Consider the following 66,575-nt stretch of genomic DNA (forward strand, 5'->3'; position numbering starts at 1 on the left):
CATACGCACCGCATGGCCAGCCATGGCATGCTACGCCATAGCATCATCATCAAGACCTTTAAAGGATCTCATAGTCGTATTCTTTATGTCTTTAGTTTAGTTTGGTTGGATAAGAGATAAGAAGATGAAAAAAGTACAGTACATTAGGATGAATTCACTAAATTAGGTAGCGGGTTACTAGGGTAGGGATCACGGGAATAAAAGCTAAAAATTGCCAAATTAGGCACCATTGGACGTTTTATTCTTATTTCAGCTTGCGGGGTGGGATTGCTTAAAACAGCGTATTTAGCCCAACTTGTTGCCGCCTCATATACACTAATGTATTGAACTATTGTACCTAAGGTAGGTAGTTACTTGGACAATGTACATAGTATATTATTGTTTATAAAACCGTGCGATAATGTTCTAGGTAAACCATGCGACGGATATATAACACTTACACAGCATAAACGACAGTCTTGGCCGGACGTAGGGCTTCTCGCTTGGTTTAAGTCCGCATTCCATAGTGTACGGATTCATATGCTACAAAAAATGCGATCCTGCCTATCAACGTCGTCCTAGCTTGCCGGGAATCAGGGTTCTGTCCGTATTTCTGATTAACATTGCCGTATAATTGCGGCCCACTAACGAGATACATAACTGCAATGGTCCTAGGACTTAGGTGTTTTGGAATCCAGCCCATAGACCATCTAATTTGTAAATTCTTCTATGATGGTAAGGTAGGCAGATGGAAAACACAGGGGTTTATGCATATGTGAGCCTTTTAATTCTCTCACTATGATACTTGAATTTCATGCCACGCGACGGGACATGGATTGTATGTGTGCTGCCTGCTTTAGGATTTGCCCTCTAAGCCACTAACGTGCGTGCATCAGCACATCTACTACGTATGTACCTTGGGGGGAATAAACATGGGGGCCGTTTTGTTGAGATCCTATCAACTCTCGAGCCATGGGATCATCTCAAACGGGACTTTGTCCATAATCTGCGAACTACCTCTAACGTATGTCGCCTCGGAAGAATTCGACATAGCGTAGACTAGAGTCTCGACCGCGTCGACCGTCTTAACGAGAGCTCCAATGAGGTTGTTCGCGCCATGTAACTATCAAAGATAGGAATCAAAGATAATGAAGCTTGACCACGCCCTTCGTGCTAATATATTGCTAATATATCATACGTGCCGGACTTATTATCCACTTACTAGCTTCAATTGGCCTTTCCCAATAATCAACGTGGGCCACCCCTATCGCGCTATATAGGTGCTCATTTCGCATTCCGCCACCCTACTGATGAACAGCTCCTTAGCTCTGGGGGAGACGCGTGGTGTCGATCCTGAGATGTGGGTTCAAAAGCGGGGGAATAGACTTATTCCCGGAGATTTCGGGCGCTTGGATGGTCTAATCGCGCGAGTTGGCGGTATCGATCCCTTAGGACTTTACATGTGAAGCACGAAGTTACATATGTAGTATGTAGGCACATAGGGCTGTCTAACATATTTCCTTATTCGGTTAAGCCGCCTGTCCTACGATAGCCGGTGACCATACGTACTAAAACTGCCAGCCAGTCGCATAAAACACTCCTCTATCTGTAACTACGATCCCGAATATTAAAGGGGGTGTTTTTGTTCGGCCATTGAGATAAGGAGTTCAGCTACATTAGTAGGATCGCCGTCTAGATGACAATTATCTCTCACGGCCGAGATCTAGAACTCCAGTAGCCTAACTGCTATTTCTTGACGACAGCGATGCGGAAATAACCTTTGGTTAGGTAGCCATGTCCACTTAAGATAATATGCAACCCCTGAATTAGGGAGAATTCAACTGGTCCCAAAACGGGTGGAAATAGTCTAGATTGGATCTCACATGGCGTTGTTCGTTGAGATCCTTGGTAACGGCTGTGACCTGACGCCGGCTCCTGATTTGTCCTACTGTGAACGTTGCTATTAGATGTATGCGGGACGCACATTGTACATGTACGTGTCGCCGCTGTAAAGAACCCTCCGCAGAGGAAAGAGTTCTTGGCAAGTGAGAACCTTAAAACACCTTAGCACGTTGACGAGCCCGAGATAGTGGGTGGCTTATGTTGTGCCGCTGCCCATGGGAAGGGTACCTACCTAGGGTAAGCAATACCCACGCCAATTTGCCGGCTCCATGGAACTCCAAGCTTCTCGCGTCAGCACCCAACATGATTAGGGGGAGAAATAGCAAGCGAGAAACTCCCGGAGGGTACAAGTCATACACCCCCCTGCTATTGCGAATTCGACGCCGTTGGTGGTACAATTCGAATTGTAATCTTTATAGAAGACCTAACGCTGAGTCAATATCATCCAATATTGTAATATATGTAGGTACAAGAACTAGAAGGAAAAAAATAAAATCACAAAATTTCCGGGACAGAGAAGAGTAGGTGAGTAATAACCGATCACGCGTATATCTAGTTCTATCGACGAGTATGGCTCGAATAAAACGTACGTTTATATTTTTAGATGCATGGAAAAACCAGTAGCCCTCGTGGTGATATGATAGCGGAATAAAATGTCTACTATTCACGAGTAAAGGCTGAGCATTGGCTGGCGCCAGCGTTGTGGCTGGCTACAGAAATACATCGGGCCTATTTGATCTTCGCCGAATTCTATGCTAAATGATTCCAAAGGGCGCGTGGGATGAGTTTAAGGGGCACAATAGAAGCTGAAAAGGAAAAGACGTTAGCTGTTGGGATCGGTATGTATAATGTAGTCTTGCGTATGTGTGTTCGAAGATTGGCGACGCTTTTAAAAATCGGTAGGAAAAAAAAGGCGTCTAAGCCATGTGGCACATGCATGCATCGTCTATGGGTCAATGGGTGGACGAGGCTGAGAAAGCAACAGGAATAAGATATTTTCATTGGTGGACTTATTCCCATACCTGCCGCAGAGAAAAAAATCGAATATGTGCTAAAGATATGTAACTACTGAAGTATTGGATCAAACCTCTTAAGACTCCTTCGCCATTGCGTCTGTGGCATTTTTGCTCACCACCCTTTCGGGTCGCCCGGTCTCTCCGGTTGCTATGTACCTAAAGTACATATAGAGAGCACCGTGCGTGGCAGAGCAGAAACAACTCTCAAACAATACACACCGATGGCATTAATTTTGAGTCACGAATAGATAGCTCCTTATTTTAACCTCTTTACCTGGTCTGCCTAGGTCATGGATTATAAATGATTTGCCAACATGAGGTTTGTGGGGCACGCGATCGACCTACCGAAAAATCCTACAGGAGAAAACGATATAAGCTTTTTTAATGATTAAATAGTTCTCAAATAAAAGGTCCTAGTTATATGCATTCTTAAGGGGGGCGAATTGACTGCTGAATCAAGGCCGAACAAAGTCTTTTCTCCCACGAAGTTACGGTATATCGGCCTTACCTTTTTATCAGCTTGCTTCTAGATAATGACTGGACGCACGCGAAATTATTTTAAACAGTCCTGGTAACGTAGAACATTTCGAGAAGGTTGACCAGCAGCCCTAAGAGGCGGCAATTGGTAACCAATAAAAAGTCGAGAAAAGGCTTTGTAATGGGTCGGGGGCTAAAAATAGAAGCTTTATAAAGCGCATGCGAATCAGATGGCGATCTTTTTTTTTTCCCTTGTCCACCTTTTTTTTTATGTTGACAAGTCGGACAGCAAGGGGAGGCCAAGACAGAAGACTAAAATCCAACCCCTTTACCGCATATTACTTTACCGCTTTACGTAAAGATGTCTTACGCATGTTTCTTCTGGCATTCACAGATCTAATCGCTTGGCGTCTGAAGAGGCGAGAGACTTGCCGAGGAGGCTTCCGTGCTGTCTAAGCCCCCTTTCCATGCATCCTTCTCGAAGGACTCGAAGGGCTGGGCATTGCATGTACGTGTCATTGGTACTTTGAAATCACTAGCCACTGTATTGGATTGCATATCCTTGGTGCGTTCCCTTGGTTGGAGAATTTTACGGATGCTTCGTATCCTTATCTAGGACTTCTCTTACCTATTCCCGCGTGCACGATTTGATAACTACGGGGTTTAGCCCATCCTTTCTGCCGACTTCCTGACGCTCAGCTTTTAAACTAAAGTACCCAGCCTTACAGGTTCCTTGTAGTTTGTTCCCTAGTAAAAACGGCGGTAGTGGTGGTGTCAGAGTCTCTATGCATGGATTCTAAGTCATGTGTTCTGGCAATGCCTTCGCTTATCGTTTCTGTGACCGGAAATTCTACGCACCATATATCTATCGAAGATGTCGGGTAATTTTTCGAATTTGTGTTGTTGCCCAGTGCCGTCGCCTTGCGTGCGGCTATTAGATGACACATATTCCGATACCATACCGAAGCAGCAAGGGCGAGTGTTGAGCGATAGCCACGGGTTTAGGACTTATTTCATGTAAATCTCCCCTATGAGTGGTCAAGGTACGCAATAGGGTTAGACCCCATAGCCTTGTAAGTAACGCAACGAAACTCCAAAAACGTGCTGGGTTGGTACATGATCCAGAAAAAAGGACCCTGCCTTGCCCTGCCCTGTTGAGCCCCGTCTTGCCCTGCTCACTTCCCCAAAAGCTAGCTTCCCGTTTCCCTTTAGTTAAAAGGTGATAAGAAAATAACCTTGCGAGTAACCTTTCATTCCGCTCTCCGGATCGGGATTTATAATCCATTGAATTCAATCTATAGAAGTGACCATATCCGCCGTATTACTTCGGAGCTCAAACTGAGAAGTTTAAGGGTTTAAGAAGTGTCTTTCTCCACAACAGCTAGTTTTACTCGTAAGATCCATAGTTGAGTGCTGAATATAGCCTAATAGCGCCGATATCTTAAGGAGCCAGCCCTACGAGTCGTCGGGTTACGGTGGGTGTGGAGAATTAAAAGCCATCGCTGCTTTTACTCAAGCGCGCGGAACGAGAGATACATAGTACTTGTGTTGAAATTCGGGCAAATTTAGGGAACTCCGCCATGCTTTTACTTGCATGGAAATACTGTATATATGCATATCGTAAAGCCCAGGAGCGTTGCGAAAAAACCCCCCTGCGACCATGCAGGTAGGGTTACTGCCAACTACTAAGTATATACAGTCACTACTTCCATTTTATATATATAATCATAGAGGTACCAAAGTATTTATCTATGTATTTTTTTATATTCAAACCCCTCCAAACCCCTCCCCTGACCTGACCTGACCTGAACCCTTGTTCACTCGTGCGAGCAGGTACGTATTGTCTTTACCGTATTGTACTCCAGCCCGTGGATCGCCCGCTACTTCTTCCTTCAGATTGAGGCGCTGCTCTGCCCTTCTCGCACTGGCCCCAGATGCAAACTACAACACCCCCCCAACTTCTAGTCAAGGTTGTATTGAAAGGGCGGACGCACAATCAGGTGCATTCGCAATCAGATGCCTGTCTAAGCTGGGACCCATGTTTATGGGAAATACGTACATGCTACGTATATACAAATATACGTATCTACGTACCCAGACGCATGTAACTGTATCTGGGCTCTCAGGTAACTCAGGTACTCAGGTACTCAGGTTGCTGAGGCCTTGTCATAGAAGAAGCATGGGGGGCTGCAATCCTCCATCTCGAAGGCGGTTTCCATGGACCATGGCTGAAAGGGCTACTTCTATATATTTGATTCCTTCCTCCCGCTTCAGAAAGTTCATATGTCCCACCATCTCGGTTCGACAGCAACTTAGTTCTGAAGTAATCACAACGAACTACCGTCGACGTCTAACCGTCTTATCTCACTATATATCTATCACTTGCTCGATATCATCATACCAATATCAGGTCGACTACGGATAGATAGACTCTCCAGCAATGTCTATGTACGCTATGTCGCAACATCAATATTCATACCCGCCCGCGCCGGCGCCGAGACAGTACTCGGCACACGGGACCAGCAGTGCTTTCTCCAGTTCGGCCAACCCTGATGAGGATTGGACCAAGATATCGGACCTTGCCGAACGCAGGAGGATACAGAACCGAATTGCCCAGCGCAACTACCGTAGGTTGCGACCAGTTTTACTCTTCTTACCAGTGACCGAGTAACCTAACAGTTTCTCTAGGCAAGAAGCTTAAGAGGCGTCTGGAAGACCTCGAGAGGCGCGCCGGTACCTCGGACGATGCTTCTTCTCCCACGGGAAGTGACAAGCAGTCGCAGTCCGGCAGCACGCGGAATACCAAGAAGACGAATTCCTCTAAGGCGCAGAAGCCCACTGGAGCTCCGCATAAGACCGTACAGCCTCAATTCACACCTCCGATGAACCACGACGACGAAATAATATTCAGCCAATCGTATGACGACCGAGAACGGTCTCACACGCCACCGTTTATGCCCTACTCAGCATATCCTCCTCCTGACGAGATGGTTCTACCCCCGTACAACTCGGCTCAACCTTACCATCACCCGATTACAACCGGCGAAGGCTATCCCAGCTACATAGCTTCGAATGTCCCCTGCACGCTTCCTCCCATGACCCACTTCAACGATGCTATCAAGAGGGAGGCGACGTATCCAGAAGAAACTATGTCCCCGTACATGAACTACGGCTTCGTACCAGGAATGGATGTCCACGGCCAAAATTCGTACGACCACTCCAACCCTCATGTGAGTCATGTGCGCGCTTACTCCCGCCGAGAACCTCGTAGCTGATCGGTGTTGCTAGACTCCACCGCTTTCACACTCGTACGAACACTCGGCGAACTGTTCAGAGTCCGGTTATGACTACCCGACAACACCTCTTTCAATGCCTGGGTCTCCCGGCCTCGGGCAACACCGCTCATAGCTAGCTAGTGTGTTGAGGTACGATGGGACACGAATGCACGGCTGAGGATAGGGGCTTTGGACGGACGGATTATGTTTTATCTCGGACATGGCGGGGCGAGATATCTTACATGGAAGACGAAGGGCTCGTCGCCGTGGTGCATATTATTGTTTTAGGGATATCCAGGTGCAGCGTGGTGTTATTTGACGGGATTTTGACATGAGCTTAGATGATACATACAAAGGGCTCTCCCGAGCTTAAGCGAGGATATTGGCGAATGGAACAAGGATTGGCACGAATGTGTCCAGTTTACTGTGTAGGGAATGCAAATATTTCATCCTCCTTATGGCATTTCAATGCCTCCATTACTTAGCAAATGGAACTTCTAGCTTCGCGCTCAGAATACTAGCAAACATGGAAGTTAATTTTACCTCTCAATTCTACTTGCGACAGACTGTAAACAAGAAGCCTCGTGAGACGACCAAATGGATGAGACTAACAATGGTATGGTATGGGAGAGTGGTACCGAGTTATCGAATAGACGCGGCGAATCTGGCCGATCCTTTTTCTCACGTCGCATCCGCCCAGATAAATGCGCGGCACAATTACCACTTGGCTACCACCATCCTTCATTCCCCCATCCCCCCCATCGGTCGTGCGACGTAATCGTACAGCTCTGAGCCGAGCAAGGAGTTAGCTCCGAGAGCTTTACGCGAGTTTCGAGTTCTCGCGTATTGCTACGTCCGTGTTTTTGTTCGGGCCCGAATTCCATCACGTGTTGATTCCTTTGTTGTCTACTCGTTGAAAAGCTTGATATTGATAGAAGTTGAAAAACATTAGCATATTGACCTAACATGGTTATGTAATCTTACGCCATTAACTAACTCTATAAGGTGGGTATTCGCAAACATTATATTAAGTACCGGTTATTACTTGAGTATGTATATAGAGTTTGCGTTATAGTATTTTCATTCACATCCGCACTCATTCCAGCATTGACATGCAAACACACCGCAAACGGCTTCTCCACCACCGAAGAAAATCAAGGAAAAAAAAAGGAAAGGATTGCTACATACGCTATATACGCTACGTGAAGTGCTAACCTTGCCGCATTGGTATAACCACTACCCAGATCCAGATTAGGTTACGAGACAAGTTCCCCTAAGCTCAAGGCTACCTGTGTGCACTGACCTCGTTCTTGAGCCTCAATACAATGACATATCTTCTTTTGACTTCACGTCTCCATTCCAAGATTGCTGCCGTTGCGACTTGACCGTTGAAAGCTCTGGGTTCGGTCTAACAACGTTGAAAGCAAACTAAGTCTTGACTGCTGGGCTAAGTAAGGGAGTATCGCTCGGGACTTAGATATATACTTAATCTGATATATATACCTGAGGTATAATATATAGACGCTAAGAAAAGGGAGGAAGAAGGAAAAATCTGATAGCTATGGGCGAGCCTAAATTTTACCTCTTTGGCGGGTATAAGTAAGTTACGGCCCTTTGAAGCCATAAATACCATATATCCTTTACCCCTTCTTATATCGTACTGACACTCATCAAAGGCTATGGAACGAGCACGCCTGGTGCCCATCCGACGACCGGGCCCGCGGCGGCAAGAGCCATAGCCTCTTCGTATGCTCTGCTGATTCGACCGTGGCCACCTTCAGCGGAGAATTGGATATCACCGCCCTCGGAGGCGCCGGGTTTGCCTCGCAGCGGACTGTCGACCCCCAGTCTTGGGACCTGCTCGACTACCAGGGGCTGAGCGTTGGTGTAGCCAAGAGCGACGGGAGGAGGTACACGCTTGTTCTTAAGGACGATGTCCCGACTCATCGCGAGGATGGCAGGGAGAAGAGCACTGTCAGCTGGGAATACGACTTCGTGCCTGGTGACGAGTCGGAAGTGATGGCCTCCTGGGACGACTTCAAGCCCACGTATCGAGGGCAGCCGAAACCGGATGCTGCCCCTTTGCGCTTGGATCATATCAAACGGATAAGCATCATGATGCGAAGGTTTGTGCCATGTCCATACACCCTTTTTTTTTCTCCTTATCTCGCATCGCTAAATTTTCCAACGGCAGTTTCTTTGGCGAACAGGAGGGTCCCTTCAGGCTTGATCTCAACTATATCGCAGCTATTAGAGCCGAGGCAAGCCCGGAGTAGAATTAAAGCATTATCCTTTATTTTGGAATTTGAATTACTGTGAGAGCGAAGAGCGAAGCCTGCCAGTCGAAAGGTTGATTTAGTGTACTGCTCACCTCAAGGGGTCTAGATAGATCTCGAGATAAAATAGCGATGCGTGCTGATTGACCTAAGGAATATCATGAGTCGGTCTTTGTTGACGTGGAACTGTTCCTTGAGCATTACTAATATGAAACATATATCCCAATAGTTAGGTACATCTCTAGGACCCCAGTGAGCATCATTTTTCGAGTCCTTCACGATGGTTAAGGCGCTGGTCTAGGCTAGATCCAGGCGCACAATAAGCCCGATCATTGTTCGCCTTCGTCTTGGAATGATTTTCCAGTCTAGAAGATCCATTCCTCAGACCATACTTAGTCATAAACGACCAGTCGAAAACGAAATCCCGCCAATCCAAACCACGAGCGAGTGTGGCCCACTGACATTTTTTGCTATCCTTGGAAGAACGGTGTCGAGTCCCCGTCCCGTGGATACGGATATTAACGGCATATACTTGGAACAGCTATAGCTGTGAAATTCCCTACCTTTTCGGCAGTCAGGATAGTGTGGGGTTTATTGCCTTACGGATATATTCAGCATACTTGGTCAGCGGTCTTGCGGACCTTTTCGATCCCGCTGATTCGTCGAGTGTCTGACGTGCTCCCCTGGTACGCTAGCTACTGCTACATAATTGATAAAAGGACGCCTTCGATTTTATATGACCCCAAATAGTCCGCGGATCTTAGGAGAAAGTCGGGATATCCTGAGCCCTACGCTTGAACTCCATCATTTTCGGTAGGGAAAGCTCTTCTCAGTCTAGATCCTGCAGGTGTCCGCATGAAGATAATGTGCGCGCCCGGCGGCAGGGTCCGCTGGGAGTGGCGACGACCGTATAAACTCGACGCCCAGGCCGTTGGTATATAATTCTTTAGCACTGCTGCTGTGACACGACATATTAGAACCGGCGACTTGGGGAACAGTTGAAATGCATGTCTTGCGTCTGGAGAATCGTCATATGACCGTCAGTAGGGTTGATATTCCCTTGTCGACCTCCCAATTTCTGTTGATGGTGTCTCTGGTAGCTGTTCCGTTGAGCTTATCCCTATTCCCGGCGTCTCTATTCTATCCACCTTATTATCACGCCGCAACTAGGCGCCTACTAACATCTAGTATAGTCTACGGGTCCAGGTGGTAATGCTATGCCAAAATAGCTGGGGCGGCGCCGTCTCCGGCAGATACCCAACGTTAGGTGCAGACTGTTGGGCTGACCAGGAACGGAAGCTTGCTCAAAGTGAGCAAAGCCTGGTCCACACGGGTTGCCACACACGCACATCTACATGCATACCTACCTGCACCAAGGGTACACAGCTAAGGTTCTTACCGTGCCAAATCCACATGGAAAGTGACAACTGAGCTGTGGGCTGTTCTGCTGGGGTCAGGAGGTTCGTCTACAAGCCAAGTATCAATACCGAGTGCACTATTCGAGGCATATCCCCCTAACCTCCAAGTCGTTTTCCACCGCCGTTGGAGAATGTGTACGTATATTCCCGTAAGTGGCTGGCGAATGCGAGGTCTCGAACCTTCGGCATGCTCCTTCCGGTCATGCATGCTACGAGCGGAGAGAGTGGACGTAGAATATACGTACGGTACATACCGCCTACTCACTTATAACAGTATTTCGTCGATACTCATAGAGTCGGGGCCGAGGCCGCGTCTATCTAACCAACATTGACGTGGTCAAGCAGGTGAAGAAAAAGGGGGTGATAAGGGAAAAGGGAAAAGAGAAGAGGCTATCACTAAGGGGGTTAGGAGTAAAAGGTACCCAACCCTTGCAACACTCTCACCTGGAACTGGCTCTGTCAGCTTTGGAATTGGGCGGGCCAGCTCCCTGGGTCCGGCTTACGCGTGAAGTACAGTATTAGATAAGATAGATCTGCTTTTTCCTCAAACCTATCTCGTCCATGGTTCAACCCCCCAATCCATGTTCCAAGTCGATACAGAAGGTGCTGAGTAAGACCACGAGAAACCTCGTGTCCCCCACGCATATGTATTTGTATACATTAGCATGTACATACCAGGTATGTATGCAACCCCCTTCGCCTCGTCAGGTGAGTGTATTCGTGGGTTTCGCGAGAGGGGGGTTTACGCCGAAAGAGCATAAAAACATATGAACTATCCCAGGCCATAGGTAGGCAGGTCGAGGCGATCTATATACCTGGGTATTTATTATGCCATTTCTCATACATACCTAAGGCATCCAGACGGTTACGAGGCGCGCAGGTATCACTCGAATATCGGAAAGGGGTTCCGAGTAGCCTTTTCACGGTTGTCCGCAGCAGCGCACGGGGCTCGAATACAGCTGATTCCACGTTCCGGATCACCGGGATGTCAGCAATACCTACATACATAAATTAAGAATGTTTCCCGGACAGTTCTGGCCGCAGACCCCGGCCTCTGCATATGGATAGCTACTTAGGGCGACATAGTCTTGGCCCTGTACAAACCTATCTAGGTATGTACCGCGGTCCGGGTATGAAAAGGGATGAGTAGGACGCTAACGTACCTTGGTAGTAGTGAAGCGGATATATGCCTGCCCGTCTGGCCCCCGAGGCTATGAGAGGGGTTTCCTTCGTGGCCGCCGATCAAACAAGGAGCGGCTCGTATACCCGGAGCGATTATTATAATCACATGCCGAAGTAAATGGTAAAATATACCAGAAAACACCAATTTATCTCCAAAGTCGATGGGTCGCCTCTATATACATGAGGCATATTACTACATAGGAGGTAGCTAGTTACCTACGTAACCTCCTCTGTCACTAACGACTCAACAGGCAGAGATCAGCCTTTTCCCCCAACAGGATATGCATAGCACAAGTATATTATGTCATGAAGTTTTTGCTCTTATGATGGACTATCTGCCTTAACATATGCTAAGTGAGGATCTAAAGTGTCTAGCTTAGGCTATAGACGAAGCCTGAGAATACTGGATTCGCTAGGAATAGAGATATACACATATAATACAGTTAACAGCTCTCACATGAATTATATACTATTTTGGTATTTGTTGTGCTTTCAAAAGGCGTCTTAGACGCATAAGTAAAAGCTGTTAAGCCTTTTCTGTCCTTCCTCAACCATCTTCAAAGAGCGCCGGTATTCGTCCCTAGTCTGTCCATTCTACCATTAAAGACCGTAAGCATATTTCCGCTTTTCCCAGAACGCCCCTAAACTTTTGAGGCCAAACCATGTCCCTCATGAATTGCACCGATCCCACATGTGACGACAAAATAACCCAATTATATATATAATGAAGTAGTGATGTTAGTATAGTATATAAGTGACAATGGCCACTTCTGGTCAATAATCATTAACATCATAAATGCATAACTTCGGCTGCTCGAACTAAGATAGACTTTCCTATGGATAAGCTTTCTTGAGACCATCGCTAGAATATAAATATGGAATGGGTTGGCGCAAGACTCTACGCAAAATCCAAGTCGATAGCGGGGGGCTTTTGCTTGGCTACAACATCCGTGACGGTTGATAAGTCGGCTAATACGTCATGGTCGTCCTCGCTTTCGCTCACTGCAACCCGAGTTAGTCGTTGTTTTAGATCGAGGTAAACGTATAAGTTGGATTGCCGCTTAGCATCCAGTTGATTGGGCTTAGATCGGAGACGTTTTGCATAGTCCAAACCATGACTGACTGAATAGCGACCAAGGGGGGACAAAATACTCACTGCTGCCATAGCCGGTATCTGTGTCGATGCCCATTCCAACAACACCACGGGTTACGGTTAAACATCGTTCAATCATCTGGTGCCGAACTTCTGGCTCAAGTCCGCAGTCTTTCCCAGTCCATATCCGCAGTGTGCCCGAGAGACGCTCTAGCGTATCAGCGCAAGCTTCTGCAGCGAATTCATGACTGGCAAGCCGGTCCATTAATTTAAAAGTAGCGGTGTAACCGAGCAATCCCATTTCGCTGATGGGGTGAATTTGATCGATTACACCATAGATATCCACAGGCTCTTCAGGGGGAGAGAATTTTTGAAGATGGGCAATGGCCATGGCACATAGGAGAGCAGTGCGCATCTCGGTGGTCATGACTAGCGAAGGCGGGAGCACCTTGATAGGAGCGGGAGATGATGGCGCAGTACGGGTAGGGCTGCCCGAGGGACTATTCGATGAGAGAACCGGGGTTACGGGCCCAATAGCTTGCAATGCAGCCATGATATTGATGTTTCGTTTCTCCTCAAAGAGTAGCGCACGTGCAACTAAAGCACGATTTTGGGCGATGGACCCAATCGGGGCGGTTCTAATGGCTAGCGACACATCATCCTCGACTTGTTGGACTGTGTCCGCATCATCCTCTTGCGCTAGAAGACTATTCGTAAGTGCACCTTGTAGCGTCATGTTTGACCACCAGGCTGCAACAGCGTCCATTGGCGAGCGGACTGCTAAATCATCTACTACAGTATCCATACCATCAACGATTCCAATGGCGTCGTAGTCGGTTGGGCGGTTCCAGGCGAGATTATGTGCCCTTTGAACGATATTTGGATTTAGGACCATATCACAATCTTGCTCAAGCAAGGCAGCTAGGTGATCAGGTAGCTCGTCATCAGATTGTTCCTGGCCGCCACGGCGAAGCTGCGTGAGGAGTCTGTGTAGTTGCTTTGCCTCATTCCATTTTGTTCGAGCCAATTTAGACGCAAATGTGTTGAATATGCCAAGCTGGATACCAGAGAGGCCAACCTCCCACAATAGAACTCGAATATGGAGCGCCTTAAGCATCAATCGAAGTGGTGTAGTGGGCAGAGTTCCCGAAGCGAGCAAGGTTAGAGTCAGTCGGCTCTTGCTAATCTCGACATCTCCTCCGGCTAGTTGAGCGTCTAGGGCGATTGCCCATGCCTTGACACGGGCAAGCTCTTCGTCCTCCGTGAGACCCGTCAGCATCTGATAACCATGGATTCCAATAAGATTCCTCAGGCTCAGCTTCATTGTCTTGAGACCAAGCGCGGCAGCCTCGAGGAAGAAATTGTGTCGTGGGACCCAGACTGTCTGGATGGCTGTAAGCCATGCTTGACGACGTACGTGTATAGGAGATGCCAGAGACGGTACTGCTTTCAGGGAAGCTTGTTTCTGCTGTTTGGAACCCTGCACACTTGGTGGCCTACGTTCCATGAGCGAGGGGAAGACAGCCCACCAAATACTACAGAGCAGCAATGAAACCCTGATATAATATAACACCTGCGCACCTTGCAAATGATAACCCATAAAGTTGATATTCAACGAGGATGTAAGTAAACTGAGAAGGTGTATGGGGACGGCGAAGAGACCACGGCCCTCTGGCGTTTCGTTGTTTTGCTCGTTCTCCCGAACGGCCTCCAGAAGCATTAACCCGGCTAGGGAGCCAACCATCAACTTTCCAAAATAAGGGCTAGCATTCTGCCAGCCTCTTGCTTGGATGTGGTGTTGTTGCTGTTGGATTTGCTGTTGACGTATCAAATTGGGATTGTGATTACCACCAAACGGCCTTGGCGGTACTGGATACGGCTGACCCGTCGCCAACTGGGCGGCAATTATACGCTTCATATCTTCAGGTACTTGTATCATACCCTGGGGATCGGTCTGGCCCGATGTGCCTATAGCTGAGTTTCCGTAACCGTTAGGCTCTTGCGAGTATTGTATGGGCGTGGAAGGCGTCGTTTGCTGCAAGGGACTAACTGCGCCATTCATCGCACCCGCCATGAAGAGTTTCTCGAAGGCAGCTATTCGTTGCTGCATGGCCGAGTTCTCATCGACGAGCCGAAGATTTCTTTTTTCTAAATGCCTAATATACTCGGTAGCTTTACTTAGCACCTGCGCGTCAAGTTTAGTTACGATATCCAGTGTGTAAAAGATTGGTATAGACAAACCGTAGCCTTATTAAGCTTGTGCGCAGGTGTTAAGCCGTGCAACTCTTCTCTGTCCTCAGTCGTGTCCTCGCCCCTCGCGCTCTTAGACATGATGCGTAGACTTGGTACACTATCTCGCAGAGCTGCTATCTTATCATTGAGATTAGTGCGATATCTCTTCTCGATCATGTTGTGGGCCGTCTTTTTCACTGGCTGGTGGCTATCAAGATCGTCATCGTCATCGTCGTCGAGTTCCACCGACGACTTTCGCTTACGACTATTCGACTTGGAGCAGAGACTCTGATCCTCGGGCGACGATATGGAAGAAGACTTATAAATCGGACCGGCTGAATCGGGACTCGCTTCGCTCTTAGGGGAGCGATAGTGAAGTTGGGTTGGCATAGCGATATTCTGTAGTTTTTGGCGTTGTTCTTCAGTAAGACCTCTCGGACCCGCGCCGTTCGGTCGAATCTGTAGCGTAGTGGTCACTACCGGGCCTACGGTCGGCAGTGGATTCGACGGACCGGGTGCCATGGAAGACGGGGCCACTGCAGCGGGCTGCTGCGGCGGCGGTGGCTGCGGAGCGAGGCCATTGTCTAGTTCGGGCTGCTGACCTAGATTCCATTCGTCTTGGTAAAATGCATTAGTGTCGTAAGTGTCGTAAGGAGGAGTGTCTTGAAAGGTCCAATTAGGTTCACCGTAGAACTGTTGGTTGCCGGTGCTGGAGTCGGTCAGGGCCGCGTCCCCATTACTTGGATTATTGCCATCTTGGTAATACGGGCCGTTTGGATCGTCGAGACCAAAGATGTCGGATGGCTCTTGCTGGTCCGTCATGGTGGCACTGGTGCTGGTACGATCATGAGATGCAGGTGTGGTTCGACATCAGCAGGCACCACAGCAAGTCCTTCAGCCGCTCTTGTCCAGGTCAAGACAAGCGAAAGGAGGGGGTTTGCATATGGCGGGAACGACCAGGGGTATTGTCGTTGGGATGACCTGATCGTACGGCCTGGAATAGTATAGTGCGCGTATGGGCACCGATGGATGAATATGAAAATGGATCGGTTGGTTGGCTCACGCAATTGATCTGAGGGTATATAAGCTTAGATTGGGAAGGCAACAAAATGTTGTAGGCACAGGATTTCTTCGACTAAGATTGTTGTTCGGGGTTGAAACGGGATAAGCAGAATGCGGGAATGCAGAATGGGAAAAGACGGGAAAAGCTTGCTTTGCGACGCCAAGTCTCTCTCCCCGTTTAAAAAAAAAAAAAAAAAAAAAAAAGAGAGAACAGCACTTTAAGAGGGCGGAGAGGGGATAATCTACCCAATGCTATTAGGTAGTGTACGCGAGGCCTGGTAAGGTCTAGAGGTGGACGTCGGTTTTTGCTAAACTAACGCCCTTCGTTGCCCTTCTGCCGTAACTTGTAAAGGCGTTATTAAATTATCTTATTACCTTGGATTCGAATAAGTGTTGATGGGCAACTCCTGTTGCACGCACACAGAGAGATTAGAGATTTGCTTTTTCCGAGATCTTAGAATCCGATAGGGCGGGAATGTCGATAAAGCGCGAAAAACCCAATTGCGAGAATGTAAAAACGGGGGAATTCTTGATGGAGGCTTGGAAGAATCATACGATGGACCGGCGGATTGATGGAATAAGTCTACCTATGTAGCTATGTAAGTAAACTCAATCGTCACGCTCAGACCTCTTAACGAGCCCTACCTTCCTAGAACCTGGCTGAACCTGGCTGAACCCGCTTTGGAAGATCTTCGGCTTACCCGTCTAGGCCTCATTATTGGTAGGGAACTATGGGTATTTATGGGCCATGTACCACCAGCCACTTCATAAGTCTCCAAGTACATAGTGGTTCAGCCACTTTCTCTAGGTTCTTTCTCTTATTTAAGTATAGCGGCTATCTGCACTACACATACATATTGTGTAACGGATTACGCCCGTACCTACATCCTAATCTACCTAAGATCCTAACCTAGGTAGGTACCTAACCTTATCCTTTTCAGCCCTTTGTGATATTGTACTGATTGTACTACACTACCCGCATGTACTAATCGCCTGTAAGGTACCTGTATTTAAGGTAGCCTAACCTTGTTGTCAACGGGTGGCTGCTCACGATGTTATATCATATTAATTGCATTGATTAATAGTCCGAGTCTTTAGTACAACTTCAGAATCAGGTTCTTAGCAAAATAAGGCAAGTCGTCATAGATAATGAACCGCTTAGGAACCGCTTGGGTCCGTCAATCAATGGCCAGGTTCGACTCCTACCCGAGGTTCTTTCTAGCCAATCATAACCACAACAGAAGCCAATGCAGTAATGAGTACGAACATATGTAATATCTTTTCGGTTCACAGTTCACAATAGGTAGTCCAAGTCAGTCTAAGTCCTAACGTGACCCACTGCGAAAGTAGCTTATCTTCTCTTCCCCTATGCATCTATGCATCTATGCATGTTGACTTCTTGAGTTCCCAAAATGGGTTGAATACTTGTACTTGTGCGAATCTATACGCACATACACTATCATAAAGTAAAGGAGGCGTCAGGTAGTCAGGGTTGCATAACTCATACCTAATATGGCCATGAGAAATGCACAACTGGAACCCCAATGTGAATTAACTCCTCCGATTTCAAAAAGTGGTATATAAAACTATAAGCAATTGCTTTAAACCAGAAAGTAAAGTCCCTCTACATCACTCATTAGATTTTGAAACACAAGAATACATCCAAGACGCCAGGGTGATAGACTCAGATCCTTATCAACCCATCCAGACCTTTCGTTAAACCCCCACATAAGCACGCATCTACCACACTTCATCATCAGCCTTAACCATTTCCATTGTTGGTGTCTTGGGCTGCAACTGCTTCATCCTCTTTCGGTCCGCCTTAGTAACCAACGACGGCGTGATAGGAACCACGGGCGAGAATGGTTGGTATGGTGAGTAGGGCACTGGCGCGCCGGTCCACGGTGTCCTAAGTCCCGAAGGCGATAAAGGGAGAGTTCTTTCGAACGTTGTTTGCTTGGTTGTCTGTGCCGAAGGCGAACTGAGAGAAGGCTCGTAGGCCCGTAGCGGAAGAGTACCACCAGTTCGGATGGCTGAGGGAGCATTGGGTCGCGAGAAGGATCGCTGTTCCGGTCCGGGCGAAGTCGGGAACGTCGCCCCGGGTTTCGGAGATGCTGGAAGAGAAGGGAAGCGATTAACGCCTGGCTTCGGTGATGAAGGCAAACCAACGAGAGGCGCAGTAGACCGTTCTGAAATTGCTGACACCGGGTCGGGTTCGGTGTATTGCGAGTTGCTCCGCAGATGACCTAATCGTTCGTCAATGCTCTGCGTACTCTCCGGAGAGATATCCGGCGGAGTGATAGGCGCTACTGGTCCGTGCTGCCTGCTTGCCCGTGCATATGGGGCCTGGTCTGTCGGAACTGGGGGTGGAGATGCCGGTGCGTAGTGGCGGGGAGGAATTACTCTTAACTCCTCCTCTTCCTGGCGTGGAAAGGTGCCTGACATAGGCGTCATAATCGGAGACGAGATACTGATGCCTTTAACATTCTTCTTTCGAGGCGATTTGAAAGCGGATAGGATAGAAGACGCTCGGGACTGAGGCTTTTCCGCTCCAGACTGTGCAAGATCAAGGCTCGCGGGCTTGTTCTTGCTCCTCTTCAAGATACCCTGCTTTGGGGTCTGCTGTTGGGAGAGCGGTACCGGCAGCTGGTCCAAGGTAACGCCTGCTTCCTTCGCAGCCTCTTGCTCTAGTACAAGCTTGTACATTTCTTCCAGCTGCTGTTGCGCCATCTCGCGATCTGCTGCAACGACTCGCGGATCGACTAAAGGATTTACACCAAGTGTGCTTGTGGAATGAAGTGAGGGTACAATGTAAGGGCTCGTCGGGCTTGTCGGGCTCCTTACACTTATCGGTGTTGGTGGTGTTGGGTAAGAAAAGTTCTTGACAGGCGATTTGGGTGGGTCGAGACCGTACTGAGGCTGGCCGCCAGCTTGCCCAGGTGGTAAAAAAGCGAATTGATATGGGAACTGGCCTTCTAGGTCTTCCTCTCCTGCTGTAAGATGCTCACGGCGTTTCTTTGCCAAGAGAAGTATAATGACAGCGACTACAACGAGCGAAAAGGCATATGATCCGACTATGCCACCAATTTGGGCGGGAAGGTAAGATGTATCTCGAAGGGCTCCAGCCGAGAGGGGAGGGCCGTCCTCGGGCGTTGGAGCTGGATCAAAATAGTTGCTTTGGAGGTCTTGTATTACAGAGGCAGAACAAAAAGGAGCGAACGTCGGGAAAAGAAGAAGCAAGACAAACTGAAGCGAGGACAGCGTGCTATAAAGCCCTAGTTGCATTGTGTGTGACCCAGATCTTCATGAGATATACTATATCCCGACTCCTTAGTCAAACCTCCTGGCGGATCTATCGAAACACATTCTGATGGAAATCCGACAAGGTAAGACGCAAAGTCGGGAGGACAAAGGGTATATAGCGGTTGGTGATGTTCGGCAGTGTGTCGAAGTGGGCCGAAATGTACGATGCTAACAGGAGCAGACAGGCGCTTTGGATGTGAACTGGCCTCTCACTCGTCAGCCCCCCTCCAAGCACTTGGCTCCATGCATAATAGCCCCCAGCGAGAGCGCCCAGTGAGGGTGACAGATTGCCATATTCATATTTGTAGAAGGCAGTGGTTGATCCCGTTCTTCCAATTCTGGTTGGAGGACAACATCATAACGACAGGGGACTTAAGCGCCGACGAGTTAAGCGTCACGGCTGATTGGGTGCGGATTCAAGCAACATCACCCAACCCCACCCTTCAACCCTTCCCCTTGCGCTTCTGCAGGTCACTCTGCCTCTGTTCCCGCCGATTGGCTAGACTAGGCTCATCTGTACCGATAAGTTTGCGAAATTTGAACTCCGACTATGCTACGCACATCAACACGAACGAATAAAATGGCGACCGTATGCCTCAACCTGGTCTTAAAAGATGGTAATAAAAGGTGAGAGCCATCCTCTTTCAATCTCGTCACATATGTGACATTATTAAGTCTTTAAATGGAATCGTCTTTTATCATGATTTCGGTATAGTCCCGTGAAGTGACTGGCATAGATCACAATGAAGCGATGTGCAGCTACAAGGCGGAATTGTTTGGCGAAACATGTTTCTTGGGGTCCTTGATATGATTGGCTGATAGTGAGAAACGGAATTGCCTTCCCCCTGATATTAGTTGGTGATGCGGTTGTTGATGGATGGAGGGCAGCAAGGGAAGAATACAATGTAGCAGCGGGCAGAGCGGGACAACTTCAAATCGGGAACTTGGTCTAAGCTTCTAATCTTATGAAGTGCATTATATGCACCAGCATAACTCATGCATAATTGTATAATTACCTAACATAATACGGTCAGCACACAATCAAGCTAATATCACCTGACTTGGCGATCTGCAGATAATAGGGTCAATCCTTAACTAGAACATTAGCTTCAATTCCCAACCGAAAACAGCCCGTCGCGTCTGCGTCTCTTTAGACGCGTTCGTTCGTATACCCAATATATCCTGGCTAACCTCGACGCAGCCTTAACGTTGATGTGAGCTATGACTTAAGAACACAACACTACGACCTAAGTATATAATCCATATACTAATCAAATGTTTGGCACTTCAAATTTATTATCCTGATGAGCAAGTATCTCCAGCCATGCCGGGTACCGAGGGCAGTGATTTATTCAAATCGCTGAATAAGGCACAGTCCCGTGCTGTTAGCTCCCGCGCACCGACAGTCGCTATATTGGCTGGTCCAGGTAGCGGCAAGACTCATACCCTTACCTCTCGTGTCGTTTGGCTCATCGACCATGTCGGAATCCGACCATGCGATGTCATCGTCGCAACCTTTACCGTCAAGGCCTCTAACGAGATGAGAATGCGCATCGGTCAGGCGCTGGGAAATGGTCGCGAAAAGAAGATTGTACTGGGCACCTTCCACAGTATTGCTCGTAGATATTTAGCTACTTATGGCCAACGTATTGGGCTGGATCCCAAGTTTGGCATTGCAGATGACTCAGACTCGAGGGCCATTATCAAGCGCATCTGCAAGAGGTTCGACGTTCAAATCGATCCTGCTATGGCTCGCGGTTGGATCAGCAAACGCAAAGCCAAAGGAGTCTCCGATGAGCAAGCCGGCAAGACCAAAAAAAGCGATGGTATAGAATCTAAGACCTTAGAGCAATGCTATCAAGAATATCAGGCCTACCTCGAACGGTCGAATATGCTTGATTATGACGATCTTCTTACCCGTTGCGTCGAGCTCCTTCGCAAATGCCCCGATTGCGTCCGTAATATCGAGACAGTCTTGATTGACGAATATCAAGATACGAACGGGGTGCAGTATGATCTAATGAAGCTTTTCGCTCAGAAGAATCGATGTATAACAATAGTTGGCGATCCGGATCAGAGTATCTATGGTTGGCGATCGGCAGAAATAAGAAATCTCCATCGCCTACTTCGTGACTTTCCCGGTACCGATGAGATATCTCTCGAGGAAAATTACAGGTCATCAAGCTCCATTCTCGACGTGTCCTTGAGTGTCATTCAGCAAGATGAAGAAAGATATAAGAAAGCCTTATTACCAATTCATGCCAAAGGTACCCGGCCAGTTCTTCGCATGCTAAATAGTTCTACGGCAGAGGCAGATTGGATTGTCTCGGAAATTAAGCGGATTAAGCTCATGTCTGGGAATATGATAAATTCTAATGACATCGCGATCTTGCTCCGGTCTGCCTCGTTATCCAGGCACATAGAATCTGCTCTGGGTAGAGAAGGCATAGCTTACAAGATGGTCGGTACGTATTATAATAATCCCGTGTGCTCATTCACATTATTCCTCATGCTAATGTCGAGTTTTATAGGAGGTTTCAAGTTCTATGAACGGGCTGAAATTAAAGCTATATTGGATTACTTACGAGTGATCTATCAGCCCGATAACAACGATGCTCTTGCGCGGATTATGAACGTACCAAAGCGAGGCATTGGCGATGTAACAGCCAGGTCACTTCTGGAAGAAGCTGAGCGCAACTCTATGAGCCTTTGGGAGCTACTGCGAAAACATTGTCGAGGTGAGCGAACAGCAAAGACGACCATTAGGAAACAAGCAGAGCAGAAGATCGGCGGTAGCCTTATTAAATTAATTAACAACTTACGAAGTAAGTTGCAGCCGGGCGAAGGAACTCCCGTTAATTTAGTTGAGATTATCAACCAATTACTCAAAGACCTACAATTTGAGAAGCACCTAGAGGAGATGTATGGACCCGAGTATGAGTTGCGATGGGCAAACGTCCAAGAATTTGTGAGTCTCGCTGCAGAGTTCATGAATCAGGATAGGCCAGAAGAAGAAATGCTTCCAGTTCTTGAAGATACCCAGCAGGCGTCAGACGACGACGCACTAGCACGATTCTTAGCGAATGTTTCGCTAGCCTCCGACAAACAGACTGATGATAAAGATAAGGGTGGGAAGCCCCAAGTCACAGTCTCTACAATACATGCTGCAAAAGGCCTAGAGTGGCCTGTTGTCTTCATCCCGGCAGTCTATAAGGGATCTATACCGCATATGCGGTCTGATGACGACAAGGAGGAGCGACGTCTCTTATATGTAGCAATGACCCGAGCCCAGGCTTTACTCTATCTTAGCTGCCCTTTATATTCTTCCAGCGGAAGCAAAGAAGCCCTTCAGGTCTCTCCTTTCATTGAAAATCTCCCCTCCTCGACTTTCCTCAAAAAAGGACCATCTCTTGATCGTCCAATTATGTCGGAAATGGCCAGGATATTAAGAAGGGAACTGCCCTCAGAAAGTGCCATCTACAAGGGCATGCCAATGATGACAGCTATAGAAGACAATCTCTACCCAGTCGATCCGAGCCAGGCGCAGGAACCCTCTAATGCCTCTACAGACGGGCGCGGATACGCCCAGCGTAAACGGCAGAAACTGAATCACCCAAGTGTTCAGATCGCCGAGGAATCAATCGATGGCTGGGCTGCTCCGTATGCGACGACGATGCAAAGGTCTGCTTCATTTACAGTGCCGGCTGCGGCACCGCAACCAGGTTTTACGACGGCTGGGGCTCACTATGCGAGCGTTAGTGAAGCTGAGACAACCAAAGTTTCCGGAAAGGCCCTTCAAGGGCCAGCAACAAAAAGACCCCCAACAAACCGAGCCCCTTCCCAAAGGAGTCTAATAGGTTACGGATACGGTGTGACGAACCATGATAAGTCCAAACAACCCGATAATACCATAACGGCTGTGCCTCATAATTCAAACCAACAGGTGAGGTACCCCCCTGGCCCTTACCAGCTTTCTCGAGGTAGTAGGCAACGTACAGGATCTCAGGTAGCCCCGTCGACCGTGGGACCGCGTCAGATACAACAAAATACCACCGCGGAGCCCAGTCCGCCAATTCATAAGCTAGGCTCCGCGAAATTGTCAAGCAGACCACCCACGAATAACCAAATAATAAAGGAAGAGCCACCGCCAAAGCCAAAACAATATACTTGTTTCTCAAGCTCGCCGACCAAACCACAGCCGGCAGACGAGCCAGAAACCGCCGAGAAGGAGAATGAGGTGCCAGCGGAGGAGCAGACACGTCCCGCAAAGAGCTTTCACGCCACGACAGTCAACTACGGGCCGAGCGTTGGTTGGAGAGGTGGTGGTATTCAGAAACCAGCACCTCTGGGACGAAATGGCATTACCCCTATGGATCGTTTGAAGAAGCCCTTCAAGTTGACCGTCAAGCGACCTAACGTAACGTAGATATAAACATCCTTAGAGTACAGAGGAACAGCCAGCATAGCAAATTAGCAAAAATATTTAACTTTCTCAATATACTAAGGTGACTGGGTATCGCAATGAAGGGCTCCCGTCTAACAGAGATCTTAATATCAAGTCGTGTCTACCAGACATGTAAACCCAGTTATAACAACGTTCTATGCCGATATAAATATACCGCCTGACTCCGTGACCTTCAGATACAACAATTTTATCTCTTCAAGTATACCTGTCTGTCATGCTTTCTCCGGTTTCTAACTATGAGCGACTAAATACCTTCGTACCAAACTTCCATACCTCGTCGACAATGAGGTCAGTGCGGTTCTCTGTCCGCTTCTCGGACAACACTACCAAGTCTGCATCCGCGCCATCGTCAAGACACCCCTTGATACCCTGCAGGCCTAACATAGCGGCCGGCGTCGATGTGACAGCCTTTAGGGCTTGGGGTATGGTTGCACCAGACCAGCTGAGGAAGTTAGAAACACATTCGATCAGTGTTATCGAACTAATAAATTAGTTAGCCATGCCATCATTTATCTGGGGGTATAGAAGTTAGCCCTTACCTTCCAGCAATTCTGTCGGTGCCCTCTAGTATCAATTTATTACCCTTCTTCACGATGTGGCTTGCGCTCTCGCCGTTGGTCCACTGGTAAGCACCATCTGGCAGGCCGACCAGGTGCATGGAGTCGGTGACGAGGATGAACCCGTCGGGATGAGCGTTGAAGGCAATCTTAATTGTTGTGGGATGTAAGTGCTCCCCATCAGCAATGATGCCAAAATAGGGGCGAGGTAAGCTTTCTGCTAAGCCTAGGACGCCGAAGATGCCGGGATTTCGGTGGTGTAGGGGTCGCATAGCGTTGAAAAGATGAGTGATCATTGTCGCGCCAGCAGCAACTGCTGCCGACGCCTGTTCGTATGTGGCTTCTGAGTGTCCGATCGAGTAGATGATGCCCCGTTTTGTGAGTTCGGGAATGAGTTTTGTCATCTGTCCCCGCTCCGGTGCAGCGGTAACCATCTTTATCGGCGTGGGACGGAACGCATCTTCGTGATCAAGGTTCTCTGCTCCATAACATTCCTCCAGATCCGCAAAGGTCTCGGCTTCTCGTATTACATCCACATTGTGAACTCCGTTCTTAGTTGGACTTAAGAACGGGCCTTCGCAATGGGCACCGAGAGATTCTGCTCCATCCTCTGCGACCTGTCGATATCCCGACGGACCAAGATACGGTAGAACTCGCTGGTATAGTTCGCTCCGTTGACTTGTGATTGTAGGTACATATGATGTGACACCCGTTTTGACCATCTGTTTATTCAACTCCTTGACCTTCTTAGCGTATACGGCGGGTTCGAGAAGGGTCGAGAAGTTGAAACCGAAGGCTCCATTGAGCTGGCACTCGATAATACCAGGAGATAGGATACGACCGCGGAGGTTGATAACCTCATCTGGGACGATAAAATCATCGTAAAAAGCAGCCTGGCTTCTAATGATTTTTCCGGTGACGGAATTAACCCATAGGTCTTCATCTAGCAGTTTGTCGCCTTTCAAGATGCGGCAGTTGGTGAATTTGGTAATGCCATTCCGGCCATCCCTTGGTGTCGATTTAGGCGACGAGGGTAGAGAGTGAGGCATGATGAGTGTTGGGAGATAAGCGAAGAAATTGTATATATATCACTTCGATATATTCTGTGTTATGTCTTATCGAGTAGTAGGACTATTGCCCCTCGAGCAAGTATCATTGTCTCCATGAACGAGACAAGCCAGAAGACGGGAAATAGCTCATACATATGTATTTATTTACTCATGATATCACAACGCATATCCGTCTACGCCGAAGGGTTGCCGATGTTGGGTCCGAAAACTCGGCGTGTGGGATACCAACTGGAAGGCCAGAACAGTGTCACTGACAGGGCCGAAGACAGGTGAGGTCCCCTACTTTCACATACACAGTACCTAGACCAGTGGAGCCAGTCGGACGTCAGTCTTGAGGTTGCGACAGTCAAGCCCAGTTTTGTGAATGGACTGATGCCAATTTACAGGCCAATGGTAGGAACATGTGACTAAAGAGACTGGTCAGCAACCTCTAGGCGTTTCTAGGCCGAGGGGTTGGTTGCTAAGAGGGTGTGGCAACCTAATTGACAAGAGATTCTTGTGTGAGATGCTCGATTACACTGTTACCATTTGCGGACGGCCATCGTCTATCGTCGGGTCCTTTGGTTGAGCTTACAACTGTTACAGTAGATCAATCTCTCTGTGACCATCCATTGCAAAGAGGCAAGATACAAGAAAAAAATGGATCGTGGAATTCCTACATAGGATTCCCGTAGTACCTAGTGTAAGGTAACGTTGCGAAGTGGTTGGAAGGTTTCTAACCTAGAGGCGAGAAGCCCCGATAAGATCAATGTCACGGATGAAGAAATTATGTATTTATTGTATATTAGGTACCATATGTACGGATCCGTACAGGTGAGAATAGGTAACAACTACATAAAATTAAAAGCGGAATAGCGCTGTTTCCCCCCAAAAATACATAGCCCTTCCAGCCCTCCCCAGATTTAGTTACATTTGTACAATAGGTACCATGTGTTCCGTACTGTTTATGTGTTTCAAGCAGCTCCAGGGGTTTTATCGAGAATAGGCCCCCAAATCCGCGGCTTATGCATGCTACCGCCTTAATTCTGTATCTCAATTCTATACTACCACCACTGTAAGCTGTCAGTAACACACCACATTCTCATTATGGCGCATCTTATGGGTCTGTAGGCAATCTGCAATCTGTAGTCTACCATCGTCAATTCTTTTCTCTCCCTTTCTTATTCTCGCCAAACCGGCCGTACCGCGCGAGGAGGGCTGCACCACATCGGGTGTTTTGCCCGAGGCTCTACACACGCTCTACACCCCAATTTCACCAACTGGAGATAACCCCGTGCTTATCATCTGTGCTTACATCTTTTTGGATTCAGGGTGTCTTTGACTAGTATAGCATCAAGTTGTAACAATACGACCGCAAAATGACTAAGTCGGAAAGCGAACTCGACCCACTATGGCAGAATCTCGATTGGTACACTCCCTCTTCACTAAGAGCCTCATGGCTAAGCTTCGGCCGGGGCGATCCGGCCGCATGGCTAGAACACTTCGCTAATTCTCTCCTATAGGGCCATTGGTCAGATGTTGATCATGGGATGGGATGGCACAGAAGTAACGCCTCAAATCCGAAATCTCATTGAGAATCACCATTTAGGTTCAATCATATTGACAGCTAAGAATCTCAAATGTACTTTCATCTTTAAGAGCTATAGAGTATTAATTATATAAAGAGGATACTGACTTATATATACTATATAGCTGCTGAACAGACTGCTTCTCTGGTTCAAGAACTTCAGACGATAGCACACCAAGCAGGACACCTTCAACCTTTATTAATTGCTGTTGACCAAGAAAATGGAGGCGTCAATAGTCTATTTGATGAAGACTATATCTGTCAGTTCCCCAGTGCGATGGGCGTCGCTGCTACGGGGAGCACAGAGCTGGCCTACAGCGTAGCAAGAGCTACAGCAACCGAAGTTTCTGCCGTTGGAGTCAATCTTATTCTCGGTCCTGTTTTAGATGTCTTGACTAATGCTCGACACCAACCCCTCGGCGTTCGAGCTACTGGTGACGATCCTCAAGAGGCATCTCAGTTTTGCATTGCTGCCATCAACGGGTTTAAGGATGCTGGTGTAGCTACCTGCGGAAAGCATTTCCCGTCCTACGGGAATATTGATTTCCTCGGTTCTAGCTTAGACATGCCTATCATCACTCAAACACTGGAGGAACTTAACCTCAGTGCTCTTATACCGTTCCGGAATGCCATAAGTGCTGGACGTCTAGACGCCATGTTTGTCGGTGGATGCGGAATTCAGAGTGCTGGAATGAATGTCATGCATGCTTGCCTATCAGACCAGGTTGTGGACGACCTCCTGAGAAACGAACTGGGATTCAAAGGCGTCGCCATCTCAGAATGCCTCGAAATGCAGTCGCTTATACAAGAGTACGGAGTAAAAGGGGGTACTGTAATGGCCGTCGAGGCGGGCAATGATCTAGTGCTTTTATGTAGGGCACACGACGTACAACTAGAGGCCATTTCGGGGCTAAAATTAGGCGTTGAGAACGGTATTATATCGAAAGACCGGATCTATACTTCCCTCAAGCGAGTGTTGCGGATGAAGAGTGTATGCACGTCCTGGCAGAAGGCACTAAATCCTCCCGGATTATCGTTACTGTCTAAGATACATCCTACACATCTTGCACTCTCTCGAAAGGCGTACGATCAATCAATCGCAGTCGTCCGGGACAAGGACAATCTACTTCCCCTTTCACAGAGCTTACTCCAGGAGGAAGAACTTTTACTCCTGACGCCATTAGTTAAGCCCCTACCAGCTTCGGCAGCTACTAAAAATATGTTGGAAAAGGGTAACAAAGCTCCCTCCCTGCACGAGAAATGGATTCACCAGGAACGTGGAGCAATCATGAGCGGAGAAGGTGTCTTTCGAGAGTTGGGCAGATCAATAGCTCGTATACGCAATGGCAAACTTCTTCACACATCATATACGGCAAATGGACTCAGGCCAGGTTAGAGGAATCTTCGTCTCGACGTTGGTACTAAGCTAATAAATCCACAGTGCACGAGAATCTGATTAACAGAGCATCGGCGATAATTATAGTTACGGCTGATGCTAACCGGAATATGTATCAAACTGGATTCACAAAGCATGTAGCAATGATGTGCCATATGCTTCGTGGGACCGGCCAAAAGAAGTCGCTCATAGTGGTTGCAGTCAGTTCTCCATATGATTTCGCAATGGACAAATCCATCGGGACGTACGTCTGCACTTTTGATTTTACAGAAACGGCCATGGCTTCCCTCGTTCGCGCCTTGTACGGAGAGATAACTCCTCAGGGGTCGATGCCGGGAACTATGAGGAAGAGTAAGAAAGTCTCCAAGACAAGACAACAATGGCTTGTTGAGAATTACGACCGCGAGCGGGATGCTGCTGCCCTGGAGGAGCTGCTAAGAACTCTGGCTCGCTCTAGTACACCGAGTCTTCCGTATCTCACGGCAGGAGCTCATTCGTTCGAATTGTCTAACTCGCACATTGAAGAGGCACACTTTGTCGTGCGGAACAGCAGCACAAAAACATTGTACGGTTTCGTGGCTACGTATTACGTGAAAGGGGTTGGTGCTATTGGCGCTCTCTTTGTCGATCCGGCGAAACGAAATGTATCGATTGGCAGGTCACTACACCGTCGTGCGTTGCGAGCGTTACTTCAGAAGCCAGGTGTCAAGACACTCCAACTTGGGCTTACATTCCCGGGAGTGTTTCCAGGAGTACCTGTCGATGAAAGCGGGAGTAACAAGAGCTGGTTTAACAACGTCGGTTGGGATACACAGTTCCCGAAACGACTGACGAACATGGCCATCGAAGACCTCGGAGCTTGGACGGCACCGGAAGGCCTTCTACAAAGCATCCAGCGAGCGAGTCTTAGCTTTGACTTAATCCACGGACTCGATAACGCCGAGTCGGTGTTAAACCATGTAGCGACACACGCAGGACCCGAGGTCGTGGAGCTTTATCGATTTGCACTACATGAAACGAATACAAGCGGAGTAGTCCGAGCCAAGAACTCGATGGATAACCTGTTAGGGACGGTCATCATCTGCACAGCAGGAAGTCGCCTGTCGACATATATCCCTCCACTTCACTCGGCTAGCGGTGAAGATATTGGTGGTATTATCGCCCCAATAGTGCCTTCTACAGCCCAGTCAAGGTTAATCCTGCAAGGGCTAGTATTCATGGGCGTAAGACAGAATAAGGCGCACAAGTCTGCAAAGAGTGTTCTCAGTTGGGTAAGCAATTTTGAATCTTGTATTAGGTATGACCATTACAGCTAAAATGTCTAGGTTCTTGACGAAGCATACGAGCCACTTGCGGCCATGGGCTTTGAAGTCCAACAGACGTTCGATGAGATTACAAATTCGCCAGAAAACGTGAGTATCCATCCCGCTTGAATCCTAAACTACACTTGCTGATCTGGAGGATTTTATACAGTGGTCCGACTTAAGTTGAACTATTACTCTTTCGGAACCGGTGTATAAGGCTACCGATTAAATAAACGAATAACCCTTCACCGAATCTAACTAACACTCGTGGTACCCCTGTCCACCTATGTAGGGAAGCAGAAGTAGGTGGGGATCCGGTGTGTGTAATGCGCTTTGTTCTAATAAGAGCTGCGAAACATGCTTCTCTCCTGTGATTTTATATTCAAGGCGAGCGAGCCGGAGTTTGGGGGCCTACGGAGTACCTTTTATCCAATCACGAATTGTTCCTTGAAGCTTTTTTGAATCTTAAAACACATTTGATCGATTGAATTTGAGCCCCCGTCTCCGTTGCGGCCGTCCCTGTTTAAAAATAGAACCGCGGCGTAACTATGTACATACAGATACAGACACCGCCCTCCGGATTTCCCCCCCCCCCCCCAATTGAGCTTTGATCTTCACGACGAATAGACGAGAAACGATAACAAGACTGATAACAAAGTCTTTGCACTACAACGCGATCTAGCTCCAATATGTAAGAACGGACGAACATGCAAGAAAAAGCACCGAGGGTTTGGATTGGAGGCGACTAATTAATGACAGATGATAAAGTCTTTCGGCAATGTGATGATATATCTCCCCAGAAGCCAGGGGGGGGGCCAATCTTGTCACCCCACCCAAATATTCTTTTTAACTCGTTCCAGAAGGTAGAATCCATATCTGCAGAATCTATGTCCGTGACGCTCCACTCTCCAAGACTGAGGAGAAACACCGATAACCCTTTAACGGTCTAGCACGTTTACCTACCTAGCACTATTCCATTCCCAATATTAGAGATCCCGAAAACCCCTATCGAGCCCCATTTAAGTATCATCCGGTCTATTACCCCAGAGCTTTGCCCAGTACAGTACTACACCAAGGGCACCAGGCACCAAGCACCAAGCACCAAGCACCAAACCGCTCGCTGTAGCGTAGGCATCGTGCTTACGCTTGTGCTTGTACCTGGACTATAACCTGTTATACCTAGCGGGATAGCTTTTACTTGAGGTTCGGGTCCGTAGTCCCATCGGTTCTTGAACCTGGTCGTGAACAGACCAGCCACCTCCACCCCCTTGGTTCTTGGCTCAAGGCTATCATCTAATTGAATGTTTCGCGCCTCCACCTCCGCTGCGCTCTCTCCGTGGTAGATCACAAGTACTACACTTATTCTAACGTCCTAACATCCTAACATCCCAACTCCAGCATCTGTCAGGTCGCTAATAACTTTACACCTCGACATTGCGACCACTCCACTTGCTCCGGCGACGGTGAATGTTAATCCTCGCGTCCTCCTACTTTTTGACTTTTTAACACCGTCCGATTCCGTAACCAGGTCTACGTCAGCCTCAGCATAAGCACGAGCGTAAGCACAACCTCCGGCCGCAAAGGGTATTAGCCCTTTACGATGCGATGGCAACTTTCAACTCCATGCCGGCGCTGCAGTCAGGCGCCAGTCCAGGAGACGCCGCCATGGGATTAAATGCTATGTCAGGGTCCGGCCTAGGCATCGAGCCTTTCGAACCTGATCTCAACTTTGATGAGTCGATGCTGTAAGTCAAACCTGGTGATACATCTCACCTCTGCCATGATGATATGTCCGTGTGGGTGATGGTCCTTGTAAATTCGGGATATAAGTAGCTCGTGTAAGTAGCAATGCTAAGATCCAAGTAGCGAAAACGTCAATGGTAATTTACCTCCTTTACCTTTTACTCCCTCTTATGACTTCGAAACCTTTTCCACAACGTTCGAAGACCCCTTCAACTACTCGAAACCATACGAGGCCGCGCCGCATACCGAAGACTTCCACGATGAAGGGTCATCTCCGCAGCAGCCGGATGACAAGCTCCTTAGCTTCTCCGCGACGGCCGCGAAAGCTACGCCCCTAGATGATGCGTTAGGCGCATATTCCGAAGTGTCCATGTCGGCGGAGCTATATGGCATGTTCTTCGTTGCCGAAGATGTGTTCGGCGGCGACTCGAGCGGTCGGCCTCTAGAGCTGACGTGTTACCGACGGAACTTATGGCAGTGTTCGGGACAAATAACCATGCCGCGCCACTGCACGCAGGTCGTAAATGAGCAAGGCCGTGCTATACCTATTATAGAATTCTTCGCTTCGATATCCGCCAAGGAGAGCATCGAGGGCAAGTCCACCGAGATTATTTCTATCCCGTGGAAAAGCAGCAATCCAGCGTTGGGCGAAGGGCAAGAAACCAAAGTGGCCAGCGCTCCGCCCAAAATTGCTCTCGACCTGACCGGCGGCCAGGAAGTCGACGGTCACCGGGTCAGCATACCGGTCTCCTGGAAGCGCTTACAATTCAAGAGCGCAACGGCAAACAACGGCCGACGAAAAGGATTACAGCAGCATTACGTAGTGCAGATCAGTCTCTTGGGAAAGATGAAGACAGGTGGAGAGCTTATGAAAATTGCAGAAATCCAAAGCGGCCCGGTCATTGTGCGAGGGCGCAGTCCGCGAAATTTTGATAGTAGAAAGGACGTACCTCTCACCGGCGACAAAAAGGCTCCTCCTAGTAATGGAGATCGAGCCCGAACTCATAGCGATGCAAGTACGGCATCGAACTTAAAGATAGAGCGGACGGATTCCGCACACGGATTACCTAACTATTCGTCGTCATCTCTGGGTAATACGACGCCTACACCGTCCTGGGGGACCCCTTCAACGCCTGCATACGGTGGACAAGCAAATTCCCAGTCACATCCAGCCAAGAAGATAGCACTCTCTCCAAACATAAACCGGCCTCCCGTTCCGTCTTGGGGCAAGGAATTGGGTAAGATGCATGCGCTAGGTAGCCATACGAAAAACAACCCACCGGCCCCATCTGTACCGATCAATCTATCTCTGTCCGAGGACGAACGAAGCCCAAATAATCGTTCTACCTCGGACTCACTCACCAGCCCGAAGCTACACCGGACGTCTACAAGCCATGGCGCCGCCGGTAGCCCGATAGAAGAGGAAGAAGAATTATACGAATATTTCCCACTAAGCGTAGATGATTGGTAAATACCATAGCCCAACTACGTTCCCCTTTTTCACCAACAAGCGGCGCTAACAGTTTTATATAGGACACCGCTAGTGGACACCGTATACCGGCCTCATATAGTTCACCATATCGCAGTGCCACAAGAAATCAAGGCGCAGCAGATCAGGAATAAGTCCAAGAGATATTTCTCGGCAGAATAACCAAAAGAATATTTGCTCCCTCTTTGAGCAAGAATGTAGACGGATAACTAAAATATTTATTCAGTGAACAATAGTTTGGAGTGAGTGACGGCATTCTAATCGGGGTAACCAAGCGAAGCGCTCTGACGATTACGGCATGACGCATCTGGGCGTTTTTTGTTTTGAGGGATTACCTTATCTGTACTATGAGCGTATATTCGTTCCAAAATACCATGCTTTCAATACGTGTATATAGTGTAGCGGGGACTATCGGAGTCATCGTGTTTTATTTACTGCCCTCTTTGGCTCTCTAAGGGATACCAGCCGAGCATACAACATCAGCTTCAACAATATACCCATTTGATGATATATTCATCATACGCTTACCTCGTTCGTAGGCTCGTGTGGGTATTTATAAGATAAAGAGATATCAGTTGCTATACCTAATTGGTCTAGACTATACTAGAGGAATAAAGATTTAGTTCTTGAGTATTTTATAGAAAGCTCTTTTTGGAATATCTACACCCGTTATGACTTATTGTTTGGATACACTACTAAGTTTTTAACCACATATCATATCAACTAATATATGTCTGGTCAATACACATCATGATTCGTTTGCGGGCGATGACATCTTCCAATTATGCTATGTAGCCGTAAACGCCTTCTAGTATACCCGCCTCAAAACTCATTTGCTTATTTACTCAATCGTTCGCTTGACCGACCCAAACACCACATGCCCTCCCAGTGATGGCTAGGCAGTCCAATCACTCTGTGCTCACCCCTCTCGTTTCTTCCACGGGTAGAATGCATGGACAGGGGTTTTCGGAGAAAACAGGACATGAAAATAAAAACATATAGATGCAATATTTACAGTATAGATGGCTTTCGTATTATCGTTGGGGTTTCCAACTATTACGCCTCGACGGCCGTGGCGCACGCAAGTGCAACTGCGGCGCCAATGATGGAACTCTCAACTGTCGGAACCAGGTCCACGGACCCGGCGTGCTTGCTGTGCGAGACTAGATCGTCTATGTACCGTTGGCATGTGGCGCGGTACTGAGGGTAGTGCTCGATGACGGAGCCGTTGAAGGCCACTTTTGTGCTGACCTCGACCTCCTTCAACTCCTCATCGACGGAAGGCGACGGTAGGGCTACAGCGCTATCGTTCGAGGGTGTAAGTTTAGGAGATGCCGCGGCGAGTTCGGCTTCCGTCTCGTGTCGTAGCTCCCAGAGAGAGAACACGGATGCAGCTAGGAGGGCGGCGGATCGTCGTGATATATATGTTGCGAGGGTGCGGATTGCGGTTATGTCGGAGAGGGTAGGTGATATGGTCGAGGGATGATGTGTTATGAATTGTGATATGGCCTTTTCAAGAGTGGGTGACGTATCCCTAAGTGTATGTGTTAGTTTGGCTTCACATATTAACCAGGTCTGTCACGTGGGACGTACTCTTCGATCTTTGACAGTAATTCTGTGTCCAGCGAGTACGGCTTCTCTAGAGATGGTGGTAACTGGCCACCTAGTAGCCCGACGGTCTCGACGGCTTCGACTATGGCGAGTCGACAGATCTCTCCAAGGTAGTAGCCGCTGAGCAAGTGCTCGAGTGGCTGAAATTCGGGTCGCGGGTGGGCAGCGCTCAGGAGTTTGTCCCACCGTGTTAAGGGTAGGATATCCTTCCCGAACATTCCTAGTTCCGTGTTCACGATAACGTGGCTTGCCGACTCGAACCAACTGTCTGGGCGTTTGCCGTATTTAGACCGGCTGAACGCCGACACGGGCAGGTGGACTGCGATGTTAGTGCCGGTTCCTAGGATCAAGCCGAACCGCGTCGAGGAGTAGACGTAGGCCTGAGATAACAACGTTGCTGTGCTGTCATTTACGATCGCTTCGAGTTGAACATTAAGGCCTTGCTTCTTGCAGGCGAATTTGATGATTTCGCCCAAGTCCTGGCCGAGCAGGCCACTAGTAGCCAAGAAACCCTTACCCATGCCAAGCAGAAGGCCACCACCCATTGATACTTGTCTTATAGCGAATTGTTAGCATTAGTATATAACGAGACCGAGAAAGGTATACGTACTCTACAGGGAAGCTCCAGGCGAGGCCCATTGGTATTATGTCCTGATCGCGTGAGATGTCTTTTTGGATGACCTCGTAGATCCGAGCTGCCATCCAGTCGAAGAAACTCATCCCCTCGAGCTTCTTAACTTCTGGTGTAATCTTGAAGCTAACCATCCGAATAATCTCGCTCTCCCTCCCAGTTGTTTCACGGCCCCTTAGTTCCACCAGCGCAACCCTTAGCGTTGAACCTCCGACATCGAGAGCAAGATATTGGCCTCGTTCTTTTCCAGTCGGGAGCAGGTGGTTGAACGACGGAAGCATGCATTCCGCATGAGTATGCAACCGCTCCCGAAACTGACGCTTGAGGTTTGACGAATACCTGCTCAGTCCGTCCCCATCAATAGGACCTAAAAAGAGCTTCTCCGCCTCCTCTAAGAATTGCTCGAGAGTCCTCGACGGGTATATCTTTCCGTCGACATTGTGTTCCTTCAAAGCCCTTGGGCTGATCCAAAACGCAAGGAGGGCCTGTAAGAAGGACCTCCCGCGCAGAAACGACTTCAGAGCCGCTAATAGCGATTTTTTCAACGTAGTCATTGCAGAAGTGAGTGGCTGCATGACAACGTACGGGTTTGCGGATCTAGTAGGGGATAAATATAAGTCATGAAGGTAACATGGGCAGACGCGGTGAAGAGAAAAAAAAAAAAAAAGGCAGCTGATATCCAAAGACGAGATGTCGGTCTCGCCTTCAAACAGCATTCGTCATGTTCCAGTAGAAACTGGCAATTAGAGACAAGAGAGTGAAATGTTTCCTTAGGGCCGCGTCAGAGCTCGTATAGGCGGGAAAAGGGCTAGAGCGGCAGAAATGAAACCTGCCGGTCAAATTCGAAGTTGACGAGGTGACCCCGTTGGTTGGATCTACTAATGTACGATCCCAGGAGAAAGTAAAGAATAAAGAGCCAAGAGGCCGGGTTTGAGAGTACGGGGGGGTTACAGCACGAACGAACGGGTACAATAGTAGCGAATGGCAGCTAAACCTTAACAGAGGCTGATACGAGGAAACAATGGTTACGCTCGAGACGGGAGTATGTAGTATGTCGAGATAGACACATGAAGTGAGCTAAGAGGGGCTCAACCTTAAAACACACACATACACCCACCCCTGATTGAACGTAGCTCTAGGTATGCCTGTAAAGAAAGTCCCAGGGTCCTGCTACCACCCAAAACGAAAGGGAAGAATGATACAACAACAACAAGAACAACATAAACATGGACAATAGCTAAGGACGATAATACACTAGTAGCAGTAGACGCCCCGGCGATATGGGATAGGGCGGAACGGGATGCTAAGAAAGTGGACCGCAGGTAGATCCAGCGCCACTGTGTCCTAGACTGGGCAGGTGACTTTGAGGTGCTGGTGTGATATTTGGGGACCTATCTTGGTGATATTGCGGGTTACTTCCTTGGTGGTACTCACGTAGCAGCTATAATACACTACTAGTCGAAGCAACGAGCGCGCACGCACATAACATACTACATACATACCATACTAAGTAGTACATAGATATATAGGAATGGCTGGTGCTGGTGCTGGGCTGGGCTGGGCTGGTGTGGGTTTTCCCGTGATAGGTAACAACGAACAACGAACAACGATAATAAGAGAATAAGTAGGTAGGTAGGATGCTTCAGCGCAAAACGGAATATGACTAGGGTCTAGGCTCGAACAGCGCAACCAATGGGCTGACGAGATCAGGAAAGACAGGAAGGAGACGATACAGAGGAAGAGGAGGAGGAACCATAACGGCACACATTGTCTCACCTTGGTGGTGGTGGTGGTGGTTGTGCATATCTGCCATTCTGGGTTAATGTTTCTAGATGTAACGTTGTAGGCTCTAGAATTCTGTTGTGAACTTTTCCTAACCTTCCAGGTCCAAGTTCCCAATTAGTGAATTAGTGAATTAGTGATCCATATTTAAAAGGAGCAAGGATCGCTCTCTCCCATGCACGAGCCACATGGCGCTTTGCATGACAGCATGATACCGAGCCGTCCTTAGTAAAGACGACTTACACAACATTCACCCTATTATCCCTATTATACTAGGCACTTACATGGTAGATTAGTACTTACACTACCTGTAAACCCAAGAGTGTGTGTGGCTGAGAGGGGTCTACCCTTATTACCTTTACAGGGGTTTCCCATCTTCCTCGAGCAAATCACGTGGATTCGTCTCCTGGATTCATCTATTTTTCAATTCCTTCAAACTTAGCCGACAATGCCCTGGGAAGAGATTGATTGTGTTTCCGGTAGTGCTCTGCTTGGCCAGGCTATATATTTTAATTTTTCCTAGTTCAGCTCTGCGGCTCTCATAGGAAAAAAAAACCCCCCCAATTTAAACCGAGATAAATGCTATACATATTTGTCGCTCGATGGTGTTGACCTAAGGCTGAAGAGAACGAATAGAGACCAGTCCCTCCCTCCTGGCTTGGCTTTGTGGCCCCCCACTACCCGGGAATATGATGTCGAAATTGCATTAGCTCAGATGTCAGAGGCTCGTCAAAAAAAGACATCCTCTTTGGTAGCTATTCTACTTATCAGCATTATCATGCTTTCCTACAATACCCCTCCTTCGCGATCACTATGCGAAGCCAAGATCTCCGGGGATGGAGTACCATCATGTAGGTAATGTCTTGTCTATCAAACAGGTAGATACCGAACGTAATGGTTGGTCAGGACTTGCAATTCACAGTGTCCGAAGCAACCAACCAGATTGTCCGGAGCACCACATGACCTAAAACAGTTGATGGACAGGTTACTACAACGTTCAACGAGCCTCCCTAGTCACAAACGCAAGCTCGCTATCGTGACGGTGGAGAACGGGCCAATCCGGGCCAACGTTCCATCACCGACCGTAGGGTCCGATGCTATCCTGCTGAGGCTTTTCCCATCGTGGGCCTTTGCCACTATGAGGCTATTGCTGTTGCTCATAATGAATGTTAAAACCTGTACTACTCAAAGCTTTCATCTCTTTCTATTTCCTTAGAAAGGTTTGCAAAAACTACGACTGCATCTTACCACTCCAGTCTCAGCTCTTACTGGCCATCACATCATCTATAATATAATTTTTCGTTTTCAATATCTAGCAAAATGAGGCTCATCATCCGCGACGACTCGGAGACTGCTAGCTCCTATGTAGCCAATTACATCATGAACAGAATCCGACACTTCAATCCCACACCTTCACATCCTTTCGTGCTTGGCCTTCCTACCGGTTCGAGTCCTCTTGGTGTATACAAGATATTAGTCGAGCAGTACAAGGCCGGAAACGTAGGTAATCTCTAGCTTGGGATATCTGAGCGGGGGCTGACTAGAAGGTATTAGATCTCTTTTGAAAATGTGGTTACCTTCAACATGGTACGAAATAACCTCATCTATTCTCTAAATATCTAATGTGCTAAATGTCCTCGAAATAGGACGAGTACGTCGGTATTCCTCGAGACCATCCTGAGAGTTACCACTCATTCATGTGGAAACACTTCTTCTCTCACGTCAACGTGAACCCAAATAACGTCAACATCCTCAACGGCAACGCGCCGAATCTCGAGGCAGAATGCGTTGAGTATGAGGCCAAGATCAAGCGTGTCGGAGGCATCGACTTATTCTTGGGCGGAATCGGGGAAGATGGGCACATCGCCTTTAACGAACCGGGCTCTAGTTTAGCCTCGAGAACCCGCGTCAAGACACTAGCCTACGACACGATTCTTGCCAATTCCCGTTTCTTTGGCAACGACATCGCCAAGGTCCCTAAGATGGCCTTAACAGTTGGTGTTCAGACTGTTCTCGAGGCCCGCGAGGTTGTCGTAATTATCCTCGGCGCTCGCAAAGCTCTCGCTCTGCAAAAATGCATCGAGCAGGGTGTCAACCACATGTGGACTCTTTCGAGTCTCCAGTTACATCCTCACCCCATGATAGTTTGTGATGAGGATGCCACATTAGAACTACAAGTTAAGACTGTTAAGGTAAGCATACCCGAGAGATGCAATATATAACCCGTCAGCTAAGCACTGCCGCAGTATTTCAAGAGTATCGAGCAAGTTGCAAGACAACAAGGATTCGAGCAAATCTTACCCTCGAGCATTCGAACAGGGCCGGGACCAGTTCCCAAGACTGTGATCGAAGAGGTCCAGTCTCCCACAATTCTGGCACCTCAACCCATGACGTCTCGTCTCCTGCTTGCAACGCCGGCTGCCGAGTACCCTATCCGATCAGTGTCTCCGGATCTCGTGCCGGACCGAATGGCGGATCGTGTCGGAATACCCGATATTTCGAGAAGATTAACACCCCAACCCGAGCACCAGCAACGAGTAGCTAGCGTCGGGGCATAAGTTGATGTCTTGTAAGTAGAACGGTAGGCGAGTAAAGGTATTGCACTGTAGTACTTGGACTTAAATGAATGGTCTTTTTCGCAAAAATTGGGTCATTAGGCTGGGATAAACCGAGGAGTTACGCTAGAGAATTAACAACAAATGCGACGTAAAAGAGGCCAGACCATTTACCAGATATAGTCAAGTAGATTGAGTTTTATTCTACCTGTTAAGGCGGCGCTTCTATACTTGCCTCTACGGTAGTTATTTTACGGCGTAAAACTCAGATATGTATATATATATATATGTATGTATAGCATACGTTATTAGAGACGTTAGATACCCAAATAAAGATATATATTATTGTGTGTTGGTTTCCGGAAATATTCATCAATATCTTTCTGTTTCTTGGTTTTACATTACTTACCTGGTAGGTAGGTATAGGTACTTTTAAAATGTCAGTCGCTGTGGTTTACCCGCAACACTTACACACCTTCACATCAGCGGCCTAGTTGAAGCCATTGATGATGGTGTATAGACAGGTATTTTATGTCTCACAATGTCATTAACGACGAGTCACCAGACGAATTGACAGGTTGCGCGACTCGTCACATCAAACAAAAGGGGCCGGTAGATCTCCCGTAGCCCCGCCACACGAACATGTCCATGTTGGGGTGGGTAGTTCGAAATTCCGAATCCCCGCAAAGCTTATCTACCTATACCTTGTCCATGGGTGTGCTGGTGTGGTGGGAGACGTATACAACTAGAGCTTCCTATTTCGAGACCGTCAATGGTAGGTCATCTTCGCTATGAATCATCCAATAAGAAATCCTTCAGCGAAGCCTTATGTAAAGTTGCGTTTGATATTATATTGATTTATTGAAAAATTGGAAAATATAAGATTACTTTTAACATGGTTAAGATTTAGATGAATGAGAGCTAACATAGCCTCCGTCCGGATATCCAATAAGTGGCCACCGGGACGAAGGGGACCTGCAGATGCAATTTATTTGCTTCCAGATACCTTCTGGGATTAGATCATCATTGGCCAAGGAAACAAACGAGGGGAATCTCGAAATAGTACTCGAAATAGTACTAGCAGATGCATACGGGAAATATCGTCGTCTAACTCATTATACTGATACCTGGTTTAACCCCCCGCATTTCTCTATGACCTGCCTTATATCCTCCCACCTATGTATGCATCTACTATATGCAGAAGATATTCGCTTGGCTAGGAGACCTAGGGACCGCTATTGAAATTAACCCCGATCCAATCGCGTGCCTTGCCATACCTAACTACTACCTGGGAGCCTGGGACGCATGTGATGTTGTGTGTCCCTGTTATATGTCCCATCGCCCTCGATTTCAGCTCATGATGTCACACAACGCGCTTGGTTATACATGCATACCCGATAACTAGTACAGCATATGGCCCTCACCTACTCGGCATATACGGTAGCCGGATGCAGATGCAGGGCCCATTTCAAGGTTTCCGTTGGGACGCTGTACAACATGGTTGGTCTGTTTCTAGGTCTGTCTTCTTGTTTGTACGCATATCTACCTACGTAGCTATCTCTGTTGACGTTGCATCCTAGACGGGGAAAGGAACCGAGGCTAGGCATGCTCTGAAAGCTATCTCGTGTCTCTTTCCTCCTTGGCCGAGGAATAAAAGGAACGGGGTCGGCAACAGCGAGATAGGAAGAGAGTTACGAGTTGGAATTTTGTTGCTCGGAAATAGGCGCGGTTGGCCATAGAAGCAGCCAAGTACTAAAATTCATAACCATGGCTCCAACATATGTCTCTAGCCGCCGAACGTCAGGAAGACCAGTACTGGCATTCCTGTCCATATTTTCCATTTTTATCCTGGGGACATTCCTCGCAACAAAGTTTGGCTCTGCACCACGGCAGCACAGTTTCGAGTTTCGACATGCGACAAGCTCACATGAGGCCGGTACGAGCTCTCGGTGGGAATCCAAGACTAGAGCAGACGGGAAGGGAGACAAATATCTGATTGGAGTTGGGAAAGCCGACATAACTGGGCCTGTGGTGGAAATCAACTTCGCAGGTTACGCCGACCTCTCCCAGACCGGTACCGGGCTCCGACAGCGTATCTATTCGCGGGCGTTTATAATCGGAGACGTTAATAATCCGGATGATCGATTCGCGTACTTGGTTCTTGATACGCAATCTGGCGATACGGCTATACGCTTCGGTATTCTAGATGGTCTCGCTGCGCTTGGTGACGATTTCGCCGTGTATGGGAAGGGCAACGTCGCGGTAACAGGGACACACGCCCATTCCGGACCTGGGGCCTGGTTTAACTACCTACTACCGCAGGTAACCAGTTTGGGCTTCGATGAGCAGAGTTATCAAGCCATCGTTGACGGTGCTGTCTTGTCAATCAAGAGAGCCCACGAATCTTTGACCGAGGTAGGTAGAGAAATAAGCAAGACTAAATAAAATCTAATACTAATATTTTTATGCTTAGGGATACCTCGACTTCGGTATGGATAAAATACTTACTACGTAGGATCCCTTCTAATAATATCAATAGGGGCGGTTAATATTACAGATGGCAACCTTAGTCGGAGTCTATACGCTTACTTGGCTAACCCTGCCGAGGAACGGGCTCAATATGAGGACGATGTTGATAAAGAAATGACCGTCCTTAAGTTCCAGCGGGCGTCCGACGGCAAAAACATTGGTATTCTGACGTGGTATCCCGTCCACGGAACATCGATTTACCAAAATAGCACCCACGTGGCTGGCGATAACAAAGGAGTAGCAGAAGTTATGTTCGAGAAAGCTATGGAAGGCGAAGATTCAGCGGCTAGCGGTTTTGTTGCTGGCTTCTCTCAAGCGAACGTCGGAGACACGACTCCTAACACACTTGGCGCATGGTAAGCCTACTTCATCCCGTAACGAAGTAATGCGAAGTAATAACTTGCGTATTAGGTGCGATGATGGATCCGGTCAACAGTGTAGCTTAGAGAACAGTACTTGCGCGGACGGTAAATCACAGCACTGCCACGGCCGAGGGCCCCTCTTTGATCAGCTCGATCTTGGTATTGCAAGTTGCTACGAGATCGGGAAACGCCAATACGATGGTGCTAGGTCGGTCTACGTAAGACAAATATCCTCCCCGTCGATATCGGTTTACAGCTCATCTTGTGTTAGGATTCGTTCGGCTCATCCGGCACCTCTGTTGTTGGATCGACGGTTAAAGCTTTCCACTTCTACCACGATATGAGCTTTTGGAAATTTCAGTTGGAGAACGGAACTGAAGTCCAGACGTGTCCGGCCGCGCTAGGTTATTCCTTTGCCGCCGGCACGACGGACGGCCCTGGCGCTTTTGACTTTACGCAGAACGATTCGGGTGAGCCGAGCGCCAGCCCCGTCTGGGAGGTGATCAAGAGTCTACTCCGCGCGCCATCACCTGAGCAGCAAGCTTGTCAGAATCCCAAGCCTGTCCTCCTCGACGTAGGCGAGTTGTCCGAGCCGTATCCATGGAGTCCCAACATCATCGACGTCCAGCTGCTCCGAGTCGGCCAATTCATCATAATCGTAAGCCCCGGTGAAGCGACCACCATGTCTGGGCGCAGATGGCGCGCCGCTGTCAAGGCCGCCGCCGCCGATATCGTAGATACTGAGCCGAAGGTCATACTAGGTGGACCTGCTAACACCTATGCGCATTACATAGCTACGCCGGAGGAGTACGGCATCCAGCGCTACGAGGGAGCGAGCACGCTCTTCGGCCAGTGGGAGCTTCCCGCGTATATAAATCTTACCGTTAGCAACATCCGGTACCTAGCCCCTGACTCGTCGAGCTTGCCAGACCCCGGGCCGACGCCACCGGATAACCGTAACAGTAGCCTTAGTTTCATCACGGGCGTCGTGCAGGACAACGCGCCGCTGGGTAAGTCCTTCGGCGATGTCGTTTCGCAGCCCGCAGATAAATATGCGCGCGGCGCCGTCGTTAACGCGACCTTTGTCGGCGCGAATCCGCGCAATAACTTACGGCTCGATGGCACGTTTACGGCTGTGGAGAAGCAGGATGGAGACTCTTGGACACAGGTTCGAGACGACTCGGACTGGTCTCTGGTATATACGTGGAAGCGGACCGACACCGTGCTAGGGTACAGCGAAGTTACTGTCAGCTGGGAGACGGAACCGGATGCTGAAGCGGGGACGTATAGAATAAAGTATTACGGTGATAGCAAGGCTTTGGTTGGTGGGGCTATCACGGCTTTTGATGGGACGAGCAATACTTTTACACTTACGTGATGATAACTGGATGTTGTTTAAAGGGTTGGTAATGTAATTATCATTGTTGATACTACAGCATATGACTGAGTCGATACCCAACCTGGCCTCTCTTGGTTGTGGTCGAAGCAGTTATTACTCGTAGGATCACGATCTCATATATTGTCAAGGGGCAATAGCTCGCTGAGGTAGTGTGTTTATGTATAGATGAGATTCAAGCTAATGGTCCTACCGCTCTATTTACCCACCTAAACAACAGTAAACATAGCCTCAGTCCTGAGGTCGTTACTCGAACTACCAGCATGAATAGTAAACTCACCCGGCTCAACGACGTACTTCATACCTATATCCCAGAGTCCCAAGTCGGCAACAGCAATGTCAATTTTCACCGTCTCGGTAGCGCCAGCCGGTACGAAGACCTTAGAGAAGCCTCGAAGCTGTTTATTAGGTACCACAACGCTTGCCACTAAGTCTTGAACGTATAGTTGAACTACCTCAGCGCCGTCGCGCGTTGAGTTGTTGGTGATGTCGATGGACACCGTGATAGTGTCCGTCGAGGACACGGTGGACTGTGAGACCGTCATGTGGGAGTATGTGAAGGTACTGTAGGACTTGCCGTAGCCGAACTAAATTTGTTTTTAACGGGTTAGCGATAAAGATCAGAATACAAAGGACTATATAATTTCATTCGACGAACGAAGTTAAAAACGGGGATTTATATAATACCTCATAAAGCGGTAGAGGGCTCTGGAGCACGTAGTTGTGGCCAAACTTCATGGAACCGTTTTCGGAGACGAAACCGGGGTCGGGATATGCCCGCGCAGAGTTCAGATAGTCGTAATAGATTGGCGTGGTTCCGATATCATAAGGGAATGATACAGACAGCTTCCCAGACGGGTTTACGTCGCCGAAGAGCACGTCCGCTAAAGCGTGCCCTCCTTGCTCAGATGGGTAGAACTGCTGCAACAAGGCCGAAGCTGCATCCGATATCCAAGGCTCGGTGATGGGCTTTCCTGAACTGAAGACGACGATAGTAGGCTTCCCCGTGTCAATGATAGCTTTGACTAAGTGTGGCATAGCGCCGACGAGGTTCAGACTATGGACGTCGACGTGTTCGCCAGTGGTGGCGTTTAGTCCGCCCCAAAGCTCATCCTGGTCGCGCGACCATGTGCCTACGACCACAACAGCTACGTCGGCCTCTTCCGCTGCGTCCACGGCTTCGGCAAAGCCAGATTGGTCGTTGGACCAGCGCTCACAACCCTGCGCGTACGTGACTTTTCCCGTGCTCGCTGCCTTAATACCGTCCAGCGGCGTAACTCCCCTATACTGGGCCTTATAGGGGACATAGTCGCCGTACTTATGAGAAACATTAGTATTTTCATCGTCATCATCTTTTAGAAGTTGGTCTCACTAACATTCATGAAACCGTGGGCCATCGGTCCGATAACAGCAATATTTGCATCTTTCTTGAGAGGAAGAACATTACCATGATTTTCCAGCAGGACAATAGATTCTGCATCGAGCTCTCTTGCAAGCTCGACTATCTCAGGGGTATTGATGTATTTTGGTTGGTCTTCATCTGAGACACCGGGGAAAGGATTCTCGAATAAGCCGGCTTCAAATTTCGCGCGCAGTTGTCTAGACACGGCCTCGTCTACTACTTCGGTGGACAGCTTTCCCGACTTTACCATTTCAGGGATTTTCTCGAAGTTGAAAGATCCGCCGCCCATTTCAACATCATTACCAGAAGGAAGTGCCTGGGAGATGTTAAGAATAGTTTCCAGGTCAGGTCAGGGTCAAAGGGTGTGGTTAGAAAACTTACATATTTCACTATAGCCTCGGAGTCAATGGGATCAGATTTACACATCTTGAAATCTTTACAAAGGCGGTCTGTGGCTCCTGCATCGCTCATGACCTAGCTATATTAGAATATATCTCACAGACAGCCTCTAGAAGTTGCTCACGAAATACCTGTAACCCCATTCACCCCTTAGGATATCGGTAAGGATATGTCTATCGGCAACGGCCGGAATTCCATCATAGCTATGGTAAGCTGACATGACGGACAGAGCACCAGCGTCGATAATCGATCGCTTGAAGGGAGGAAGGTATGTAGTGCGTAATTCTCTTTCGCCCCCATGTACAGGGCCACAGTTAATGCCTTGCTCCGGCGTTGCGAATGCCGCCTGGTTATATTAGGTTTTGCTACTTCCAAATTCAAGATAGGGGTTCTTACGAAATGTTTAACCATAGCCGAGACGTTGCCGGACTGGAGACCCTTTACGTAGGCATGGGCTAGTTCGCCAGTTCTAACGAATGTTTTAATATTAATATGTCCAATAGCACTAATACACGCACTTACAAGTAACCATCCTCTCCGAACGTCTCTTCCACACGGCCAAACCGTAGTTCACGAGCCAAGTCGGCGAGAGGCCCGAAGATCTGATTAACCCCTAAGGCGCGAGCTTCTTGAGCAATAGCCCCTGCCATCTTCTCGACCAGAGATGGGTTGAAGGAACATGCATGGGCGATAGGTGAGTTGAAGATAGTAGCATCCGGAATCAAGAAGCCATGAATGCCTTCAGATTGAACCCACGCAGGAATACCAAGTGTCGTATTCCGCACGAGATAGTCCTGGCCGGTTTTGATGCCATCGCTAAGCATTTTCCATGGTATGGCAATACCAACGTAGAATGAACCAGCTCTCGATTTCATACTCCATTCGAGACCAGTCTGGTTTACACTACCGTCTCCGGTGTTGATCCAGTTCCTCAGGTCCCCCTGGACTAACTGAGCTGTCTTGTCCTCAATAGTCATCCGCGACAGTAAATCGGCCACCCTATCCTCGACTGTGGCCGACGGATCCTTGTAGGGCAGCGTGCTTCCATTATTGGCGATAGCCAACGCAACTGCTGTCAAGGAGGCAAGGCAGAGAGAGATGGCAGGTCGCATATTAGCTAGTTGGTCGGTATTCAACAAGACACCTCAACGCATAGGTAGCATATAACTAGAAGGTCCCCAAAGAATTACTCGGTATGGCATTGTAACTTATATCTCGACTATACACACATCCCTGGTTGCTATAGTCGTATTGAATGTCGATTCATGGACCTCCTTGACTAACGGGAGAACAATCTCCGAATCCCAGTGGGCAGTGGTGTAAATTCTACACTTCTCAACTCCAGTGGTTGTTATCTTAAGAGTATGAATACATCTGAATATCTAATTACTTTCCTATAACTAGTTCCTATAATCCTAACTGGACTACACCACTGCTCCTGAAGAGTTCATTATTCGCAGGCACGAATTTGGCCGTTTTTCGTATCCTAAGAAAAGTCTAGAGATAGGAGTAGAGAGTTTGCACGGAATACACATAGTTATACTCACCCCTTCTTATTGGTGGGTGAAAGTTACCGAGATGAGCCAAGTAAACGGATTATCCCCCGCTGATGAACCACTACGTCGAGTTAGTAAAACAATCATTTCCTCTCGTTGGTAATTATACCGATAGTCCATAATTTATCTCCACTCTCGACGCATAGGGATCCGACACTCGAATCAAAAAGTACTAGGTTTGGAGACGCAAGGTAACATAGCATCTATTCACGAAGACTGTATTGAACACAAAAACTTTTCCGAACTTGCCATATAGGCTTCGTCAAGCGTGACGCTGCGTTAGATACATACATGCTTCCAGACGCTAAAAATGCAGTATAAAGACTGTAAAAGAGGATAAAAGAATGGTATGGTATGATATGATATGATATGGTGCGGCTCTCCGCTATTAGATGTTGTACAGTATGAAGGGGTATATTATTGGTTCCTACGTAACGTTCCTTGACAAAAAACCCTCCCGAGACTCTTCCTTAGTATCGTAGCTCGACGCGCGTGAAGCGCTTCTTCATCGAATCCTCTAACCAATCTCTTCCTTGGTTGTTATTGTTGTTACGTCTCCACATACCTTGCCCGCTGAAGCTAGGCTCGGTATCGAACGCAGACCTCTGAGTAATCTTATTGGATTTGCGCGGACCGTGACGCATCTTATTGATCCCGGCTTCGAAGTTAGATGTCGTCTTGGTCATGGGCTTGGAGGACCACAAACTATTTGCGGTAGGAGCCGTTTTCTCAACTGGTTTCTCCCAGAGCAGAGAGGTTGACATGATAATTGTGGAGCTCTTCACTTGCTTCTTGGTGCTTTCCTTCCGCTTCAACGTCTTCGGACCAATCGCCGGGTGAACCGTCTCTGCTGTCGTTTCCATGGAGCCCATAAATACGGGATGCCGAACAGCAACGTCGAGGTGGGAGGGCTGAGCTACTTCGCTTAGAGCAATAGCTTTTTGGAGTGTAGCATTCCATTGTGACGGTAAAGCTTGACCTCGCGAGAATCTAATCTCTGGGTAGGAGGAAATTATTGCGACATGAAGCGCATTGGACCAGTCCCGAGGGGACGCAACTTTGCGGGTAATTTTGGGTGACACGTGGCTTGCCTTGACAGCTGCTTGGAGTTCATTATCCCAGTCCTGGGGGTAAGAAGCTCTCAATGCGGCCATAGAACCAGGGTAGCTACTTACGATGGCTTCTCGTAGCGCGTTATCCCAGTCCGCACGATATGCGATGCTAGGACGGTATAATTGACGAAGAAGAATGTGTGTTGGCTTCTTCCGGGGGATTTCATCCAAGTTCTTTACTATAAATTCGTAGGGTAACTCAGGCACCTCAGGGGCCTTTGAGACCTTTTTCTTGCCAAACCAGCCACTTAAAACACTACCAGTACTTTTAGCTGATGATGCCTTTGTGGTACTCGTCTTAACTGATGATGAATCTGTCACGGGGGATACGGGTGAGGAGTCTACTGTAGATATAGAAGCAACGGATGGACTTCTAGGCCGCACAGATGAAATGATCATCCAGTCTAGTTCAACTGAAGTAGTCTGACTGTTGCTCCAAAGACGAGTAGACTTGATTATCGGAAGAGGCGCGCTAGTGAAGCGAGGCTTTCGACTCATCTGAAGCGCCACAGGTTCTGCGGAAGTAGTTCGATAGATCTTGCGAGTGGGATCGAGCTGGAACAGACCAGATGTGGAGGATGCTGGCGTGATAGGCTTACTCCATAGGGAAGTTGTCTTAGTAGAAGCGTGACTTAACTTGACCGACTTCTCCCAGAGCCTCGTGCTCATGAGAGTCGTAAGGGACTCTCCCATCTTGTGGGCCCTTCGAGTCATGTTGATCGCGGCCGGAAGCTTGGAGGTCCTGCGATAATCTATTCTGACAACATTAACGTCAAATAAACCTTCGTAATCCGACATAGTGACCGATGAGTTAGACTGTTCCCACAATAGATTTGTTCGGCTCGGCGATGAAAGCTTTGAAGATACAGGCGACTCAACGATTGGGGCTGGAGTCTCTCCAGTCCAGAGACTAGTCGTCGTGATTGAAGGCAAGGGTTCTTTATTAGAACGAGATTTCTTAGACATCGCAATGGCAGCTGGGACTTTGGAGGTCCTCCGGTAATCGTATCTTATAGCACTGACATCAAATAGACCTTCGTGCTCCGGAGCCGCGTTTGTTTTCGGATTCTCCCATAGCAACACTGTCTGAAATTTAGGTGTGGTCTGACTCTCAATTGGTTGGGAGGCTTTCATAGCGGACATCTTGAATAAGAACAGCTCAGCACCACGAGTAGGTTGCGAGACGCTTTCTTTGGTCCAGAGATAATTTGTTTGAAGGCTTGCCAACGGCTCCCTTAGCACGCGGGCAGTTCTTTTCTCCATGGAAATAGCGGCGGGTTCTTGCTCAGTCCTGCGATAGTCAGATCTGACTATGCTGACGTTAAACAACCCATCATGCTCAAAGGTGGCGACTGTAGCTGGAGTTTTCCATAGCAGCGGTGATTGGGCCACAAGGCCATTAGCTGTCCAAAGTGCTCTGGATACCAGCTTCTCCAGTGGCATTTCTACTGCGCGAGGCTTCTTCTTCATGAAAAGTGCAGCAGGTTCGTTTGAGGTTCTTCGATAATCTTCCCTTAGGCGGCTGACGTCAAATAGACCCTGGGCTTCAGACTCTATAACAGCAATAGGCCGTACCCATAGCGATGCAGACTGGGTAGGTACAGTTACCTCCGTTGTTTGCGAAGGGATATGAGCCGGTTTGCACGCACTCCAGAGTAACCCGGTTTTGACATCGATGTCCTCGGCCCTCGGCTCCCATAGATGGATGCTTTCAATGGACATAACATTTTCAATACGGTGGGTTGACTTGGCCTTTCCTATAGGTTCTATGTTATAACTCTCCCAGGTTGCCGAATCTGGCTGGGGTAGACCAAGGGTATGACTAGTTTCGGAGAATTTCGGCTGGGCTGTCCACAATAAGGCTTGAGAGGGAATAGGGTCAGGAGTCGAGATGCAGGACTGATCTATCGGTATCGGATCCTCTAGGACCATGCCATCGTCATTATAGTCATCCACGATCGTATCAATGATGTCGTCGGCAAATCCAGGAGAATTGACGGATGGAGAACCCTGTTGTGCGAGAAGAAGCAAACTGTCCCTTGAGGGTACCTCAGTCCTGAGCAAGCTTGCAATCTCCCACAGGGTGTTCTCGTCGAAATCATCGCCGTCGCTATCCGAGAAATCTTCGAAGTTATCAAAGTTATCACCCTCTTCCTCGGCTTCGTAGTCGTCAAAGAAGGATGTTGTGAATTCTTCGCCGTCCGGCTGACTTGACCTAGTGCTTGAGAAAGCATTTGTGGCAGGGGCACCCGTAGTCATAGTTCCTGGCATGGCCGTGAACATACGAGTAGGTGGTAGTGGAAGTTGAATGCTGGCACTTTCACTCTTCTCACCCCAAGGAAACTGAAAGAGACCTAAAGTTCCCTGTTTGTCAGGCAAGGGCACGGGGTTCTCTAGAATATCAGGTAGGAGAGACACGCGCTTGTTTCTCCGTGGCGGGCGAACAGTGACCGGACGAGTAACAGTACGGTTGGATTCTAGATTCTGCGACGGTGTATGCTTCTTCCACAGGCCATTGTAAACTGCCATTTTATTGCTCTGGGTAGTCTTTTCCCATAGTCGAGAGCTTTCTATAACCAACGGGGCCGAAGTCTTTCTGCTTACCGATCGTAGTGGCAAGCTCGGAATCTCAATATTTCCAATCAGCGTCTGAGGCTGCCTGGCCATCCCAGCCCAGAGACCTGTGCTAACCAGGGGCTGAGCGGGCGGCTGCGGTTTCCAGAGTTCATGAGTTTGGGCAACTGCCACAGATAACCTTGGACCCAGTGGTTGTATGTTCATAGGGAGTTCGCCCCCAGATTCAGATTCTTCGGTATCAGGTGGGCTTGGGCTACCTAGCGCAGCCTTAGAAACGGACAAAAAGTTGAGGTTGTTGTGTTTCATAATCAAGTTGGGTGTGCCTTCTATTTCTTCTCTCTGAGAACTGGCGAGGCGGGCTTGCCCCTGGCTAGAGCGAGTGTTTTCGGAACTTGTTCCGGAGCTCTGAGATGAGGGTGTACCCATGCTTCTTTCGTCGTTAGATCGCGTAGTTCCAATTCGCATGGGTGTTTTTCGTGATACTCTTCGTTCAGCGATCATCGAAGGAGAACGTGAATCCTTCGCCGGGGAAGTCTTAATACTCGACATGGAATCCCGCTGAAGAAGGTTCTGTGTGGACTGCCATTTGTTTTGAAGTTGACCCATCTCGCGCTCCAGGTTCTCTAGCAATGCCAGGCGTTGTCCTTCACTATCCACAGAATCCGGATTCGGTTGCTCGAAACGTTGAAGCTGAGCCTGAATCATCTGATACGCAGCTCCAGGTGACTCTAGTGGTGAGGGCTCCGCAGGCTGTACTAGAATTGTTCTTTTGTTACTTCTCCCGTTGAGAAGCAGAGGCGCGGGCGGGGGCATCTTTCTTAAACGTCCCTTGCCCTTTCGAGTAGAGAAAGCTGGGCACTCGTCGCCGACCCGACGATGAAAGCTACTCGTATTAACTTTCTCGATGGTTGGTACCTTTGGTAGAGCTTTGTTGTTTTCGACGAAGTCCCTAGCCCTACCTTCACTAACGACGTTGGCAGGATGGTCACGTTCCTCCTGTTTTCCGTGGCTATGCGTATCTTTCCGAACATACGTCGAATGAGCATTTTGCCGCGATTGCTGGATATTAACAGCAGCGATAGGAGAGTGTACCGAGCCCCAAATAGTACTGGCATATCCCTCTCGCCCCTCGTTCCCATCCTTCGAGGATAACCCGTTAGATTGACCCTCCGCTGGAATTACAGGCGACGATCTTTGATTCATCTTATCATGAGACGGACGTGGTCGTCTTTCTTCTCCGGCTGATATTCCCGGCAGCCAGGACTGACCCCGCTCTTCAACTGCATTATGAGAGCTGCCAACCTTCTGTACACCCTGCTGTGGAATGTCGTCGATCCCGAGAATACTAGTGGTTCGAGTCGAACTTCTGTCAGTTGTCTTGGATAGCGGCCTAGCATTATCAACTTCGCAGTCGGGAGCACCCTCGACATCGGGTCTTTGTGTGCTCACCGCGTACGCCGCCGGTAAAGGAGGCATATCAGGCACTATAGACTTCTGCTTATTTCTGGTTGGCGCTGAAGGAGCGCTAAGCGGTGTAGGAAATAGCAAATCCATTTTCTCATCGAGTGACATACTCTTCGTGTGAATAGGCCGAAGGCGAGATAAATTACCGGCGCTTTTGGGTGGCGCCGGTAAGGGCGGCAGCTGGGAAGGGCTACCGGGCACAGACCGTAGCATAGACCTTCTAGCGATAATTGAGCCACTTGATTTCGACCGTTTATGGCCCTGAGATGGTGAGATTTCGGCAGGAAAAACTTGACGGTCATTGTCTCCCTTTCTAGGAATCGGGCGCGGACGATGGACAACCGAATCACCAGAGTCTAGGGAAGTTATTGGTGTTTTTGAAGCCCCTTGGACAATATTGCTGACGAAATTTGGATCGTCATAGACAATGTTGTTGACGAACATTACAGTTTCATGTCGGCTATTCCCAGCATCCTTGGCGATTTGTTTCATTGCTTGGGCCCTGGGATTCGACGGAAGTCCCGTTGTGGCCCGTCGCTGGAGCGGTGTTTTTACTGGCTCTGGTTCCTTTGGCGATGGAGATGGGTCTCGAGGTCTTGGAATGGGTATACGAACCGGCTCACCAGGTAGAATCGGCTGGAACGTTGCTGGTATTGGTGGTGCCGGGGGGTACCTCGGGGATCTCCGCCTTACCTGTTCAGTCCCAGGGGATAATTCTGAAGATGTAGAAGATGCATTTGCTTCGACAGATAGCCCCGCCGACGTCTTAGTCGAGATGGTTCTCTCTAGCTGTGCTAAAGACGACGACCCAACCTTTTTACGTTTCAGACTTAGCTCCCTAGCAAGCGACTCGTCTCGTCCCGGAGCAGTAGGCGGCCGAGGGGCGGGCCGCTGCGCAATGAGAGTTGGCTCGCGTTGCAGTAGCTTGACACGCCTCTCTTTTTCTTCTCTGGCAGCTGTAGCAAGATCGACTGTCGGTATCCTGTCAAGAGGGTTTTCCATGCCTTCCTGTGAAATAAGAACCGGTTTCGAGATTACGAGTTTACCCGCTGTGGCCTTATTCCATGCCTTCCCCTTAGTATTTTTCTTTGAGTTGCCAAACCCACCCATTCCAAGAGCACCACTTCGGGAGACGTAGGCTGCCATAGCGGTCGTATCTGCGGCTTTAACATCCTCATATCGGGATGGGGGATAATCTGCGGAATCCGAAGACGATAAATTCCTATCTCTACCAGCATCCCGAGTAGTCGGGGAATCTGGCCGTCGAGGGGGTGGGCCTCGAGGAGTAACAAGTGATCCTGAGAACACAGTAACTAATGCTTGAAACTGTTAACAATACGACGAGGGAAAAAAACAATATAACACGTACCAACTAAAACTGCTAGGCCAACGGCAGGTAGCGTCGTCCTAAGTACCAAATCTGTTGCCCTCTCACCGAGGAGAAGGACCACGCTCGTCTATAGGCAATTAGTATTTGAATAGATATAGTAATATATCAGAACCTACCCCTATCCATATTGCCAGTCCAACTGTGACCAAAGTAACACTTCTTTTCCCGAGGGGAGCCTGTCTATCGCTAGAAACACCGCTCGTCGAGGCACTCGATAAGACTTGAACAGCGACGAGAGCAAGGATAATAGCATCCAATACGATGATGGTAATGGCAATGGGCGGAACGCTGGAAATAGGCACACAGGTAGGGTTGAAATCGCTCCGTGCTAATCCGATAAATGCCATGCCGACGCCGAACCGGATAAGAATAAGAACTTGCGACACTATATTCGGTATTGATTTCTTCTCCGGCCGCGCTGCCCATACTAAGTACTGTTCGACGAAAACCCTTGCCATCTGATCGAAAATAGACGAGAAGACTACGGCGACCTGGCACATAGACGCAGCAGTCGGCTCGATGATGGTCGCCAGGAACTCGACCAAAGCCCACGCGGCAGAAGAAGTCAGGAACAGTATGAGGACCAGCCTCAGGCCGTCCCGAAATATTGCTGAACCATGACCTACAGCATACAAAACCAAACCCGCAGACGCCGCGTTAAATAATATACCGAAAAAGAAGGCGGCCAATAAAGCCTCTGTTGTTCCTGGTGTCGCCATGACTTCGGTGGCGTGTAGCTGTATTCGCTTAAAAAGAATGTACGAATAACCCACTCAATGGGTATTTCAAAAAAAGATATTATAAAATATTAATCACGAAGAGAATTATGCATATTGGCACTGATAGTTGACGCGGACGAGTATACTACAACGTCATAAGGGTCAACACTGGTGATAGTCGGCGCGAAGACACGAAAATGAGAGTAAGAAACAGAACGTGAACAGGACTGGAGTCAGAAAGTAAAAGGCATGGCTAGCACGCGGCAGTAGGCGAGGGTGAACGAGGGTTATTCTCGACCCATCATCTTCAGCACCAATATCTACGATCCTGGCCGTCCGCAATAGTAGACTAGTATCTGCAGACTGCAGTATCTGTGATCCTCAAACATGGACCTTGCAGGGTTATGTTCGAGGTTCTTCGATTGGTTCCACCAGCTCACGAAAGGCAAGACAAGTAATTGGGTGAAAGTGCAAGGCTGAAGGGCCCAAGACGACGGTGGATCATAACCCCTTGTCAGGGTTGTTAGATTTGAAACCCGAACCGTTACATTCAACATAGGAATTAGCCAGGGTCTTTTATATTTTAGAGCAGGACCTAAGAAACGAGGCGATTAGGAATCTCGTTAACGATAAACCTGGTCGCGGGAGCGGGTCACTATAATATGTCAATTTATTTTCGGGTAGAGAAGAAAGTATGAAGTCGACGAAGTTTGGTGGATAGTTTGACGGATTGTTTCCAGACTTCTGGAAATGACAGGTAGTTAGGTACCTATATAAAGAAGCTTCGATCGCTACAGACGATGATGCCAGTCAATCCTGGGGATACGATGGAATGTGGTGCAGCTAACCCCCCGAAACAAGTGAGCCAAGCCTAAGAAGTCCGGCGAGACACCGAAACTACTTGTGACAAATCAGGTAAATGTCGTTTCTGTTACGACTGATTATATATTCCGAAGCGCGTTGTGGTGGTCCGGAGCTCTTTTTATTCTGTATCCAATAAACATCAATTAGAGAAGATGAAATCTGTATTCCCGTGAGATGCGCACAATTGACAAAATGTCCGAGCAAACTGTAATAGGAGGAGCTTAGGTCAGGTACGGATTACCTCTAGGTACATAAGTTAGGTACCCCACAGCTAAATATAGCACAAGTAACTATGGGTAGGGGTTACTATGCAAGTAATTTCTAATGATTTATGCCTGTACGTATTTTATCCAAGTACATCAAACACCACAATTTAAGTAACTTCTTCCCTTATTCAAGAATTTCGATTCCAAATTTACTATCGATTTCCACCATTGTCCTTCATACTCGGATCTCTCACGTCGACCATACTTTGCTGTACCACTGCACCAGGCGGTGAATATCCACCTAAGCTAATCACGGCTGCGGCTATATCCCTCCAAAAATCACACGCCGTCTTCTCGTCTTGGGTATATCGTATCGTGCTAAACCCCCAACCACCGAGGCTAACCACGCCTGAGATCTGCTCCGCCTGACTATCTGGATGGTTCCATCGTATCGCCGGCGGCAGGTTAAAGATCTTGCGATTGGTGTTAGGATCACCAGTGAGAATATAGTTCGTAAAATAGCTTTGCAACGCAACGCTGATGCCGGAAATGAGCGATCCGATACCCGGTGTTATCAACGCCGCCAGGTTCTCGAGCCAGCTTTTTCCTCCGAGCTTAGCACTGAAGATGGGGGAAAAGGTCCGTTCCGTGCCACCCAGGCGAAACCCCGTACCGCATGTTCCAGACCTTGGAGTCGCCAAAGCTGTCGGTAAGGTGCCGGATATTACATATAAAGCTGCTATCGCGGAGGAGAGCCTGTACTCGGTCCGTCTGCGACTTATATTTTGATTGTCCAGAGACCGCGTAGAAAGAACCAATTTTATCCGTGATTCTGGCAGCCTGAGTGTAGTTTGGAAATATGGCGTCGACAAACGATGTAAACCCGCTGTCCGTCTGTCCAAGGCCTTTAACAAATACGTTCGACTCGGCAGTAGTACGCGACAAGATGAGTGACTCTATGTTCCAGAAATTGTCAGTGCTTAACTCCAGTACGGGAAGCTGTCGTATGTATGATCCATCAGGCGTTGGGCCGACTGCGAAGGTGCCTGAATACTGCTGCTTCATCAACTACGTATTCGCATTAGCAAGAGTAGATGCGTCAGCGCGCCTCAAGCACGAAACCCCTTGACTAGCACAGCCAGTCATTCTTGCAAATGCCTCAAATGTCTTTTGAACCGCACCAGCGCGATTCCACATGTATTCGAAAGCCGGGGAAAGCAATATAGCCTTGGAGAATAAAGGGTCAAGCTTCCCACCCTATCCAATAACGTGATGTATGATACTTCCGCCTCCAGCGGATTGCCTCATAGCTGTCACTCGTGCCGGGTCTCTGCCTACCAAGGAAATGTAATACCTAACCCATTAAAAAGCTGCTCTCTACCCCACGGCGGCGTGTTAGAATCAACGGCGCTCCGGGGTTTCCATATATACACTAACCTGATCCCAGAGCCCAGCATTTGGGGTACCTTCGTTCTCCATAGTAGTTCCAGCGAGGAAGCCAAAAGCTCCTACCCGATAATTCATTGCTACAAAGATTATATTGTTGCCGGATTGTGATATCAGACCAGTCCCATCGTAGAACAGCAGCTCCGGTTGCATTGAGTTTTTACTGCTAAAGACATACGCACCACCATATACAAATACCACAACAGGTAATTTCTCAGATGATGCTTTCAAGGCCTTTCCAGGAACATCTATTACTAGTAAGTATCTTAACTAGGAGCATCAGTTTTGATGTTTCTATTCAAACATACTATAGGGTATACTAGCATCCCATTAGCGAAATATCACATATAGGATATACGTACCAAACGTCTAAAAACAGGCAGTCTTCGCTGCCACCTGAGAATACGGGAAGTGGGATGCCCCCAAGACTTTCGTAACATTAGGACATTTATCCTCCGGCACTCTTCAGTATATACCTACTACGGGAAGCACTTACAACTGGTTGATCACCCCGCCGATTGGGGACTGGTTGCCAGTACCGAGTAGGTTAAGTCCGTTTGGAGCCGCTTGTACACACGAGTGGCCGATGCTCCCGTCTTGGATGCCGGATTGGTCCAGCGCAGATCACCAACTGGCGGCGCCGCATATCGTATATTCTTGAACATATATCCGTGACTTGCACCATTAGGATTTTCTACCTTTTCCCCTCGTTCACTTCAAGTAGTATAGACTAGTTTCGACTTACCTATCATTCACATTGTCGTATCTAGCTGCTCTATACGACACATATGGGAGGTTAAGAATAGGTATTGAGTCCTGTGCCACGACCTTATCATTATCTAAGGTAGGAGAAGCCGAACAAATGAAATAAGACAAAGGAAAGATGAAAGGATAAGGAGGGAAATGCGTATCGCGGTCATAGTGATTGATGGAACCACATAAGCCTATAGGTATATATATTAAACGAGAGGACATATACGTGAAGCAGTAGAAGAGAAAGAGTGAAAGCTACACAGCTCAGATAGATCATCAAGATTATCTCACGTGGAAAGTGCAGAAAGAAAAGCTACCTTACAGTCGTGACCGACATTAAAATGCTTGCTATATAATTTACCTTAGGTATTATTCATTCCGTCCCTGTTGAGACCCTTCCGAAAGGACTTCCGCCGTTAGTTAGAGCGTACCATATTCTACTCCTAAAATAAGCTAAAATCGCAAACCTCTAAGAAATCAACAACGGCGAATCAGCATCGCACTCTAGGCGTGACGAGGGCACAATTAATATAACGAATATCCAAGCAGGAGGTAGCATTCCAAGTTCTTCCAATAGCTATAGGGTAATCCCATAGACAGGAAGAGTTCGCAGCTCGAATTGGTTCCTGCATTGGTGCAAACTCTTAGCACTAAACTCGATTTGACTTTTTCAGCCGCCGTTCACTGTCGAATAAGAGCAACGCTTGGCTCATGGCGGCAAACCTGTGTCCAATCGGATTAGAAAAACGGGATATCGCAGTTAGTCCCCAAAACAGGAGTTAGATAGCCAAGTCCCTAGTTGGGAGAAAAGGCTCTTTGATACCCGTCAGATGCTTATGCTCCCATGCTATAGGGTGACAAGTCCATTCTACTTCGATATTGTGGAAGGGTCACGTAACACGGGGTTCATCACGAACGGACGTAACAAGATATTGGTAGAATTCATACCATATTCTCCAATCTAGGTGCATAAGAAAAGAAAGGATCCTTGTGGGAGAGCCTGTCTCATTGGCAAAGAGGAATTTAGTGACATGTCAAATGACAACACGTGGTGAAGTTTGCAAGTATCGGATCTACAGATCTAGGGGTATCTGCAGATTATTTTGCGGGAGGTCACATAAGATGTCGATGCATCTAACCTTCCTACGCGCATAGCCAACTTAACGTATCCCGGATACTTGGCATGGACAAATCACAAATCAAGTGGCTAAATCTGCTTATCTTGCTGCTAGAGTCATGAATATGAAACCTGGCAAAGAGACGCATCGAGTGGCTTAGGCAAGGTGCATGGCGCCGAGGAAATGACTCACTTCACCATGTCTCACATCTTTGGTAGGAGGGTACTGAAGTCTTGAGAGTCCCAAGTTTCAATCTCGGGCTTCGGGTTGAAGTCGAAGTGTTGAGAAGAAGGGGCTAAAGTAAACTTCCCATAGTTGTCTGCCTTGTTGAGGCCTGTATAACCTGGGTCATTACTGAAGTGGAAAAGATAGGGAATCGGCCATCGTCTCTTATTCAGGATGGAACATAGATAAATGCAAGATAGGTATATACGCCACGCGGAAGTTGTTCACCGGTCTGTACGTATAATATGGAACACCATGCTTACCGCATTTTGGCTTGACTCGTGTACTAAAATTAGTACCTCGGGATAAGTAGATCAGCTAAAAACTTGAGTAGGGATCTTGTGGTAAGGTACCTACTCTATAGCGCGACTAGGGATATAACGGAATCCGTATGAATCGACTTCAAACCGATAGTTACGGTCGCTACGCTAGGTGACAGCGGACAGAATTTTTAGGCGCGGACACGCTGCCACCAGGTCGCTTACACTATACTAGGTATACTAGGATAGCAAGCTTACCGGCCCAGTATGCACTTACGAGTATGCACTGCATCAGTTGATACCGGCGACTCTCCGGTGGGCACATTGCGTCAGTATGGGGTCCGAGGCGGAGCCAATTCGGGGGCTTTTATATGACAGCTTGCGGTTATTTGGAGCGGGAGCGGGACGGTGCTCTTGATATGCGCTGATCTTGCCCTGATGATGGGACGCGGCGGGACCGGGCGGCGTGCTGCTGAGGTTCGCTTATGCAAGGACAGTCCGCTTGCGAGGGATTTAGCACGGGGCGGACGGGCGGCGGGAGACGATGGTGAACGAGCTAACGCGGTGTTTCTAATCTACATAACACTATACTACCTAGTTGTCCACCTGGGAATATAAACCTTGGATCTATCATTTCGTCAACTAGGATCCTCCTGGCATTGAAATATATTTCAGCTTGGTCTAGCTACATACTAAGGATATAGCAACATTAAAGAATAATACCTCAACGATATTAAATTCCAAAGACCGAAAGGCAGCAGACCAGCCTGGTTAGCAGAGATACCCCTGGATCCGAGAAATCAGTAGGCTTGCGGCGCAATTTGTACTGTATCAGTGAGTACTGTAAAGGAAGAGGTTGTGGTAGGTGGGGAGAGAAAAGGAAGGCCATGAAGTCCTCTCTCGCCCTGTCAAGCGTGTTGGATTGCCCACGTTTCCGCCATTATCTGCTCGCAATGTCCTTCACTTTTCCATGCTATTAAACACCCAACTAACAATGGCCTAGGTCCAGTCCGCTAGATTAGTATGTAACGTCCGCTCGTATGTCAATAGAAGAGCTATTGTCAGATGGGGGATCACAGGCAAATCCTGCGAGCTCGGACGGGGCATGTAATAGGAAGTTCGGTTCTCCGTGTGATCCGTGGGCGATCGCGTCTGCGAGGTCAACACCGGTACAGTTCGCCTATGTATGTGTGCTGTGTATAGGCAATATTGCCATACCACGTAGTATAGACGGTTCAGCAGCACCTCCTTCGGTCGACTACCCACGCACGTACACTACATTACCACGATACATACACCGCCTACAAACGATTCAAATTCATATGTACGTAAATATCCTTGGCTAGGTCCCTATGTAGTCAAATACATACATGTACCTGTTAGATATATAGTGGTACATATTCCATAGCTTGATATTATGGACTAGCTTCCCCCACAAGATTGGCCCCCGGGCGAAGCTTTTGCTAGTCTTTTCTTTGCCAGCCCAGCGTCGTCCCAGGACCCTAACCGTAGCGAGGACCCACGATATGCCACGGTGAAACAGACCTTGTATACTTGTACATAGATACTACATATGCGTTATGGCGTACTACATAGGTGACACGACGGAGCGTTCCAAATTAAAATTGTTCGGTACGTAGCCACAATTCATGGCACCCAGCGTCAGTTAGCGTGGACATCCTAAGGCGGTAAAATGATATCTTACTCGTCTACGTATTGTAGGTACCTTGGTAGAAGATGCAGAGTGAGCAAATCCTTTTCTATTCGGGTAGACCTTGCTGATTTTTCAATGCTGATCATTTATGGGTTATCAGCGGCACGACAAGCTACATGTCTGGTACGATTGCACTATATGTATGTAGGGCGCGCCATACCGAACGTGATATGTATATGTACGTAATGAACACATCCCGAGATGGGCGAAATAAATGTTCGTGCGTCTTGCCTGTGCGTCGTGTAGTAGATCTAATCTAAGGGGGGCCGCGAGGCTGCATGGTTCAGTTGTGACGGACAGAGCCGCAAATCGGAAGTTTTTGCTTTGTTTTTCTGTTTGTAAGAATACAGTCAGGAAGCTCACCGACTATACAAATATGATATCGTTTAATACTGTAGGCATCTTAAGATATAGTAGTTACATAGATGTAAGTATGCATGCCTAACACGCATGTGCGAAATACGCTATGCGTTGGTATATATACGCACTTATGGACTGATTTATAAGGTGCTGTTAAGACAATATCATGCAGTATGACGGAGGGTTTTCTCATGAGGAAATTATGAATTAGGGATTAATATTCCATAGTCACCATGTTTCGTGGTCTTAACAGAGTAATGGACTCAATGTAATGTTTTTCAACATTTAGGTACCAAGCGCTGTTTTTAATAATGCGCCTTAGTCGATAGTTAAGACCTGGGATGTGTGGGGGATTTGGTCACCTGGACATGTATTTTTTTAAGGAGAAATTAGTCTCATCTCAATACGACCACCGAGAACCCGAGAAGCCAATTTAGATGTTTCTCACGATGTCTTTTTTTCTCTTGTTGTTCTTGTAAGCCCCCCTTTAAACCATTAGAGGCTGACGGGTGCGGGTGACCTTAACCCCACGAATCTGATTGTGTACCTACGTATTTGGCGCATAATCTCCGCGTGGGTTTTGATACCCCAGAAAGTACGGTCCTTCAACTTTAAGTACATTTTAGCATCGTGAACTTTCCGACGGTGTGGCTCTTTTCTATAATACTCTAGTTTATTAAATACTTGGGATGTTATTTGTTATTGGGACTCTATTAAGAACTTCGTATTTATGTATGCTTCTAGACCTACAAATATGCCAAAGTACCTTCTTCACACCAACACTTATTGAAATCCCCGAGTGCTTTTCAAACGAAGGTGCCTCCAGGCCACGTCACTTATTAGGTAGGTATACCCGCGAACACAGCAAATTTTCAATCACATTAGAACACACCTCGTTGGTGAGTTGCGTGGTTTAATCACGTACCCGCTTGCCTGGCAGAAAATCCTGCTTCAGCCTTCCAAGTTCAGTTTAGCTATCAGCGTTTAAAACTCCCAGACTAGGAAAGCAGTCAATACATGGTATGAAAAGCTAGCCTAGCTAACTGACACATGTAGCTATATATCCAAGTATGAATCGAGACAGTAATTATATGTAGGCTTTAACGGAAATAGGAAGCATGTGTATCTCAAGCTATCTTAAGCTGTAAGCATTACTACGAGATAGCCGCAGTACCCCCCACGCCGAGTTCCCTCAGAGACGTTGCTGGCGGTTTCATAATACTACCGGAAAGGTAACTTACCCATGGTACGGGTGTAAAATCTCTGTACGGCTTCTCCATTATTCGTGTTACTGTATATGTGTCGGGTATTGATATCTGACGATATTAATCAAGGTTAGTTTAGAATTTCTTTAGAAGGGTGGAAGACTGTACGAAAAGGAGCTAAATAGAAAATAGGTTGCGCTACTGCGTAGATGGAGCACTTAGATGGAGACTTGAGTCCCACCCGGGCTGCATGCCGGACCCCATAGTGCCCCATAGCCCCCATTATTTCTACTTAAGGCCCCGTCGGGTCGGTTTTATGGGAAGTCTTGGCGGAGACTGGGCATTTGCTTGGTGCGTCTTGGGGCTGCTTGGCAGTTTGCTAGGTCCGCTAGGGTCCAGAGCTACTGCAATACTACAGGCATACAGGCATAACAGGCATATGTACAGGCAGAGACAGGCCAATACCACACGCCAACAAAAAGCTACCCTTGATCGATGACAACTAAGAAAGATTTTCAGTTCTAGTCTATCTGTTCCCGCATACTACCTACCTACCTATCTGACTATTAGCTATCCGCCACACAAATCTATTTTTTTTTTTCCTTGCCCTCCTCCGCTATATTTGATCCGGTTAAATATATGTAATACGTGCATATATACATATACATGTACATCCGAGATGGATGGCGTAATATGTATGTATATACATTCCTTGACAAGTACTATTAATACTTTTTACCCCCTCTTTTTATGTATATGTACGAAGTATACAAAGGTAGTAGTTAGCTCATGTACTTTGGTTTTTGTAGGTACAAACCCATCACGTTACGTCGCTCGGAGTTAGCGAAGCTAGATACTCAGATCAATGGGGTCTAGAGCGAACGGGCGAGGCGGTCTATCGTCTAGCTGCTGACCCAGACCCTTTCGTTCAACCTGCTATGTATTATGGAAAGGGGAAAGAGATGCGTAAATCTTAACGACTGTTAGGAAGAGTAAGTCCACATTTTCACGAGGGGAGGGAAGAATATGCGATACGAGTAAGTAGAAATAGGGCACCCTTCTTCCAATTTATTGCCTCCGGTTTGCTATCTGTTTTTCTTCTTTTCTCATTGATCTTTATTGTGTATGTAGAAGCTCTTCTTGATCTATACTACTACGGTCTTAGTCCTTTCTACCGTGCCCCCTTGTTGAGTTCTCGAGACAACTACGAGACATTTATCGATATCTCCTCTATTTTCTCCCCACTCATACCTAGACCTTGCTACTAGGTACTATTACTACTTTACTACTTTACTACCTTACTACCTACATAAATCCAGCCCCCTGGCTTAGACCGACGGTCAGACGAATACGTAGGAGCTCCAGTTCGAGCACGGAACATAAAAACAAATATTTGCTTCAGCTCGTGACCACGACTACGGTATTAGTTCACGAAACCTATCCAGCTTCCAATTTAACAGACCTCGTCTTGTGACCTTGAATCTTACGCACAAGTCACAAAACCCTGGAACTTGGGACTTTTCCTTGAGAATTTACGAATTTACTGGGACTTTGATCCTTTTTTTTTTTTTCTTTCGCTGAGCTTCCCCCGATTTCGGATTTTGCTGCCATTGAAAAATCCCCCTGGGGTTCCCATAAATTGACCGGTTTGCCCAAGGCCCCCCTCCAACTTACGAGAGGGAAAAAGTCAATTGCTGCTTTGTCACTTGTCTTCAGAGTTTCTAGCAACCTTAAAAGACTTCCCACATCTCGCCACATCCCTATTCCAAGAATTCCTAGCATACCTTGAACTTGGATATAATCCCATCTTATATACTTACGCACCTACACACACACGTACACCATACACCACACACCATACACAAACACGCATAGTTGTAACGATGTCTGGTCGCTCAGCACTCCGTCTCACCAGGGCTGCAGCCCCCCTCTTTAGCACCGCCCGTGCATCTGCCCATATCTCTAGATCTCTCCCCGCAGCTCACCGAGCTTTCAGCCAGTCTACCGTTCGATCGCGGAGTGATGTAGTACGCGAGACCGAAGTTCCAGTTTCCGTCTACTCCCCAGACTCGACAGGTGCCGCCGGTTCGACCAGCGACCACTTCAGTATCCCCGTGAACCGCGACGATGCCACACCGAAGCCATTCCCTCCCCCCGAGGACACCGAGGTTATCCCGTTGTCCAAGGCTGTCTACCGCCAAATGCCCCCCACCCTACAGAAGATGAGCATAATGGACAAGGTTGTTATTATCACTGGGTAAGCCGAGTTTGCTACGTGAAGCTATTTTGACACAGATTTTGCTGACGAGGCATTGCTACAGAGGTGCTCGAGGTCTCGGAAACCATATGGCCCGCGCTTGTGCTGAGGCTGGCGCTAAGGCTCTTGTCATCTTCGATGCGAACCAAGAGCTGGGTGACGAAGCTGCTGCCGAGCTACACCAGAAGACCCAACTTCCCGTTTCCTTCTTCAAGGTCGATGTTCGTGACGGTGCCGCCATCAATGCTGCCGTCGACGCCGTTGTCGAGACCTATGGCGCCCCTGACGTCTTGATCAACAGTGCCGGTATCGCTGATTCCAACATCAAGGCTGAGACCTACGACCCGGCCATGTTCCGACGCTTGATCGACATCAACCTAACTGGTTCGTTCTTGATGAGCCAATCGGTCGGACGCGCGATGATGGCTGCTGGCAAGCCTGGGTCTATTGTTCTTGTGGCTAGTATGAGCGGTAGCATCGTCAACTACCCGCAGGAGCAGTCTTGCTACAACGCATCCAAGGCCGGTGTTATCCAATTCGGCAAGTCTCTGGCTGCCGAATGGGCCAAGTACAACATCCGTGTTAACTGCATCTCTCCCGGTTACATGGACACTGCGCTGAACCGCGTACCCGCCCTGGAGGCCCAGAAGAAGATCTGGCGCTCTCTGACACCCCAGGCCCGCCTCGGTAACGTTGACGAGCTTAACGGCCTTTGCGTCTTCCTTGCCAGCGATGCCAGTAGCTTCATGACGGGCGCCAACGTCGCTATCGACGGTGGTTACACTGTCCTATAAGCCAGCATTAACTAAAAAGTGTTGACCTGGTATGTTGAGACAAGTTATACGGCGTGGCGTATACACGGGCATTGCGGCTCTGGTCCTGTTTAGCCGGAGCCCGCTCGTCATGCCCTAATGGGTCGGAAGTTTGGAGTTGGGTAGACAAATTTTGTTTCGTTCGGTGCGGGGGTTACGTTGCGTCGCGGCATTATGAGTCCTCCCATGCATCTTGAACAACCGTATTCAGGCACGCATGTTGGACAGATTTTGCCAAGTCACGTTTTCGCCAACCAACTTGCTCGTTCGGTCCTAATGGTCGCATCGCACACCATCCGCTTGCACCTGTGTACCCAGCAGGAAACCCTTCCTATGTACATGTCAGAAGGGCTTCGGCCGGGTTCTTGGGGGATCTTACCTATGAGTATGGTTCCTAGCATGCTGGTGGTCTTTTCTTTTACGGTTTATTGTTTTACGGAATGATGCGCGGCATAGACTTGACTTTTCACATAATAGTCATGGGGAAATCGGAGTCAGTTTTATTATACATGCTATGGAGAAAAAGCGGGAAAAGGGGACTGATACCAAATACCATCATAGAGGGGAAAAAGAAGTTTTACCTTTTTTCTTCTGACGAAAAAACCATCAGAATAGCTCTTAGAGATAGACTACCCTCGGGTGGACTCCCCGGACCGACTAAACAGAGGGGTTGTGGCATATGGGACGGTGCACAACAGAACTGACTGATCTCTTTAGCACCCGATTTAAGCGGTACAGATGAAATAGAATAGAAGCAGAGTTTGCTTCCGTTTTGTGACCTATATCTTGAACTTTTACGTTTGTGTCGTTTGAATACTGTTTTTTCATCTAACGAAACTATACCACACTCAAACAGACATATTTAGACTGCACATATAGACCGGTTACTCACTATCCATAAACGTCCTCCTTCTAATGGGACTTATCTTTTGTCTGGACAAGTTGGCTCATATATAGCTCTCGGTTTGGAGAGACCAGGCTTGAGTTATCCCGTGAAACTCAAACTTCATCTACCTCGATAAACTCGAAACAAAGGCATTAACTCTTGTCATGTTGAGTTCCTG

General features: G+C 48.0%; 15 protein-coding genes across 15 annotated transcripts; 8 read left to right on the plus strand and 7 right to left on the minus strand.

Moving 5' to 3' along the window:
* The first annotated feature begins 3,452 nt into the window (after window positions 1–3,452).
* F5Y00DRAFT_241762 (uncharacterized protein) lies at window positions 3,453–4,160 on the plus strand. The gene has a single exon (XM_048008408.1). It carries the CDS (start codon window positions 3,594–3,596, stop codon window positions 3,828–3,830), a length of 237 nt encoding a protein of 78 aa, XP_047863273.1. The 5' UTR covers window positions 3,453–3,593; the 3' UTR covers window positions 3,831–4,160.
* Window positions 4,161–5,814: 1,654 nt separating this feature from the next.
* Window positions 5,815–6,782, plus strand: F5Y00DRAFT_254062 (uncharacterized protein; the record flags this gene model as incomplete). The annotated part of the gene is made up of 4 exons (XM_048010126.1): window positions 5,815–5,834; window positions 5,898–6,001; window positions 6,063–6,613; window positions 6,663–6,782. 4 exons carry the CDS (start codon window positions 5,815–5,817, stop codon window positions 6,780–6,782), a joined length of 795 nt encoding a protein of 264 aa, XP_047863274.1.
* Window positions 6,783–7,819: 1,037 nt separating this feature from the next.
* On the plus strand, window positions 7,820–9,055 carry F5Y00DRAFT_121393 (NADH:ubiquinone oxidoreductase complex I intermediate-associated protein 30). The gene is made up of 3 exons (XM_048004051.1): window positions 7,820–8,248; window positions 8,326–8,775; window positions 8,844–9,055. Exons 1-3 carry the CDS (start codon window positions 8,211–8,213, stop codon window positions 8,923–8,925), a joined length of 570 nt encoding a protein of 189 aa, XP_047863275.1. The 5' UTR covers window positions 7,820–8,210; the 3' UTR covers window positions 8,926–9,055.
* A 2,774-nt stretch (window positions 9,056–11,829) lies between these two features.
* On the minus strand, window positions 11,830–16,225 carry F5Y00DRAFT_241770 (uncharacterized protein). Its single transcript, XM_048008409.1, has 3 exons — window positions 14,860–16,225; window positions 12,682–14,803; window positions 11,830–12,527 (listed from the first exon to the last, which is right to left on the minus strand). Exons 1-3 carry the CDS (start codon window positions 15,670–15,672, stop codon window positions 12,424–12,426), a joined length of 3,039 nt encoding a protein of 1,012 aa, XP_047863276.1. The 5' UTR covers window positions 15,673–16,225; the 3' UTR covers window positions 11,830–12,423.
* Window positions 16,226–17,387: 1,162 nt separating this feature from the next.
* On the minus strand, window positions 17,388–19,289 carry F5Y00DRAFT_121503 (uncharacterized protein). Its single transcript, XM_048004053.1, has one exon. It carries the CDS (start codon window positions 19,195–19,197, stop codon window positions 17,653–17,655), a length of 1,545 nt encoding a protein of 514 aa, XP_047863277.1. The 5' UTR covers window positions 19,198–19,289; the 3' UTR covers window positions 17,388–17,652.
* A 1,053-nt stretch (window positions 19,290–20,342) lies between these two features.
* Window positions 20,343–23,805, plus strand: F5Y00DRAFT_121515 (P-loop containing nucleoside triphosphate hydrolase protein). Its single transcript, XM_048004054.1, has 2 exons — window positions 20,343–21,680; window positions 21,747–23,805. The coding sequence occupies exons 1-2, from the start codon at window positions 20,540–20,542 to the stop codon at window positions 23,639–23,641; spliced, it is 3,036 nt and encodes a 1,011-aa protein (XP_047863278.1). The 5' UTR covers window positions 20,343–20,539; the 3' UTR covers window positions 23,642–23,805.
* On the minus strand, window positions 23,522–25,507 carry F5Y00DRAFT_121547 (carbohydrate esterase family 9 protein). Its single transcript, XM_048004055.1, has 2 exons — window positions 24,220–25,507; window positions 23,522–24,161 (listed from the first exon to the last, which is right to left on the minus strand). Exons 1-2 carry the CDS (start codon window positions 25,284–25,286, stop codon window positions 23,915–23,917), a joined length of 1,314 nt encoding a protein of 437 aa, XP_047863279.1. The 5' UTR covers window positions 25,287–25,507; the 3' UTR covers window positions 23,522–23,914.
* Window positions 25,508–26,235: 728 nt separating this feature from the next.
* F5Y00DRAFT_254068 (uncharacterized protein) lies at window positions 26,236–32,968 on the plus strand (the record flags this gene model as incomplete). The annotated part of the gene is made up of 9 exons (XM_048010127.1): window positions 26,236–26,244; window positions 26,675–26,715; window positions 26,810–26,928; window positions 27,000–28,265; window positions 28,316–29,541; window positions 29,596–29,682; window positions 31,114–31,319; window positions 31,441–32,784; window positions 32,851–32,968. 9 exons carry the CDS (start codon window positions 26,236–26,238, stop codon window positions 32,966–32,968), a joined length of 4,416 nt encoding a protein of 1,471 aa, XP_047863280.1.
* An 894-nt stretch (window positions 32,969–33,862) lies between these two features.
* On the minus strand, window positions 33,863–35,623 carry F5Y00DRAFT_263714 (hexokinase; the record flags this gene model as incomplete). The annotated part of the gene is made up of 3 exons (XM_048011551.1): window positions 33,863–34,340; window positions 34,400–34,972; window positions 35,028–35,623. 3 exons carry the CDS (start codon window positions 35,621–35,623, stop codon window positions 33,863–33,865), a joined length of 1,647 nt encoding a protein of 548 aa, XP_047863281.1.
* A 2,374-nt stretch (window positions 35,624–37,997) lies between these two features.
* Window positions 37,998–39,519, plus strand: F5Y00DRAFT_121690 (glucosamine-6-phosphate isomerase). Its single transcript, XM_048004056.1, has 4 exons — window positions 37,998–38,330; window positions 38,385–38,417; window positions 38,477–39,022; window positions 39,077–39,519. The coding sequence occupies exons 1-4, from the start codon at window positions 38,151–38,153 to the stop codon at window positions 39,386–39,388; spliced, it is 1,071 nt and encodes a 356-aa protein (XP_047863282.1). The 5' UTR covers window positions 37,998–38,150; the 3' UTR covers window positions 39,389–39,519.
* Window positions 39,520–40,890: 1,371 nt separating this feature from the next.
* On the plus strand, window positions 40,891–43,680 carry F5Y00DRAFT_121724 (Neutral/alkaline nonlysosomal ceramidase). The gene is made up of 5 exons (XM_048004057.1): window positions 40,891–41,800; window positions 41,859–41,874; window positions 41,925–42,270; window positions 42,326–42,494; window positions 42,548–43,680. The coding sequence occupies exons 1-5, from the start codon at window positions 41,153–41,155 to the stop codon at window positions 43,652–43,654; spliced, it is 2,286 nt and encodes a 761-aa protein (XP_047863283.1). The 5' UTR covers window positions 40,891–41,152; the 3' UTR covers window positions 43,655–43,680.
* A 180-nt stretch (window positions 43,681–43,860) lies between these two features.
* On the minus strand, window positions 43,861–46,618 carry F5Y00DRAFT_271279 (glycoside hydrolase family 3 protein). Its single transcript, XM_048012767.1, has 7 exons — window positions 45,996–46,618; window positions 45,870–45,942; window positions 45,598–45,819; window positions 45,456–45,548; window positions 45,049–45,390; window positions 44,360–44,989; window positions 43,861–44,259 (listed from the first exon to the last, which is right to left on the minus strand). The coding sequence occupies exons 1-7, from the start codon at window positions 46,583–46,585 to the stop codon at window positions 43,882–43,884; spliced, it is 2,328 nt and encodes a 775-aa protein (XP_047863284.1). The 5' UTR covers window positions 46,586–46,618; the 3' UTR covers window positions 43,861–43,881.
* A 601-nt stretch (window positions 46,619–47,219) lies between these two features.
* On the minus strand, window positions 47,220–54,724 carry F5Y00DRAFT_121738 (uncharacterized protein). Its single transcript, XM_048004058.1, has 3 exons — window positions 53,689–54,724; window positions 53,552–53,639; window positions 47,220–53,501 (listed from the first exon to the last, which is right to left on the minus strand). The coding sequence occupies exons 1-3, from the start codon at window positions 54,289–54,291 to the stop codon at window positions 47,500–47,502; spliced, it is 6,693 nt and encodes a 2,230-aa protein (XP_047863285.1). The 5' UTR covers window positions 54,292–54,724; the 3' UTR covers window positions 47,220–47,499.
* An 849-nt stretch (window positions 54,725–55,573) lies between these two features.
* Window positions 55,574–57,472, minus strand: F5Y00DRAFT_254074 (Alpha/Beta hydrolase protein; the record flags this gene model as incomplete). Its single annotated transcript, XM_048010128.1, has 7 exons — window positions 55,574–55,982; window positions 56,017–56,429; window positions 56,484–56,618; window positions 56,799–57,055; window positions 57,153–57,235; window positions 57,304–57,403; window positions 57,436–57,472. The coding sequence occupies 7 exons, from the start codon at window positions 57,470–57,472 to the stop codon at window positions 55,574–55,576; spliced, it is 1,434 nt and encodes a 477-aa protein (XP_047863286.1).
* Window positions 57,473–64,325: 6,853 nt separating this feature from the next.
* F5Y00DRAFT_254075 (NAD(P)-binding protein) lies at window positions 64,326–65,493 on the plus strand (the record flags this gene model as incomplete). Its single annotated transcript, XM_048010129.1, has 2 exons — window positions 64,326–64,699; window positions 64,764–65,493. The coding sequence occupies 2 exons, from the start codon at window positions 64,326–64,328 to the stop codon at window positions 65,491–65,493; spliced, it is 1,104 nt and encodes a 367-aa protein (XP_047863287.1).
* Between the last annotated feature and the right edge of the window lie 1,082 nt (window positions 65,494–66,575).

The sequence above is a fragment of the Daldinia vernicosa genome (assembly GCF_022497035.1).
Source record: "Daldinia vernicosa strain CBS 139.73 unplaced genomic scaffold F5Y00scaffold_35, whole genome shotgun sequence".
Taxonomy (NCBI): domain Eukaryota; kingdom Fungi; phylum Ascomycota; class Sordariomycetes; order Xylariales; family Hypoxylaceae; genus Daldinia; species Daldinia vernicosa.

Coding starts and splice junctions, on each gene's coding strand:
- F5Y00DRAFT_241762 (XM_048008408.1), top strand. CDS start 3,594: ATGCGAATCAGATGGCGATCTTTTTTTTTTCCCTTGTCCACCTTTTTT.
- F5Y00DRAFT_121393 (XM_048004051.1), top strand. CDS start 8,211: ATGGGCGAGCCTAAATTTTACCTCTTTGGCGGGTATAA. Junction 8,249..8,325: donor TACCTCTTTGGCGGGTATAA/GTAAGTTACGGC, acceptor CACTCATCAAAG/GCTATGGAACGAGCACGCCT. Junction 8,776..8,843: donor ATAAGCATCATGATGCGAAG/GTTTGTGCCATG, acceptor TTCCAACGGCAG/TTTCTTTGGCGAACAGGAGG.
- F5Y00DRAFT_241770 (XM_048008409.1), bottom strand. CDS start 15,672: ATGACGGACCAGCAAGAGCCATCCGACATCTTTGGTCTCGACGATCCA. Junction 14,804..14,859: donor ACAAGCTTAATAAGGCTACG/GTTTGTCTATAC, acceptor CTTGACGCGCAG/GTGCTAAGTAAAGCTACCGA. Junction 12,528..12,681: donor AGATACCGGCTATGGCAGCA/GTGAGTATTTTG, acceptor CTCGGGTTGCAG/TGAGCGAAAGCGAGGACGAC.
- F5Y00DRAFT_121503 (XM_048004053.1), bottom strand. CDS start 19,197: ATGCAACTAGGGCTTTATAGCACGCTGTCCTCGCTTCAGTTTGTCTTG.
- F5Y00DRAFT_121515 (XM_048004054.1), top strand. CDS start 20,540: ATGCCGGGTACCGAGGGCAGTGATTTATTCAAATCGCTGAATAAGGCA. Junction 21,681..21,746: donor CATAGCTTACAAGATGGTCG/GTACGTATTATA, acceptor CGAGTTTTATAG/GAGGTTTCAAGTTCTATGAA.
- F5Y00DRAFT_121547 (XM_048004055.1), bottom strand. CDS start 25,286: ATGCCTCACTCTCTACCCTCGTCGCCTAAATCGACACCAAGGGATGGC. Junction 24,162..24,219: donor ACCGACAGAATTGCTGGAAG/GTAAGGGCTAAC, acceptor CTAATTTATTAG/TTCGATAACACTGATCGAAT.
- F5Y00DRAFT_121690 (XM_048004056.1), top strand. CDS start 38,151: ATGAGGCTCATCATCCGCGACGACTCGGAGACTGCTAGCTCCTATGTA. Junction 38,418..38,476: donor ATGTGGTTACCTTCAACATG/GTACGAAATAAC, acceptor TCCTCGAAATAG/GACGAGTACGTCGGTATTCC. Junction 39,023..39,076: donor TACAAGTTAAGACTGTTAAG/GTAAGCATACCC, acceptor GCACTGCCGCAG/TATTTCAAGAGTATCGAGCA.
- F5Y00DRAFT_121724 (XM_048004057.1), top strand. CDS start 41,153: ATGGCTCCAACATATGTCTCTAGCCGCCGAACGTCAGGAAGACCAGTA. Junction 42,271..42,325: donor CCTAACACACTTGGCGCATG/GTAAGCCTACTT, acceptor CTTGCGTATTAG/GTGCGATGATGGATCCGGTC. Junction 42,495..42,547: donor ATGGTGCTAGGTCGGTCTAC/GTAAGACAAATA, acceptor ATCTTGTGTTAG/GATTCGTTCGGCTCATCCGG.
- F5Y00DRAFT_271279 (XM_048012767.1), bottom strand. CDS start 46,585: ATGCGACCTGCCATCTCTCTCTGCCTTGCCTCCTTGACAGCAGTTGCG. Junction 45,820..45,869: donor CGGCTATGGTTAAACATTTC/GTAAGAACCCCT, acceptor TAATATAACCAG/GCGGCATTCGCAACGCCGGA. Junction 45,549..45,597: donor AATGGGGTTACAGGTATTTC/GTGAGCAACTTC, acceptor TAATATAGCTAG/GTCATGAGCGATGCAGGAGC.
- F5Y00DRAFT_121738 (XM_048004058.1), bottom strand. CDS start 54,291: ATGGCGACACCAGGAACAACAGAGGCTTTATTGGCCGCCTTCTTTTTC. Junction 53,640..53,688: donor GACTGGCAATATGGATAGGG/GTAGGTTCTGAT, acceptor AATTGCCTATAG/ACGAGCGTGGTCCTTCTCCT. Junction 53,502..53,551: donor TGGCCTAGCAGTTTTAGTTG/GTACGTGTTATA, acceptor AACAGTTTCAAG/CATTAGTTACTGTGTTCTCA.